Below are 72089 nucleotides of genomic sequence, written 5' to 3'. Positions count from 1 at the left end.
ACCTGTATTACACCCTTCATACCAGCACTCCAGATCCTGCTCCATGCCCTCAATCATGGCCAACTTCTGATTTTTGGCATTTTAAGGAAATTTGGGTCTTTTTACTTCACCTAATCAGTCCATAACACAAAATTTAGTTCCCCAGAGAGCATTATTTGCTCTTTTAATCACTAATCCTCTCAACAAATCCTCCCTCTTTCTCAAGAACAAACCCTAACCCATTCTCAAGGAATTCAAGCTTTACACCTTAAGAATTTCCTAAAAATCTCCATGAATTTGATAGTTGAGGTATGTGTGACATTCATCCATGGGTTCTTTTAACCTATGGAGTCCAATAATCCGTTTTTGGTTTTAAATTAGGATTTTTACATGTTCAAGTTGAATTATCTCCATGAAGCTATTATTGATTTGATATTTTTCAATGGAATGAGCCATTACATATTTTGAATATTGAAATCTTCATATTGAAATTCCTAATTCATGGTTTTAGAATTATAATCATGTTTTTCTTGCATGCTTTACCCATTACCATGCTTAAATTCATGACTCTTATGTGTTTGATGAAATGTATAAATGTTGGGTTTTTGAGAAATAATCCCCTAACATAGATTTTAAGGCTTTATATATCATCATTGTTATTTCCATTGAGTGCTAGTGGGTTATGAATACCCGATACCTAGTTGTTTACATAATTTCAGTATCTTTAGAATGATTTTCAGATTAGCAATGAGCATTGTCATTCAGTTAGTTATTATGATCAGTTGTTTGCTTAGTTAATCTTAGTTCAGTCTAGTAAATAGTGTCATTCAGTTGGGAGTAGGATTTAGCATCGAGCAAATCCATGGATAAGGGCATTCCTGCCAGTTTAGGGTTTAGCCCTTAGTCGCAATCCTTGAGTTATGGAACTACATAGCTAGTGTAGGTTTAGGATATCTTCCTGCCAATTTAGGGTTGAAATATATCACATGAGTTTCCTGCCAGTATAGGGTGACTCCTTATTCCTTCAGGATAATAACTTAATAGATCAACAAAGCCAGTCTTATTACCCATGGTACGATATTGATACCCTTCCCATTGGTGTTACAGGTTGGATCTTAATTAGCTCAGTTTGGAGAATGTCTATTAGATGATACCTCCCTCAGTCTCAATGCAATATTCAGTCCAGAATTTAGTTCAACTTTGATTGACCAAACTATACAGATTACTAGTCATTTAGTTATTAGATTTTCAGTATTTTAGTTTACAGATTATATTAGAAATGATTATACTTTAGTTTACAGCATTCCATAATATTTCAGTTTCCATGCATTTATGTTCAGTTATCTCATGCTATACAATTTTCCTTATTTCGCATATGTAGTACCCTATGCATTTCAGCCTGTCCTCATCGCATATACCAGTACAATCAAAGTACTAACTGGATCTCTTCTTTGCGCTATGATGTCTTATATCATTAGTTTGGATGCTTAGTTTCCCAATCGTACTTAGACATTCTAGCACTTCAATAACAACAATAGTGGTGAGTTCTCATATATCAAGGAACTGTTATGTTTATTCAGTTATTTCTGCATTTCTATTTAGTTAGTCAGTTAGAGTCCGCTGGGGCCTATCCCATCGAATCCTTAGTTAGTTTAGAGTCTTTCAGACAATTGGACAGTCAGTTAGACAGTTAGTCAGTTTATCAGTATTATTAGTTGTGTTACAATATTTTATCAAACGTTCCAGACTTGTGAATTTATCATATTTTCATTATTCTAACCTTATGGCTTTATCAGTTGTTTTTGGCACATGTCCTTTAAGATTATGATATTCAGTGTTCACAGTAGGTACCAACTTATGGGTTAGCTTGTGGTCACTTATAACCATAAGAACCATTATCACGACTAGATGGTAGCCTTGGGTCATGACAGTTTTGGAAACATGATTTTTCATTACTGGGACTTATATGGGATTTTGGGTAATTTTTGGACCCAAAGCACAACAGTTCAATATGGGTATCATTATTTTTGTAAGGATGAATATAATGTTATTTTGACAGCTTTGTATCTTGTGGAGGCTTCTCGAAAGGAAAAATAGTGATTTAGCAGATCTTTTAAGCTTTCTTCGACGTCTAAGTAGGACTTGTTTTACCCCTTATTAGATTGATCTAGTTCATAGTCTTATTATGATATTGTATTAGATTTAAGATGGTTTAGGTGGTTGTACTATGAATTGCAATGCTTGAGTTAGTTGGACCATTTAGGCTATTCAGAAATCATAAATTAGGCATAATTGACCTAGTTGCTTGTGTTTTAGGTGAATTTCCTATCTTAGAGACAATTGAGGCTTTTTAACATATAAAAGTGGATTTAGATAGTTTAAGCCTAGTTTGGATAGAATTTGCCTAAAATGGAACTTTAGTGATTAGAAGTGGGCCTTTGACCCGCCTTATGCTAAGACACATTGTAGCTTTTGTAGACCTTTATACGCTTGTTAGACTATTGGAAATACTTATTCAGGTGACATTGAGAAACTTTGACACTTGATAGTTGTGTTGGTTGATGTGAGGGTTGACGCCTATTTATTATGCTATTACTTATGCTATTGATGATACTATTTATTATATTTACCAATTCAAGTTCAGCTGTTAATTATATCTACTCGTTCAAGTCCGTCTATTGATTATAATTACCGATTCAAGTCTGGCTATTGATTATATTTATTAGTTAATGTTTAGCTATTAATGATATATTTACCGATTTAAGTCCGACTATTGATTATATCTAAGTAATGACCCTTCAGGTTATTTTCTATCTTTATACTTATCTTTATCATATGATCTTCTTCATAGCTTCCACAATGAAGGTTCATTATTGAGTAGTTCATTTGATTTTTAGAGCTAATTCCCTGTTTTTAAGTCATTGCTGGTTCTAAATGGCCATCGGGCAAAACCATTTGTGAAATAATCTCAAATGCAAATTTTAACTATTCCACTAGATTCAAAATATTGAATTTAGTCAAGGTAGACCATTGGTTCGGGTCTCAATGCACCCAAGCTCATTTCGACCTAATGGTCGGAAAGTAAAAAATTGGAAAGAATGGGTGTGGGACCCACACATAGTTGAAATGATCTTAGATTGAAAATCCAACTTTTCCATCACATCCAAAACATCGATTTTAGGCTAGGGATACCCTTGGTTCAGGTCCCATGGCTCCCAAACTCATTTCGGGCTATTAAGCAAATTTTATAAAAAATGATAAAACTATAGGTGTGGGTCCAACATTTTTCCTAAATGATCTCTGCTGACATTTTGATGATTCCAATGGATTTTTAATGTGGTTTACACTCAAAATTCACTACTGGATCATGTTCTTTAGAATTTAGATGAGTTTTGAGGGTCAAAAACTTATATTTGAGTTTGCTGTTATCTGGTGCAACCGAGATCGCGACCAAAAGTGTGCGATTGTGAGTAGCAAGATCTCGGCCCATGGGATTATGATTACAACATTTGAGTACCTGTAGGGCCTATATAAAGGCCCCAAGACATGTTTGGGGAATTTCCCCTTCACCATTTAGACAAAGAAACCCTAAAATGAGTGTAATAACTCATAATTAGTCATGGGGATGTAATACCCCAAGAAATGTTTCGTTGAAATTTTGTGCGTAAACGTGTTGGGTTCTATCTTCTAGAACGAATTATAAATTTTTCATGCCGAATGTCTTAGATTATGACCTACCATTGCGTAGAGTATCAAATAAGATTTCCAATGATATGTGGATCATCCAAAAACGGACACCCGAGCGACGAGTTATGAACATTTCGACCGAACTGTGAATAGTAGTGAACAGTAAAACATGCAGGAAAACGTACTAAGGCCTGGCGTATTTTTTCTCCAACTTTAAATGATCATAACTCCTTGTACATAATGATCTGGGTGATTTACTATATATCAACGGAAAGCTCTGCGAGTCCTCTTTCCAATGAAATTGGTTTCATCAAATTTGTCTATCGGAGCAAAAATTATGGTTGATCTACTTCAGCCTACCAAAAGTGAATTTTTGGGTCAACTTCAAACAATCATAACTCCTCGTACACAATGGTCTGGGTGAGATAATATATATCAACAAAAAGATATGAGAGTCCTTTTTCTAATTAAATTGGTTTTATCCAATTTGTATATCGGAGTAAAACGTTATGGTTGATCTACTTCAGACTATCAAAACAGTCCACCAAAGGACAGATTCGAGAATTATTTGATTTTTAGGGGCGGTTTGGTCATTCCCCCTCACCCAAAATCCGTTCAAACCCTATATTAAATCCTATTAGAAGCATTATATATTATATTTCATCAAATTCCCTCAAAAAGAAAACCCTAAGCTCCTACATCCAACTTCAAGAACCTCCAAAGTTCACCATTAATTCTGCAAATTTATTCAAGATTCCAAGTACCTAGTTCAAGAACTCCAAGAACCATCATTCAAAGGCACGATTAACATCTCAAAAATGAGTATTGATCTAAATTTCATCATTCAAGGTATGTGGGATTTTTCAACAAGAACTCTCTTTAGTTCTTGTGCCCAAAAGTAATTTTCTTTACAAAGGCATGATTTTTATTTGATTTTTATGAATTTGAAGCATAAAACCATATCTTATGATGATTATTATGAAATATTGATGTTTATGAATTTGATAGATGAATTTACATATGTGGAGATATAAAGCATGAATCTTGAACGATATTTATCATGATTTTGATATTTGGGTCATGAATCCCCATTGGAAATTATATTTTTTTTTGAGAAAGTGTGTTATAAGCACGTTGATGTTGAATATTGAGATATTTTGAATGATTTAACCTTTGGGTCTTAATGGAGTTGTTTTGAACTCGAGTGTGAAAGAAATCCACAACGTGGTTGATTTTGATAGATGGGAAGCATGATGGCTCCCGAGGTATATTTATATATTACTAAAATTGTTTTGTTATGGATTGTCTTTGAAATGATCTGAGCTAAGTCTAGGAGAAATCTTTAGCACCTAGTGGGAGGTATAAAGAGACCTTACTTCCCTAGAACTACATGCCCCCGTAGGAGTGAGCCTGAGGCTAATATATATAGTGATTACTGGTTTGTGTGGATTTAATATCGATAGTCCTACTCCGATGGCAAGGATAGGATGGATCTCCCCAATGTGGGTTGTACGTTGGACTCCATGTAGCTTACATGGTTTATGCCGGTTATAGGATCTCCCAGTGTGTGTGTTTTCTTGTGTCTATGGTGAATGGTGAAGTGATTTGAAAGTGGAATTGTGAAAGTTGTTCTTTCAAAAGATTTAAATTATATTTACATTATGAGAATTAATATTCTTGATGAACTGAAAGTGATTGACAAATTATATGATGACTCACATGTGTTATTGTACTTATTTCATCCTCTCATGATTATGTTGATTTTTTTCGTGCTATGTGAGTCTTTCATACATCCTGCATATTTTTTATAAATATTTATGATGATGATGTTTATACAACTGCATACACCCCCATATACTCGGTTCCTTTCCATGGTACTGACCCACATCTTTAGATGTGGGCTGTATTTTCTCAGAATGTTGGTTTAGGTGCTCAGTTCCAGGTTCGACAGTGATTCTTCGGACATGCTGTTCTACATCCTCTGTTGTGGTGAGTCCTCATATTCCGAGGATGTGATGTCTGATGTTGGTTTCGTGGAATTGTTTACATTTGATAACCAAGTATGAGTCAGTTGGGGCATGTCTCAATGGCTCGCTGGTTTTATTTATTTTCTTAGAGGCTTGTCAGACTAGTATAGATGTTGGAAGTTGTCTAATAAGTCATATTTTGTTATCTTTTTAAAATTCTTTTATTTTTGGATGATGATTACTCTGTTGATATTTGAGGGTTATTTCTGAAAACCCCGTTGATTTGTGTTGAACTGAATGAAAATGGCTCAAAGGGTTAGCTTGTGGCTACTCGTAGCCTCAAGCACCGTGTGATGCTCTAGGATCCATTTTTTAAGGCATTACAAACTTGGTATCAAAGCTTAAGGTTTTAAGGTGTCCTAAGGACTCTGACAAGCTGCGTTAAGTAGACTCTTGATCATCGGTGTGTAGCGCGCCACATCTATGAGCAAGAGGCTACAAGACATTTTAGGAAAAAATGTGATTCTTTTTTTAGAAGTCTATCGTGCTTAAAGTTTCTCTCTCTATTATTGATTCGTGCTCTCCTCTTTCAGAAATATGCCTCTACGTCAAGCGAGAAGAAAAAATGATGGTCAACAACCTCAACCTGCTGACCCATTGAATAAAAATGTGTCTCATGCTGAATTTTGGGCAGCCTTTTAGGCGCTGGCCCAAGCTGTTACTACAAATATTCAGGCCAACCCGGCCCCAGCTCCACAGCAGTAGGGAGGTGATTCAGATGCTGCCAAGATCCGTGACTTCATGCGGATGAATCCGCTAAAATTCTATGGGTCCAAGTCTGATGAGGACCCACGGTTGTTTTTAGAGGAGGTGCGGAAGATTACTTAGGTGATGCATGTATCTGAGGAACATAGTGTGGAGTTAGCTGCGTATAGGTTAAAAGACCTTACTTATGATTGGGTTGTTGCTTGGACGAAAGGTAGAGGTGAGGGAGTTGTCCCTACAACCTGGCAAGAGTTCCAGGATGCATTCCTAGATAAGTTTTTCCCTTTGGAGATGAGGAAGGCGAAGGTGGAAGAGTTTATGAATCTACAAGGGCTCTATGACTATTAGGGAGTACTGTCTAAAGTTCAATCAGTTGGCCAAGTATGCCCCTGACTTAGTGGCTAAAAATTGGGCTAGTATGAGTAAGTTTGTGACTGGAGTGTCTAGTTATATGGTTAAGGAGTGTAGTTCTGCTATGACGAATAGTGAGATAAATCTTTCTAGGCTAATGACTCATGCCCAACAAATTGAGGCAGACAAGATTAAGAAGAGAGATAAAATGAGAGAGAATAAAAGAGCTAGGTTCGAGCAGCACAAACAGGGTCAGACTTGATCTTAGGGAGGGAGTCGCCCTCAATATCAAGATCGTTCATCTATGCCAGCACCATCATCTGCTAGTGCTCCTGTGCCTAGAGGTACGTAGGAGAAAGATAGCAGGTCATATGTATCCAGGTCCCAGTATAGTGCTGACAGTAAGCCAAATCATCCCCTGTGTCCTAAGTGTGGTAGGACTCATTCGGGTGAGTGTTGGGGTGAGAAGAGGGGTTGTTTTCGGTGTGGTGACATGGGTCACAGAGTTAGAGATTATCCATAAGATGGACAAGGGCGTTGTGACTATCGCCCTCAGACCCAGACTCAGACTGTTAGCGCTCAAGTTTTAGCGACTCGCCTAGCCCTAGCTCAGGGTGCCTCTTCTAGCAATACTGACGGGAAGCGCCAGAATAGATTCTATGCTTTACCGTCACGCCAGGAACAGGAGGACTCTCCCAATGTTGTTACTAGTATGCTTTGAATATTTCAGTTTGATGTGTATGATTTGTTGGATCCTAGATCCAGTTTCTCATATGTTACACCTTTGATTGCTTTGAATTTTGAAATGAGTCCTGAAATTATTCCTGAGCATATCCTAGTTTCTACCCCAGTGGGTGATTCGATTATTGCTCAGAAAGTGTATAAAAAGTGTCCTATTACCGTTCTTCATAGAGTCTTATTGGCTGATCTGATTGAGTTAGACATGGTAGATTTTGATGTGATTCTGGGTATGGACTGACTATATTCTTCTTATGCCTCTAATGATTGTTGGACCTGAGTGGTCAAGTTTCAGTTTTCGGGTGCATCCGTGTTTGAGTGGTCTGAGAATTCTGTGTCACCTAAGAGTCATTTTATCTCTTACCTCAAAGCTATAAATCTTATTTCCAAGGGGTGTATTTACCATTTGGTTAGAGTCAAAGACACTAAGTCTGAGACTCCAACTCTCCAGTCTTTTAACGTTGTCAATGAGCTTTTTGATGTCTTTTTGGATGATCTCCCAGGGATACCTCCTGATAGAGAGATAGAGTCCAGGATTGATCTTCTTCCTGATACTCAACCCATTTCTATTCCTTCTTATCATATGGCCCCTGCAGAACTTATGGAGTTAAAAGAGCAACTCAAAGATCTACTAGATAAGGGTTTCATAAGGCCCGGTGTTTCTCCTTGGGGTGCTCCTATGTTTTTTGTGAGAAAGAAAGATGACTCTTTGCATATGTGCATTGATTACTGCCAACTGAATAAAGTCACCATAAAAAATAAGTACCCCCTTCCAAGAATAGATGATTTGTTTGACCAATTGCAAGGTGTAAGTTATTTCTCAAAGATAGACCTTCATTCCGGCTATCATCAACACAAAGTTAGGGAGTGTGACATCCCAAAAACCACTTTTCAAACTCGTTATGGCCATTTTGAGTTTCTTGTTATGTCTTTCGGGTTAACTAATGCCCCAACAGCTTTCATGGACCTCATGAATCGAGTGTTCAGACCATATCTGGATATGTTTGTCATTGTATTCGTCGATGATATACTTGTGTACTCCCGTAGTGAGGATGAACATTCTGATCATCTCTGAACTGTCTTGCAAACCCTTAGAGATCATAAGTTGTTTGCCAAGTTTAGTAAGTATGAGTTTTGGCTAAGGTCAGTTGCTTTTCTGGGTCATATCATTTCTTTCGAGGGTATTAGAGTTGATCCCCAAAAGACCGAAGCTATTAGAAATTGGCCTAGACCTATTTCTCTGACTGATATCCGAAGTTTCTTGGGTTTAGCTGGCTATTACCTTTATTTTATTGAGGGTTTCTCCTCTATAGCGTCTCCTATGACTCGGTTGACCCAAGAAAAAGTGAATTTCTTGTGATCCGAATCTTGTGAGAAAAGTTTTCAGGAGTTGAAAACTCGACTCACTTCAGCCCCTGTTTTGACTTTGCTTGATGGTGTTGATGGTTTTGTGGTGTACTGTGATGCTTTGAGAGTTGTTTTGGGTTACGTATTGATGCAGAAGGGTAAGGTGATAGCTTATGCTTCTAGACAGTTGAAACCCCATGAGAAAAATTACCCCACCCATGACCTTGAGTTGGCTGCTGTTGTGTTTTCTTTGAAAATATGGAGACACTATTTGTATGGTGTCCATGTTGATGTTTTCACTGATCATAAGAGTCTTCCGTATGTGTTTACCCAGAGAGAATTGAATCTTAGGCAGAGACGATGGTTAGAATTGTTAAAGGACTATGATGTGAGTGTGCTGTACCATCTGGGCAAGGTTAGTATTGTGGCGGATGTCCTAAGTAGAGTGTCCATGGGTAGTGTTTTGCATGTGGTAGAAGGTAAGAAAGAGTTGGCTTATGATGTACATCATTTGGCTAGATTGGGGGTTAGGTTGTTTGACTCTGCTGAAGGTAGTATAAGGGTTCAGAGTAGTTTCGAATCCTCCTTGGTTTTAGAAGTGAAGGAAAAGCAATACTTAGATGCTAGTTTGGTCAGACTGAAGGAGTCAGTCAAGGACCAAAAAGTAGAGGTTTTCTCCTAATGGGGAGATGGTGTGTTGAGATTACAGGGTAGATTGTGTGTCTCGAATGTTGATGATCTAAGACAGAGGATTATGGCTGAAGCGCACGATGCACGATATTCTATTCATCCTGGTGCCACCAAGATGTACCGAGACTTGCGGGAAATCTATTGGTGGAGTGTCATGAAGAAAGATATAGTAGTGTTTGTAGCTAAGTGTGCGACATGTAAAAAGGTTAAGGTTGAACACCAAAGACCTGGTGGTATGATGTAAGAGTTTAGTATTCCCACCTGAAAGTGGGAAAAGATAAATATGTACTTCATGATTGGTTTACCTCTTTCCTGATGCCATCATGATTCCATTTGAGTTGTGGTTGATAGGTTGACTAAGTCTGCTCATTTCTTTCCCGTTCATGCTTCATATACTGCTGAGGATTATGCTAGATTGTATATCCGAGAGCTATTCAGACTGCATAGAGTTCCCTTGTCTATCATTTCGGATAGGGGTACTCAGTTCAGTTTGCAATTTTGGAAAGCTTTACAGAAGGGTCTTGGTACCCAAGTGCTTTTGAGTTCTGCTTTTCATCCGTAGACCGTTGGTCAGGCTGAGCAGACTATCCAGGCCTTAGATGATATGTTGAGAGGTTGTGTACTTAACTTTAAGGGAAGTTGGGATGATCACTTATCGTTGATAGAGTTTGCTTACAATAACAGTTTCCACTTTAGTATTAGAATGGCTCCGTTTAAAGCCTTATATGGGAGAAAGTGTAGATCACCCATAGGTTGGTTCGAGGTGGGTGAAGCGGCTGTGAGTGGTCTTGATTCGGTATTTGAGGCTATGGAAAAAGTTAAGTTGATTAGGGAAAGGTTGAAAACTGCGTAGAGTCATCAGAAATCATATGCAGATGTTAGAAGGAGAGACCTTGAGTTTAAAGTTGGTGACCTAGTGTATCTAAAAATTTCACCCATTAGAGGGGTGAAGAGATTCAGAAAGAAGGGGAAGCTTAGTCCCCGTTATGTTTGTCCTTACAAAATTCTTAGCCGTGTTGGTTAGGTAGCTTATGCGGTTGAGTTTCCTTCCGAGTTGTCCTCTGTTCATCCAATATTCCATGTCTCCATGCTTAGAAAGCATATTAGTGATGCTGTGGTAGTGGATTCCTCTGTGAGTGCTGATATTCAAGAAAATCTTTCTTTTAATGAGATTCCTATTGAGATTCTTGATTTTAGGGTCCGAAGACTAAAGAACAAAAAAGTTCCCTTGGTCAAGGTGTTGTGGCGAAACCAATCTGTTGAGGGTGCAACTTGGGAAACTGAGGCGGATATGCGATCCAAGTACCGGCACCTATTTTCCGCGAACTCCGATCAAGCCAAAGGTACCGTTCTTTCCTAAATCATGCACGTTTGATAAAAGTTGCAGCAGTTCAGCTGTCATTTATTATGTGTTCAGCTGTAGTTTCTTGAATTTATGCATTCTATGATGTATTCAGAGCGAGAAACGATGTGGTAAAGAGTCTAACGAATGGATTCAGCTGTATTCCCTATGACCTATCTAATCTTGAAATGTCTAGCGTCATTCGAGGATGAATGTTTCCAGGGGGGGAATGATGTAATACCCCAGGAAATTTTTCGTTGAAATTTTGTGTGTAAACGTGTTGGGTTCTATCTTCTAGAATGAATTATAAATTTTTCATGCGGAATGTCTTAGATTATGACCCACTATTACGTAAAGTATCGAATAAGACTTCCAACGATATGTGGATCATCCAAAACGGACACTCGAGCGATGAGTTATGAACATTCCGATCGAACTGTGAATAGTAGTGAACAGTAAAATGTGCAGGAAAAAGTACTGAGGCCTGGCGTATTTTGCTCCAACTTTAAACAATCATAACTCCTTGTACATAATGATCTGGGTGATCTACTATAAATCAACAGAAATCTTTGCGAGTCCTCTTTCCAATGAAATTGGTTTCATCCAATTTGTCTATCAGAGCAAAAAGTTATGGTCAATCTACTTCAGCCTATCAAAAGTGAATTTTTGGGTCAACTTCAAACAATCATAACTCCTCGTACACAATGATCTGGGTGAGATACTATATATCAATGGAACGATATGAGAATCCTCTTTCTAATGAAATTGGTTTCATCCAATTTGGATATCGTAGTAAAACGTTATGGTTGATCTACTTCAGACTATCAAAACAGTCCAACAAAGGACAGATTCGAGAGTTATTTGATTTTTAGGGGCGTTTTTGTCATTATCCCTCACCCAAAATCTGTCCAAACCCTATATTAAAGCCTAGTATAAGCATTATATGTTATATTTCATCAAATTCCCTCAAATAGAAAACCCTAAGCTCCTACATCTAACTTCAAGAACCTCCAAAGTTCACCATTAATTCTGCAAATTTATTCAAGATTCCAAGTTCCTAGTTCAAGAACTCCAAGAACCATCATTCAAAGGCACGATTAACATCTCAAAAATGAGTATTGATCTAAAGTTCATCATTCAAGGAATGTGGCGTTTTTCAACAAGAACTCTCTTTCGTTCCTGTGCCCAAAAGTAATTTTCTTTACAAAGGCATGAAATTTGATTTTTACGAATTTGAAGCATGAACCCATATATTATGATTATTATTATGAAATCTTGATGTTTATGATTTTGAAAGATGAATTTACATGTGTGGAGATATAAAGCATGAATCTTGAATGATATTTATCATGATTTTGATATTTGAGTCCTGAATCCCCATTGGAAATTGTGTTTTTTTTTTTAGAAAGTGTGTGTTATAAGCATGTTGATGTTGAATATTTGAGATATTTTGAATGATTTGACCTTTTGATCTTAATGGAGTTGTTTTGAACTCAAGTGTGAAATAAATCCACAACGTGGTTGACTTTGATAGATGGGAAGCATGATGGCTCCTGAGGTATATTTATATATTACTAAAATTGTTTTGTTGTGGATTGTCTTTGAAATGATCTGAGCTAAATCTGGGAGAAATCTTTAGCATCGAGTGGGAGGTATAAAACGACCTTACTTCTCTAGAACTACGTGCCCCATAGGAGTGAGCCTGAGGCTGATTTATATAATGATCACTAGTTTGTGTGGATTTGATATCGATAGTCCTATTCCGATGGCAAGGATAGGACGGCTCTCCCCAACTTGGATTGTATGTTGGACTCCATGTAGCTCACATAGTTTAGGTCAGTTATAGAATCTCCCAGTATGTGTGTGTTTCCTTGTGTCTATGGTGAATGGTGAAGTCACTTGAAAGTGGAATTATGAAAGTTATTATTTCAAAAGATTTAATGATATTTACATTATGAGAATTGATATTCTTGATGAACTGAAAGTGATTGAAAAATTATATGATGACTCACATGTATTATTGTACTTATTTCATCCTCTCATGATTATGATGATTTTCTTCGGGCTATGTGAGTCTTTCATACATCCTGCATATTTCTTATAAATATTTATGATGATGATATTTATACAACTGTATACACCCCTATATACTCGGTTCCTTTCCATGGTACTGACCCACATCTTTGGATATGGGCTGCATTTTCTCAGAATGTAGGTTCAGGTGCTCAGTTTCAGGTTTGACAATGATTCTTTGAACACACTGTTCAACATCCTCTATTGTGGTGAGTCCTCATATTCCGAGGATGTGATGTCTGATGTTGGTTTCATGAAATTGTTTACATTTGATAACTGAGTATGAGTCAGTTGGGGCATGTCTCAATGGATCGCTGATTTTATTGATTTTCTTAGAGGATTGTCAGACTAGTATAGATGTTGGGAGTTGACTAATAAGTCATATTTTGTTATCTTTCTAAAATTTTTTTATTCTTGGATGATGATTACTCTGTTGATATTTGAGGGTTATTTATGAAAACCCTGTTGATTTGTGTTGAACTGAATGAAAATGGCTCAAAGGATTAGCTTGGGGCTACTCGTAGCCTCAAGCACCATGTGATGCTCCGGGACCTATTTTTCGGGGCATTACAGGGGTGACTTGGGAGCTTAATTATCATCTTGTATCACGATTATCTTCAAGATTGAGAAAAGTTTCTTGAACTCATGCTTGAATTTCCTAGTTTGGACCCAAAACCCTAATTTATCTTAGGGCTTGATTTTAGCCCAAAGTATGCTTAGTTTTTTCACTCATTCTTTGAGGTTTATGATTTCTTATTCATGTGTAAACATTGGGTTGATCTCGAAATTTTATTTTCTGTGTATGGGGCCCATTTGAGGTTTTGGTGTCGTTTTTAGACCCGAATCACAATAGCACAATATGGGTATCATTAAACTCGTATTGAAAAGTAGATTATGCTTTTTATAGTGTGATGGCATTTTGAGGATTGTAAAGTGAAGACGAGCATATGGAGCAAAAATTGAGGTTTTGTGGTTTAGCCTTGAGGTAGGCTTCTGCCTACTTTTCTTGTGATCTATTTTGCGTGTAAATATGGATGTTAGGCTTGATTATGAGTTGGATAACTCACCCTTGATATATTAATGTTTGGGGATTAGATGAGGGTTTTGGACTTGTAAGATGGTATGTTTATAACCCTTTGTCATCCTATTGCCTTCCCTCTTTAGTTTAGATTAGTTATAGCATGGATATGATATAATACTATTTTTGGAATATGATTTTATCTTTTGAAGTATGATTTGTATATTTAGCCTTATTGGGCTAGTGTGGTGTCGTGAAACCATAAGTTGGGTAGAGTTGACTTGAGTACCCCTTTTTCTAGTCGAAGTTGCTATCTTAGGCTTGAATATGACTTACTTGACATCTATAAGATGAACTAGATACCATAGCCTAGTTTGGTGCATAGTATGACTAATTATGAAAATTGTGGATTGAAAGTGGGATCGTTCGGCCCACTTAGCCTACGATTGTGTTAAGTCTTGTGGACTAGTGCAGATGTTAGACATAGATGAGGATAGTAAACCATAGAATAAGGTTACTTCATAGCTTGGTAACTTGTATTGATGTTCCCGGATTATGTCTTTAGAGTTATAGTTATGATACTCCTTGTGGAAGTGATATTGGGAATTTAGAGATGATATTCCTCCTGGATACGTTATGTGGCCTATTGAGATGTTATTTTCTCTTAGACATGATGATTGGCGTATAGAGATGCTATTTCCTCTTAGACTTGATGATTGGCCTATAAAGTTGCTATTTTCTTTAGACATGATTGTTGGACCTATAGAGATAATGTTTCTCTTGGATATGTAAGTTGGCCTAGAGAAGTGATATTCCTTATAGTCATGATGTATAACCTCTTGATATAAGATACCCTATAGATGATTACATGTCTATATATATTATGCCTCCTAGCTGTGAGATGCCTTTTGTGTGAGAGATAATTACATGTCTATCTACATTATGCCTCCTAGATATAAGAAGCCTCTTGTGTGAGAGATGATAACAAGCTTATTGATACTATGCCTACTATATGTAAGATGCCTCCTATATGTGAGATGATTAGAGATATGCTATGGCTTATAAATATAATTATTATTATGAGTCCTGGATATGTTTATATGCCTAATGTTATGATTATGATGTTGTGATTATTTTAGATAAATTAATAGGCCAAGTGTAGTTTTATGATATTGATTGAATAGCTGAGAAGTGTTTATCATTATAAATGATGTGATTATAGTTTATGAATATGAAAATATATATGTTTGTATTCACATCTCTTCGGTATGGGATGGAGGAATGCGGTATGATGCTTATTATTCCAATGATTGAATTCAATTGATGTCATGCATTGATTTTGTATATCCATGATTTTTTTAACCATTATAAATAGAGTTATTATAACTTAAATGTGGTTTTATGACCGCTCTTCTTGTTAAATGATTAAGCTTTGTGGTAACTAGCTGTCTATTAGGGGACTATAATACTTGATTGCTAGGAATCTAATATATTAGTTAATGAATCTTACTTAGTTGAAACATGGTAGCTAATGATGGTTAGTTAATGAATGGTGTCAGTTAATAAAAGATGGTTAGGTGACAAGTAGTAAGGTGTTGTCTAGTAATTATTAACAGATATAAGATAATTAGTTAATAATAATGAATGGTGGATAAATGGTGGTTTTGCTCTAGTGATGAACCTTAACTAGATGATAGATGTTGGCTAATTAATAAATAGTGGTTAGTTGCTATTTCATGAGTAAGATTATGTGAAGGACAATGTTTAGGCTAATAGCTAGAGGTTATGTGATGATTAGTGATCAAGTAATTCTATTATAATAAGTGTTGGTTAACTAATAATGAGTAGTTGGAAAGTATTGACTAGATAGATATTCCCTAATGATATGTAGGTTTATAAGTAATTTAGTGTATCTTATTTGGTATTAGTAATTGTAATAATATTGATACTCGACAAGGTCGGTGGATACTTGTGATGATATTGATACCCAACAAGATCGGAGGACACTATTGCAATGATATTGATACCCAGCAAGATCGGAGTACACTATTATGATGATATTGATACCCAATAAGGCCGGAGGATACTATTGTGATTATACTCGACAAGGCCGGAGGATACTATTATGATGATATTGATACCTGGTAAGACCGAAGGACACTGTTATGATGATAATGATACCTTACAAGATAGTAGGATACTATCATGATTATGTTGATACCTTGTAAGGCCGAAGGATATATTGATGATTGGTTGATACCCGATAATGCTGGAGGTTGATTACGATGATGATGGTCCTAATAAGACAATTATGATGATTTATGACATTGATTATGTACTTCTCATTCATTCCTGCATCCACATAACCTATCACCAGTATGCACCTATGTCTATTAGCTAGTATGGCACAGTTGCATAGATATGGGTAAAGAATATGCCATGTGTTATTGTGCATTGATTAAACCTTCTGAGCCTAGGATGGTGGGGGTACGCATAAGCTCGGCTAGGTATTTGGTTGTCGGAGTAGCCGATTATTAATATTGCTATTGATATTATTGTTATTGTTGTTATGATTATTATTATGGTTATCTTGTGACAGATTGGTCTTAGATCCGATATTAGGATTTGAGGTATGTCTTCAACCTCTCCTATGATTGCCTTATTATGCATGATTATTTTATGCATTTCCATGTGGATTAGAAACTCGAGTATGATAGTATTTAAATCTCAATCCTATTATAATGAGGTCTCAAAATGAGAATATAATGATATGGGTTATGCTTTGAGATAAGCTTATGTTTATATATATATATACCTATATATATCTAGCTGTATGAAGCTATGATACTACTGCATATCTCTTCCTTTGTTGTTCATGTTGTATAGTCATTTCTTTGCCTCGAATATTACTGTATATATATTTTCTTTCACTAATTATTAGTATATTGACCAGGTATATATGGTATAATACTGACGTATATTGAATATAGCTAGAATAAGATCCTTTACCCTGATACTTCCTTAGTTTTATTATGTTAGACTTTTGGACATGAACAAGATAGTTGTCCCTTATAATCTCATAGACTTTTCATATGATTTCTTGACTGTTTGGTGAGGTTTCCATTTTGCTTATATGTTGAATATATTTGCTTTAACTTTGGAGCACAGTTGAAAGTAGCCTACTGAGTACTATTTATTTGGTACTTATACTACACTTCTGCAGCCTGTAGATCATAGTACGGCATATCGTCATTGATATGTGCATCATGCGAACCATCCTTTGTTTAGAGACTTAGAGTGAGCTCCTGACATTTGGAGCATTACTTATCTTTCTTATATGTATTAGACTGGTCTCTAAGTTATTTTTATAGATAAGTTATATCATTGTATTTATCTTGATATTTCACTTTTGTACTCTTTTAATTAGAAGCTCTGGTACTAATACCACCAAATTTTGTGATTGTTCTATATATTTATCTTTATTTCTTATATTATGCATTCTTTTCCTTATATTATTGACTAGTTTGTTACTAGCCATTTTGGTCTATGGGTTGGCTTACGTACTGGTGGGTTACGGTAGGCGCCATCATGACCTAAGAAGTTAGATCATGATTGGTATCAGAGCCAAGGTTTCATTGGTATATTAGTATATGAGCTAAGTGTTAGCAGAGTGCTGTGGATTGGTGTGGAGACATCGGTTACCTATCTTCGGGAGGTTACAATGACATTTTAGAAAATTAGCTTCATGACTCCTTATTGTGTGTCAAGATTCCTATTAACCTTGAACATATTCTTTCACTCTATTCTATCCCTGAAGGATAAGGCAATACTATCGATAGATACGGACGTGACTCCAATATGTGTTTCTAGAATTCTAGCGTAGCATTAGATTAGAGGGTCAGAGATAGATATAGAAGATCCTTAATGGTAGCCAAAAAGAATTTGGAAAGAGTCCTTAACAGACTTGTGGAGTGTGGTATGGTTCTTTGGGCCATCGTGACCATTCTGGATTATGAAGGGCGGTATCTCAAAGTATTCTAGGATCTTGGTTTGGTTATGTTGTGATGAGACACTGGTTTAGAGAATGCCCCTAGTATGAGATAGATGATCAGCTAGAGTTAGCCTGTATTCCCCGCCAGCCTAGAGTTTCTAAGGTTGGCTGTGATTTTGGACATAATTTTTCAAACTTCTCACAGTTTCAGTGGACCGGCCATTTAGGATCAGTTTGTGTTCTCTCCATATTGATGCTTCATGAATTGCTACGACTGTAGAGAGACCAACTAATAGTCTTGGTATCTCTAATATGTGATTCCAGTCATTCAACTTCTTTAGACCTGCTCATGATGTTGTGGAATCTCAAGTTGAGATGGTGCACTTGGCACCTAAGTTGATGATTCAGTCGGTCAGTCCAAGTTGGACCCATTCAGATTTATTTTTCTATGCCCTTCAGGCACATAAGTGCAAATATCAGCACGATTGGTGTGCTTTTATTTTCTGCATTTACATCTTATTATGTGTATAGGGGTTTTCATACCCATTAATGATTATATGCCTTGATGAATTTATATCGATCATTATGTGTCTTATTGTTGAGTTCATGATTATGATACTACTCTGTAGTTTATTTTTTTTAGTATTGGATGGAGTAGATCTATATTGTTATTTTCCCCTATGGGTGTGGTTTTGGGTTTGAGTCCTATATATCTTGGCACATTAGCCCTTTTTTTGCCATTAAGTGATATATGATATTTATATTTATTTTGGTATTGATATTGATATTGCTGTTTCTATTTCTACCATTATGTGAGATTATTGGTATTACTTGATGTTATTACTAGATGTTGTTGTATGATGAATTTGATTTTTATTGGGTAACTGTATAGACTAGTGTTATCTAGTTAGACTTCTATTGTCTTGTGATACTATTTTGTGGCTTGAGTAGACATAGCCCGATTTGATGATTTTTCCCCTAGCGTAGTGAGGTTGACTGTGTTCCCTCTTGGTTAGCTATATTATATTGATTTTGGGGATGTGTTTTGGTGTCGAAGGTAAGTGACCTTCCATGGTTTTTGTGGATTTTGAGTCAACAATTTAGTTATGTTGCCTATTTTTGAGTTTGAGATCCTTAAACTTGCTTCCTGGATTGTGAAGGATTTTGTTTTGGCTGTCTCTTTTGGTAAAACCCATTTGTGAGATTGAACAGTTTGAGGTTCATTCTTTATTTATGTCTATTACATCGTCCGATAATGATTTTGATATTGATGTTGAGATATCATGGATTCATCTCATAGGTATGTTGGGTCTATACCTTTGGGGTAGTTTGCCTTGTTGTTATTGTAGAGATTAGATACTCCAATGTTGTTGTGATATGGTTTAGCCTTAGGTGATGTTAGAGAGTTAGAGGCAGGTGGCCTTTTTTGTGATCATTTCTTAAATTAGCAAATTAGAAACTCTTTATCTCAAGTTGTTGGTACTCTGGTAGTGGTCTCGACTCTGACCTTGGTTTTAAGATTAGTATTTCTTCTTCAATGATGTTGTTCTTGGGTGGATTTATGTAATCCCAATTTCTGCCTTTGTTTGGCATAGTGAGGCTTGGTGGAGCGACTCTCCTCGATGATATGATTCTGTGGCTATTTCCTTGCCTAGATGGAGTATTGCATTGGTTAGTTCCCAGCTTAAGTTGCATTTCTCCGCGTTGCTAAAGATTTTGCCTTTACTGTTGTGGTTTTCAGCCATGAGAAGTTCTGAGTATGTTCTGATAGGTCATGCCCTCCATATGATATTGAGTGGGTTATATACATTTTCAGCCGGTGATTTTTCCTTTGGAATGACTCCTATTTTGCGGCTCTATTTCGTTTCCTCCAGATGATATAAAGTTGGTTGCTTGTGTTATCAGTTAGTGGTTATCCCTGTGGTGATTTTGCTCTCTAGATATGTTTCGACTATGGCTTGGTATGATTTATCTCGGACATGTTAAATCTTTATACTATAGTCGATTTGAGATAATTGACATTGATATAGCCTTATTGGCCCAAGTTTGGATTTTGACTCCTTGGAATGGTGATTTGGAAGTATGATAGATTTGGAGCACTAATGCCTACCCATTTTTAGTTTTGATTTAGATATTTGAGATTGAGTGGTTCAGCCTTGGTATTGAGAATTCAGCTTGGTGTTGTAGAGCTATCATGTAGCCTTTGTTTTAGACCTGTTTCAATTTGGATTTCATTTATAGGCTGGTTGATATTGCTCGGTGGTTGCCTATTAGGTCTTCTAGACTTCGACTAGATTATAGTTGATTAGTGTTCAGGTGATAGCCCATGGGCCTCATATTGGTTATTTCAGTTTTGACCTCAAGTTACAGCTTTGTTTGGGAATTTAGGATGATTTACTCAATGGGGGTAATATTCTCGAGTTGGATTCATGTAATACCCTGATCGTTCCTTAAGCCTGAATCCATCTTTTAAAGTGAATATAGACGACTTCCAAGGTGAATAATGTTTAAATTGTGTTGTATTTCTCTAATTTCTACTTTCTATCATGTGGAGATTTGAATAAGCTTTAGTCGATACCAAATTAGCCCAAATTCGACCCTCGGGTGAAGAGTTAGAGCCATTTTATTGACATAGTGTACCACCTGGCACTTTAGCACATCGCGGAGCCAGCCAAAATGGCAATTGTCATTTTCCAGTAAGCCTCCACAATATTAGCGCGTCGTGCCAAGGTTCAATATTAGGATTATCAAATTCCAGTGCACCAATGCGATTCCACCGCATCGCGGTGCCCTTCCAGGTTACGACCAAGGTGACAATGCGATTTCACTGCGTCGGACCACTGAGCAGTTTCCCAATTATCAAAATCCAGTGAAGGTCTGCGATCATGGCGTGTCGCGCCAAGGATAAAACTTGGGCTCCAGTTCTAGAATTTACTCAAGGGTATTTTGGTCATTTTCGCCCATTTTGGCCTCTATATATATATCCAAGTAGAGAAGAGCAATTCATTTTCTCTCCAATCTCTTCCAAGAAATATCTAGAACTAGGCTTTCTCTCCTCCAATTCCAAATCCAAATCTTCTCTAAGAAAATTCAAGAATCTTTCATATATTTCACCAAGTTGTTCAAGAATCAAGTTCTCTAAGTCAAAGGTACCAAGAAAATTATCTCAAAAGTGTGAAGAAGAGTTTCCAATCAAGTCTTTTCATCTTAAAATTATAATCCAAGGTATGTGGGGCTTGAACAGGAATATCCCTTCATTCTTGTGCCCAAAGAATTGATTTTTACTATTGGAATTTCATGATCCTTGCAAGTGGGTTTACACCCAAATTTTTTTATTTATGATTTATGAGATTTGAGTTGATTAAGTTTGATATTTATGATTATTTTACCATCATATTTCTTAAATTGAGAATTTATGCCATAAATTGTATTTTGTTATTATGTATTGATGATTTCTAAGTGATTTTAGATAAGTGTCACGAGTTATGCTTTTCCATGAGAAAATTGAGTATTGAATATATATCGATATTGAGCTTGAGGGTCAAGAATGAGTCCTATGATGTTTTGTTGAAGCTTTTGATACTTGATTTGATTTGATAAGCAAGAGTACTTGATGTTGAGAAAAACTTTTTGAGTTTAAGTCAAGTTAGGAATTCACAAGTTGTATATGACTTATAGATGAGATATATTTATGATTTGGTCTTCATGATAGACCCTTGAGTTGATTAAGGTAGATTTCCTAACGCGTCTGAGATGAGTCTGGGAGGAGTATTTAGCACTGAGTGGGAAGTGTGGGTTTAGCGCATCCTACTTCCCCAAAACTATGTGCCACCGTAGGATTGAGATTTGAGGGCCAAAGAGCCGAGTTTGTGATCACAGAGATGAGTTTGAGGTTATACTCCCTGGAAAGAGTATAATGCTCCCACCAATGTGGGGTTCCTTCCTTAGGAGGGAAAAACGTTGGACTCCATGCAGCTCACATGGTTTATGTCGGTTATAAGAAACTCACAAGTCCATAATAGTCTAAGTTTCTTAAGTTACCGAGTCACTCTAAGTCATGAGTTAAAGAGTTTGAGTTGAGTCCAATGATTTATGAGATTTGTGAAGCATGTGTTATTATAGATGATTTATGGAAATTGTGTTTCAAGAAATTCAAGTGAAGAGAGTCATTATTGTCAGCATGTATGACTTTAATTTACATTTATGATATTGTTTAAAAGTGTTGCATACACCCCCACATACTCAGTATAATCCCAAGCACTGATTCCCGTACTCTTTTATGTTCTATATTTTCTCATGATGTAGGTTCAGGTGCTCAGTCTCAGCAGCGACAGTGATCTTTGAGTATCTCCATCTACATTCTTACAGTCGGTGAGTCTTCATGGTTCGAGGACCTATGTCCCTGATTTTTGGCTTGATAGTAGATGGTTGTTTCTTTTCAGTTTAGGTGAGTCAGTTGGAGATCTATCCCAATAGCTCCTCAGTCTTTTGTAGTAGATGCTTTGTCAGACTAGAGTACCAATAAGTATAGAACTTTCAGTATTTTGTTTGTACAGGACAATATTTCTTCGTATCACAGTATGCTCATGACATGATTATTCTTCCCTATTTAAAATGATTAGTGTTATAGTGAGTTCTGAATGTGATGACAAGCTTAAAGGGTTATCTTAAGGCCATGTGTTGCCTTAGGCACCGTGTGACGTCTTGAGATAGGTCCTTGAGGCATTACAATTCAGTATGTCTTCATTCTAGATGGATGAGACATTCTGGAGTGGAATATTCAATGATGAGTAGTTATACCTTGGATTTCATGATTTTAGTTTTATATTCTTTCGAACTAGTTAAAGCATTGGCATGGATTGCATTTTGTGATTATCTCTATTTGTATGCCCAGATAGAGCCTTATGAGCTTATTCTCATGTTTTCCTTATGCACTTTCAGCGGATCAACTTCAGTTCTTTAAGTTCCCCGTAATGAGACTGTGCGGACGAGGCTCAAGTGATTTTCCTCCTGGCTTGGAGTAGATAGCAGGTGAAAAAACATAAAGGAAGGTTATTTTTGGAATTAGAGTCAGTTTTATGACTCATGTCTTGGTTTGCTTTAGGTTTGGATGAGCCTTTGTTGATTTTTGTGGATATAGAGATGGTATCAGTGTGATGTGGTTTAGATGTGCGTACCTCAGCCATTTTAGTTCAGTTAGAGGCTAGTTAGCTGTTAAGTTGAGTTGGCTATTTTGGAAGTAGAATGAGAGTGCTGGTTGAAAAAGGGGTAACTATGGTAAAATCCCTTGCAAGTGTTTTCTCTCTGTTGAGGTTATTTGGAAAGTCATAGTTGGAGTATGCAGACCTAGTACCTCATCCTTTTGAGCTTTTGAGATTTTTTCTGTCCATTGAATTTCTGGGATGAAAGTCATTTTAGTAGTGGATATTATAATGACCCTTCGGTCATTTTCCATATTTTTGCTTATCTTCATTATTTAAGCTTCTCCATAGCTGCCTCAAGTTATTTATGACTTGTTGGGACCTACGGTTCTGTTACCGAGCAGTTCATTTGGTTTTTAGAGCCAATTCACTGACTGGAAGTGATCACTGGTTCCAAATGGCCACATGGTGAAAATTTCAATAAAATAATCTCAGATGTAAATTCCGACTGTGCCAGCAGATCTACAGTATCAATTTTAGTTTATGTAGACCTTTGGTTCGTGTCCCAATGCACCCGAGCTTATTTTGACCTATTTGGAAAGTTGAAAATTGGAAAGAATGGGTATGGCATCCATATTTAGTCTAAACGATTTGGATTGAAAATATGACTTTGCCATCATGTACGGAACATCAATTTTAGGCTAGGGATACCCTTGGTTCAGGTCCAAAGGCTCTCGGACTTATTTTAGGCTATTGAGCAGATTTTATGAAAAGTGATGAAACAATATATATGGTCCCAGCTTTTGCCTAAACTATCTCTGATGAATGGGTTTGAAATGTGGTTTACACTCAAAATTTACTATTTGATCATGTTCTTTGGATTTCGGATGAGTTTCTAGGTTTAAAAACTTATTTTTAAGTTTGCTGTCATCTGGTGCAACCGCGATCGCAGCCAAATGGGTGTGATCACGAGTAGAGCTATCGCATCCCATAGGACCGCAACTCCGATAGCTAAGTACCTATACGGGCTATATAAAGGTCCCAAGATGAGTTTGTGGAATTTTCTCTTCATCATTTAGACCTAGAAACCCTAAAATAAGTGTAATAACTCAACATTTATCATGAGGGTGACTTGGGAGATTAATTATCATGTTGTATCACGATTATCTTTAAGATTAATGTAAGAATTTCTTAAATTCATGCTTGAATTTCCTAGTTTGGACCCCAAAACCCCAATTTATCTTAGGTCTTGATTTTAGCCCAAAGTATGCTCAATTTTCACCCATCCGTTGAGGGTTATCATTCCTTATTCATGTGTGAACATTGGGTTGGTTTCGGAAATTCATTTTCTATATGTAGGACCCACTTAGGCTTTTGGTGTCATTTTTGGACCCAAAGCACACTAGTGCAATATGGCTATCATTAGACTCATATTGACTAGTAGATTATGGTTTTGATAGTGTGATAAAATTTTGAGGATTGTAAAGTGAAGACGAGCATGTTGTGCATGAAGTGAGGTTTTGTGATTTGGCCTTAAGGTAGGCTTCTGTCTAGTTTTCTTTGAATATGATGTGTGATATATGTTACATGCGAATATGGACGTTAGGATTGATTATGAATAGGATAACTCAGCCTTGATATATTGATGTTTGGGGATTAGATGAGGGTTTTAGACTCGTAAGATAGCTTTTTTATAACCCTTTTGTATCCTATTGCCTTCCCTTTTTAGTTTAGATTAGTTATACCATGGATATGATATAATTCTATGTTTGGAATATGGTTTTGGTTTTTGAAGCATGATTTGTATATTTAGCCTTATTGGGCTAGTATAGCAGTCTAGAAACCGTAAGTTGGGTAGAGTTGACTTAAGTACCCTTGTTTCTAGTCGAAGTTGCTATCTTAGTCTTGAATATGGATTACTTGACATCTATAAGATGATCTAGATACCTTTGCCTAGTTTGGGGCATAGTATGCCTAATTATTGAAATTGTGGATTAGAAGGGGGATCGTTCGGCCCACTTAGGCCTAAGCTTGTTTAAGTCTTGTGGAATTAGTGCAGATGTTAGACATATATGAGGCTAATAAACCTTAGGATAAGGTTACTTTGTCACTTGGTAACTTGTATTGATGTTCCCAGATTAAGGCTTTTGAGTTACGGTTATGATACTCCTTATGAAAGTGATATTTGGCATTTAGAGATGATATTCCTCCTAGATACGTTATGTGGCCTATAGTGATGCTATTTTCTCTTAGACTTGATGATTGGACTATAGAGATATATTTCCTCTTTGACTTGATGATTGGCCTATGGAGTTGCTATTTCCTTTAGTCATGACTGTTGGACCTATAGAGACGACGTTCCTCTTGGATATGTAAATTGGTCTAGATAAATGATATTCCATGTAGTCATGATGTATGACATATTGATATAAGATATCCTATTGATGATTACATGTCTAGATATCTTATGTATCCTAGATGTGAGATGCCTCTTGTGTGAGAGATGATTACATGTCAATCAATATTATGCCTTCCAGATATGAGATGCCTTTTGTGTGAGAGATGTTTACTTGCTTGTTGACATTATGCCTCCTATATGTAAGATGCCTCCTATATGTGAGATGATAAGAGATATGCTATGGCTTATAAATATCATTATTGATATAAGTCCCAGATATGTGTATGGGCCTAAGGTCGTGATTATAATGTTGGGATTATTTCAGATAAATTAATGGACCTAGGGCAGTGTTATGTTATTGATTGAATAGTCGAGAAGTGTTTATCCTTAAAAATGATGTGATTATAGTTTATGAATATGAATGCGTATATGTTTGTATACATATCTCCCTGGAATGGGACAAAAAAAGATGCGGTATGATGCTTATTATTCCACTGATTGAATACTGGTGATGACATGCATAGATTTTGTATGTTCATGATTATTTACTATTATAAATAATGTTATTATATCTTAAATGTGGTCTTATGACTGCTCTTCTTGTTAGACGGCTAAGCTATGTGGTAACTAGTTGTTTATTAGGGGACTATAGCACATGATGGCTCGGAAACTAATGTATTAGTTAATGAATCTTTATTTGTTGAAACATGGTAGCTAACAATGGTTAGTTAATGAACGGTGCTAGTTAATAAAATATGGTTTGGTGACAAGTGGTAAGGTGTTGTCTAGTAATTATTATCGGATATAGAATGATTAGTTTATAATAATGAATAATGGATAAATAACGGTTTTTCTCTAGTGATAAACCTTAAAAAGATGATAGATGTTGGTTAATTAATAAATAGTGGTTAGTTGTTATTCTGTGAGTAAGGTATATGTGAAGGATAATGTTTAGGATAATAACTAGAGGTTATGTGATGACTAGTGATCTAGTGATAGATTCTATTATAATAAATGTTGGTTAACTAATAACGAGCAGTTGGGAAGTATTGACTAGATAGATATTCCCTGATGATATGTGTAGGTTTATGAGTATTTTAGTGTATCTTATTCGGTAATAGTAATTGTGATGATATTGACACCCGACAAGGATGAAGGATACTATTTTGCTGATATTAATACCCGGCAAGACCGGAGGACACTATTTCAATGATATTGCTACCTGTCACGACTGGAGGATACTATTGTTATTATATTGATACCCGCCAAGGACGGAGGATACTATTGTGATAATATTGATATCCGATAAGATCGAAGGATATAATTACAATGATACTGATACCCGGTAAGACTGAAGGACACTATTATAATGATATTGATACTCGTCAAGACTGGAGGATACCATCGTGATGATATTGATACCCAGCAAGACTGGATGATATATTGATGATTTGTGAGATTAATTCTATACTTTGCATTCATTCCTACATGTGCATTGCCTATCACCAATATGCACCTATGTCTATCAGCTAGTATGGAACGGTTACATAGATATGGGTGAAGAATATAACTTGTGTATTTGTATGTTGATTGAATCTTCTAAGCCTGGGGCGGTGGGGGTACGCATAGGCTCGGCTAGGTATTTGGTTTTATGGAGTAGCCGATTATTCACGTGGTTATTGATATTGTTGTTATCATTATTATGGATATCTTATGATAGATTGGTCTTAGATCTGATATCGAGATTTGAGGTATGTCTTTGATGTCTCCCATCTTATGATTGCATCATTATGCACGGTTATTTCATGTCTAGCCATGTGGATTAAAAACCCTGAGTATGATAGTATTTAAATCTCGATTCTATTATAATGAGGTCTCAAAATGAGAATATGATGATAAAAGTTACGCTTTGAGACGACCTCATTTTTATATATATATACCTATATTTATATATATATGAAGCTATGATACTACCATATATTCCTTCCTTTGTTGTTCATGTTGTATAGTCATTTATTCACCTTGTATATTACTATATATATTTTCTTTTCATTATTCGTATATTGACCTTAGATATACGGTATAGCATTGACATATATTGAATGTAGCTAGAATAGGATATTTCACCTTGGTACTTCCTTAGTTTTACTATGTTAGACTCTTGGATATAAACAAGATAGTTGTTCTTTATTATCTCATTGACTTTTCATATGATTTCTGGACTCTTGGGTGAAGTTTCCATTCTATTTATATGTTGTATATATATGCTTTATCTTTGGAGCTCAGTTGGTGGTAGCCTACTTAGTACCATTCATTTGGTACTTATACTACACTTTTGCAGCCTGTAGATCATAGTACGGGTTATCACCGTTGATGTGTGCATCATGCAGAGTAGCCCTAGTTCAGAGAATTAGAGTGAGCTCCTGATATTTGGAGTATTACTTATCTCTCTCTTATGGATTAGACTAGTCTTTAAGTTGTATTGAGAGATAAGTTGTATCATTTTATTTTTCTTGATATTTCCCTTTTGTACTCTTTTTATATTATAAGCTCTGGTACTCATACCACTATGTTTAGGGATTCTTTTATACATTGATCTTTATTTCATATATTCCATATTTTTTTCCTTATATTATTGAGTTATCTATTACTAGCCTTTTCGATCCACGGGTTGGCTTGCCTACTGGTGGGTTATGATAGGAGCCATCATGACCTAAGAAGTTGGGTCATGACAATCTACCAGTTTAAGTTCGAATATGCATATTATGCTATAATGATATACTTATTATGATATGATGATATCACGGTGTGAGATTGGAAATAGAACTTTGGCTATGTCAAAAAATAAGGAAATAGTTGTAATGTTGCATGATGTGAGTGGATTCTAGTGAAATATTGAAAATTAGTAAATAATGGTGGTGCGTTATACTATATTGTGTGTACCTTCTAGGCTTATAGGGGCTTGCAATACTTTTCTGCACTAACTGGCGTATGAGAGCCAATTTTGTAGTTATGTTTGTGTGTGTTGATACTTTATGTTATTTCAAGTTATTATTTCAGTTTATTTATCTATATATGCATAGTGAGGTTGGAGTTGGTTCAGGTTTGTCTCGACCTTAAGTTAGTTATGTTATCTTACATTTTATCTTACTTATATCATGATTTAGCTCAGTCGGCCGATGATGCCTACTATGTACTATGGTTTTAGTACTCATACTATATTTCTGTACCTTCTGGTGTAGATTCTAGTACTAGTTGTTGTTGTTGATCAACCTTCGTGTTGTGTTGATATCTAGAGATAGGGTGAGCTCTTGGAGTCAGAGTCACCTATTTACTTTTATCTTTCTATGTTCTGTCTTTTATTTTGAGATGACGTTATTGACTATTCTAGATACTTGGTTGTATTATTATTATTATTAGATGCTCTTGTACTATCTCTACTAGGTCATGGGATGGTATTTATGTTGACTATCTTTATCCATTCTAATACTATGCTTATTTATCAGTTGTACTTGTTAATTTTCACTTATGTTGGGCATTTTCCACAAAGTTAAACCATTGTGTTAAGCTCTGGGTTATGGTTTGGCTTACCTACTGGCAGGATAGATTAGGTTCCCTCATGACTCATAAATTTTGTTGTGATAGTTCCATATTTCCTCGTTTTAGTTTTCTTTATTTGTATTTCCAGAGACAGGCTATGTACTATTAAGGATTTTGAGTTCTATTAGATGTTCTTAAACTTATAAAACTATTTCTTTTGGTTTTTTGGTATTTCCTTTCAGACTTCTTCTATAATGTGAATTGTGTTAACTTGACTTCACTCTTGAAGTCTCATTTAATCCTTCTTTAATTATTATGCTGTTCTTTTGTCTTTCTTGGGTAATTGGCTTACCTATCGAGGCTGGGTCTCGGTAGTTGCCATTGTGACCTCAGTCTATAGGTCGTGACAAATTGGTATTATAACCTAGGTTCACCGATCTCATAAGTATAAAAATAGGTTGACTAGTAGAGTTTTATAGATCAGTACATAGACGTTCATATCTATCTTTGAGAGGCTACAATACATCATTAGGAAAAACTTCTCTAATTTGATTCCTTATCGTGTAGGTTGTTAATTTTGGAGCCTCGATTCAAGGATAAGGCTAGGGTCATGGCCGACTTAAAGGTAGAGAACTAGTAAGAGGAGCTTCCCTAGTTAGAGGATGTGATAGAGAGGACTCTCTCAATCCTGAGGTTGATTTTGTATAGATGACTATTAGATAGGGGTGCGGGCTAGTATATGTCCTATAGAGTTCAGTTGACATCCCAATACTTTGGGATCTGTTGTTTTGCCTCTTGAGCAGTTTGGAAGCGTTTTCCTTTAGTGTACCGGGTATTCCTGAAACTCCAAGTGGTGTTTCAATCAGTACCAACATCTTCTTATGGTATTCTAACTTCAAGGGTACAACCATCTTCTGTTGTATCCCCATGTATTGATTTATTTCTTACTAGGTTTACTATTTCCTCAATTATTTTGGGTATAGTGATGTCTTCTAATGATCAGAAGTGGTTTGAGATATTTATTCATTTTTCTACTCCTAAGTTTAATGTTTGATAGGACATGATGCTTATGAGTTTTTGATTGACTTCCAGGAGAAGTTACATAATATTGGATCCCTTGAGTCTCATAGAGTTAATTATAAGACTTATTAGTTCATGATATAGCTAGACATTAGTAGTGGTCTCTTTCTAGTTTTAGACCATTGGGTTTGCCTTCTATTATATGGGAGTCAACTTTTAAAGGATTTTGAAGAGAGGTTTTTGCCATACAATTTGACAGATCACATAAGAGATGATTTTGATCACCTGAGGCAGAGTTTCATGTCTATTTCCGATATAAGGCGCATTTCCATACTATATTAAGATATTAATCCTACCATATATTCACTGAGTCAGAGAGGATTTGGCAGTTTGTTAAAGGTTTAGAGCATCCACATCAGTTAGTTATGGCCCAGATAATAGTCTCAGGAGCTTTTTTTAGAGTATTGTAGGGCATGCTAAGTTGGTGGAGTCAATTATTCAGGCTACTCAGGGAGGCACTAATAAGGTGCTCCGACAAGGTGAGTTTAGTTGTCATGCCGCCCAAGGTAGACATTTCTCAGGAAGAGGTTTTTATGGTTACGACAACTTTACAAGGATTCGGTGGTAGGCTATCAGTTTCTATGGCTCTAGTTAGCCAGGTATCAGGACAGCTGAGTAGAGGTTCTAGTTTCACTTCTTTAGGCTTGGGTGGCGATTCTAGTTCATATTTTCCCCTTTGATTGAGTCAGGCCATAGAGGATGCTATGTTTGTGAGTAGGTTGATCATTTGGCCAAAGATTGTCCTCGGTGTGTGTTTGGCCCTACCCAGAAGGTTCTCAGATTCAAATTTTCCCTACTCCTATATCTATAGTCAGAGGTGGTTGATCTTGGCTATATTTATACGTCAAAGTGCTATCTATTGACTAAATTTTGTATATTTTGTGAGCTACATTGTATATATATTCACTTGAGTGAGCTTAATTTGTGTGCATGCACTAATGGATATGATTAGTGTTGCAGGTCTAGATTGTTGCAAGAAGTGGGCTTCATTTAATGTCAATACCGTTATTGTGGATGAATGAAGGACTTAGGAGAAATTCAATAAGTAAAAAACATTTAAAAAGAATTGGAAAGACATCTACAATACATAGGACATGAAGCAAAGTGAAGAGACTAAACCATAGAGGGCAGTTGGAATTTATGACTCAAGAGCATGTAATGCTCACTTAGGTACACGATAAGAGCGTGACACACCCTTGGACAAAATCTAGATGATACAAAATAATGGGGGTGCATGATAAAAGTGTGGCACGCTGATACGGAAACACACAACGAAATTGAAACTAAGCTAAAATATGAAGAAAACAAAGATAAAAGACAGATAGATAAAGCAATAAGATCGACACAAGATGGGAATGGATAGTAAACAAAGGATATATCAAACCCTTAATGATCTATTCAATATCCAATCAAGCACCAAAAACCTACATAAACCCAAGGGAATTTGATTCCCAAGCAAACCACATTTCTAAATGAAAGATCAAAACAAGCGATTTTATGCTTACCACAAGCTAATACAAGCTTTCCACTTACTCACAAAGGAGTAATCATTCATAATTCATTAAAATCTAAGAAAATAAAATATCTAAGGCACCTTTTTATAGTATTTGTCTTTGCACAAACAACCTATTACAAAAATAGCCCAAAAGTGGCTATTTTGGAAATAACCCACAAAGACTCTCATTATTCCTTGTGCCATGACTTTCCTCAGCGCCAAGCTATATTCCAAATACAAGTGTTGGCTTGGACCTCCTTGTTTTGGCCTTGAGTTGTGTGATCAAAAGTGTTGACGCCTATTTGACTTGTATTATACTCCTCTTTTTGAAAAGGATTCGAACTCAAATTCAAAACTTACAAGACCAAAGAAAAGACAAAAAAACATAGTATCCTCATGGTATGATGGTTAGAGTTAGCACAATCAATCATAACATCATGCCAAGATTGCATAAACTTAAGATATAACCAAGCATCAAAATGATCAATCAAGGTGTCTAACCTTATAATATAGAAGCTCTTTGCTCATTCAAGAAATTTTGAAACTGGGAAGTCTAGAGAAACCATGGTAATCAATCAACCGCTCATGAAGACTCACACGGGTTCCATGTCTCCACAAGCACATAACCCCTATATACCACTCATCTTTGTTGGAGATGCCTCCCATGCAAAATCTGGGTCTATCAAATGGATTGTAAATCCCTAAGAAATACTTTCCATGACAGGGAAAGGTCCCACCATCCTTATTTAAACTGTGATTGTCATCTAGACCAAGAATTAAGTTGGGTATATGAAAATCACCACATCCTATTAGGTCACAGGTGTCAAAAGGAAGAATTAGCTAAGAAGATGGATCACAACAATATTCGCTTTCCCCAAAGGTGCCATTTTTACCATTATGTTTACACTCTATATGACCATTTACAATTTCATAATCTAAGAGGGTATTGAAAGGTATCACACAAATTAACTTTAACTAAGGTGTTCTCATGCATATACTCATTATCGGATTCAAAATCACCACTATGATTATCCTCATCAATAGAGACACACAAAGAATAAGGAACAATTTTTAAACAAGTAACACCTTTTCTTTCATGGGGTAAATCCTCAAGTACGCACAAAACACCTTTAACATTAAAGGAGTCATTACTCAAGTCATAACTATAATCAAGCAATTAATCCTCATAATTATCAAACAAGGGTGGGGTGTCATATAAAGTCTCACAAACATAATCATTTTTATAGGAACAATCATTAATTGGGTTTCTCAAACATTCAACCAAATCAAAGTCATCATTAAGCAATTGATCATTCCTTTTAAAAACTACACATTTTTTCCCTTAACAGTACTCTTATCTTCAAAGAAGAGATTTCTATCCTTGGAGGAAGTTGTCCCACCATAGTGGGTTGTCATATGGGATACAACCCTCAAGATGAGTTACATCATCGATTTTATCCATACCACTAGGTAATCCATTAAGAGTAATTTAATCATCTTCAAATAAGATATTGTTCTTAAAGAGAGAAGGATCTATCTATAAAGAGTATTTAGAACGTGTAAGTTCACTCTCTAAAAGACTACTATCAAGTGTCAAAGATCTTTCAAATGTATGGTTATCCCTATGAGCCAAACAAGCAATAGAAGCCTCACTAAAAGTCATGCTCAATGGGTCACTCCTATTTACTTAACCAATATTTTCAATATCATCACTCACTTGATGTTCATTAATCACATCACAAACATCATCAAGTAGTGTGCTAGTTTCGCACATAAGTTGATCAATACTAATTTCACAAGACAATGTACCATCATTCATCATATTGGCTTCAACAATAGGTGGACACAAATTTGTAAATTATTAGGATAAACTAGTGTATCTATACTATAAATTTGTAAATTATCATAATGAAGCAAAGATACATTACGCTTTACTATAGACAAGTTATCATTCACGCTTAGCTGGCTAATAGCCTTACAATGATATTTCACATTAACTAGAGTGCAAGACTTAGCTTTGTTACCTTGAAGATTGTTTGGAGCATGTCCACACAAGGAACCTTGAAGGTTAGAGTTATGATATTTTAGATGACCTACCATGTTATCCATCCTCCCACACATGTTATCTATATTACGATTGAGAGCTTCAAAGGCTGTTAAGATAGCATTTGAGGTGTCATCCATAGTACCTAATTAAAGAAATAATAAACAAAAATGAAAAAAACAAATAAGTTAAGGTTAGGTGTAATGCCCCGAGTCTGTACCCCAAACACTACAGGTACTTATACCCTCGAAGGACAACAAGCTAACCCATGACTGGTACCTGCTGTGAACACTGTATAATAATACTGAAATAATGTAGAAATTAGGCTGAAATACCATAAGGTTCATATTCTGAATACTGATGAAAATAAAAAACTGAATAATAACATCTGTAAAACTAAATATTGTCTGAAATAGTCTAGTCTGAAAAGTCTCTAACTGAATTATCTAAAAGTGGAGTTGATGGGACAAAGCCCCAACTAACTCCGAGTATTGAAATATTGAAGCTAGTGAAAATACTGAGATAAAAGCATATCCTCTATTGAAGAGGACTCACTACTAAATCTACTGTTGGTATCTGAATCTGTCTATGCACGGTAAGGAACCTAAGCATTCGAACCTATGATATGAGACATCATAGCGCAAATAGAAAATATGTATCAGTATGTGGAGTACTAGTATGCTAGATGAGATAAGGATGAATGCAAGGGTTTATATGTATGAACAGTAACTGACTGAATGATATAGAGTAACTGAATAAGAGTACGTGAATAACTGAAACTATTGAAAAATACTGAGTAGGGAATATTGTGCATATACATGTATACTGTATCTGAGCTTTTACTAAAGTTGAGTATTGTTTTCTGATACTGAGTAACTGATATCTGAGATTACTGATAACTAAATTTCTAATACTGAGTAACTATGTCGACAGTCCTGATTCTATAGAACTTAACTGAGTTCTACACTGAGAGTGACAATGAAATCGTGGGAGGTAATCATCTATCCTATATGCCCCTCTCTAAATAGATTGGGGTCCAACCTGTAACCCCAACTGGAAGGGTGTCAGTATCGTGCCATGGGTAAAGACAAGCTGAAGAGTCACCCTCATCTGGAAGGTGCCCTGAATTAGAATGGTAGTACTCTCAACTAGCAGGTAAATTGATTTATAAGCCCTCAACTGACAGGTTGATATCTCAACCTATGCTGGCTATGTAGTTCTGGAATGCAAGGACTACTTCTAAGGATTACACCCTCTACTAGCAGGTGAGCCCCCATCCTTGGGTTCACTAGGTGCTGAATCCTACTCCCAACTAAAGACACTAAATATTATACTGAGTTGAAATGGACTAATACCGAGTTTCACTGAGATCTGTAACTAACATAGTACTACTGTTCGTGACATTATTTAGACTATTCTATAACTATTGTAGCTCTAGGTACACAACTAGATTTTTGGGTATTGAATACCCTCAGGACTCGATAGCATTTAAAATAAAGCATGACATGATCTTGAAAGCATAACAATACTTTCTTGTTAACAATGCATTCACTTAGACATTTTGTCAAACACTTGATATACATAAACTTGTACATGAATGGGAGCACATAATAACATGTCATGATTTCCCTATTCAATTCACATAGGCATTTTGTCAAACACTTGGGGAGCATGATTATTTCACATAAAATTAGTCAACACTAAATCATCATGGATACAACACTGACTTGTAAATTCAAGGGTTTATTAAGATAGTCACATATTCATCACACATGCTATGCAATATTATGAAACTTGTAATTAAATCATGGATAGAAACCCAATTAATATCATGAACATGAATACAACCAATTTAATGTATGGAAATCATAAATATATAAACTTGTATGTTTAAATAGGGTTCTTGGACTCCATGGGATAAAGGAAACTCAAGATGAATACCTAACATACCTAAGAAGATTAATTCTTGAAGGCTCTTGGAGAGATTCTTGAGAATTATTCTTGATTCTTGAAGGCTAGGGTTTTACCCTTTTGAGAGAGAATGATTTAATCTTGAGAAAAATTGAGTGAATAATGACTATTTAGGTTATGTAGGGGTTAATTTCATGTTTAATACTAATTAGGGTATTGGAAAAATACCAAATTACCCCTGGAAAGAAATTAAAATTCATCACTGCACGTACCAATTTTGGCCTCCACCGCGACGTGGTGGAATCATGATGAGCCACTGGATCTTGGATAGAAACTATTTAAAAAGGGATAATTGCAAAATGGACTTGTGGAGCGACGCGGTAGTATCACAGAGTCACACTGGAAAATGATAATTGGGAAAAAAGCCCTTGGCGCGATGTGGTGGGATCGCTTTGCCTCACTGGGAATTGACAAATGAGAACTGGAACATTAGCGCGACGTGCTAAAATTTTGATAGCACACTCAAAATTGAAAATTATCATTTGGCCTGGCTCCGCGACACGGTGATATACCATTTGGTACACTGTTTACAAAAATTCCTATAACTTTTCATCCCAGTATCGAATTTGGGCAAAATGTGTATCTTTGGAAAGTTGACTGAATTTCCTGTGCAATGGTAGTAGGTCTTAAACATAAAAATTCTGAGTATTTTGAAAAATTTATATAGATATACTCATGTACTAAGAGTTAAACTGAGCTAGAGAAATATGGGGTATTACAATCGCTCTCCATTGGGAACATTCATCCTCGAATAAGACAAATTAAGCTGAGAAATACTGATAGACTGAGCTTACATATTGAACATGCAAATCTAATGCATGAGTACATGGCTGAACTGATTCATGAATGCATGAATGTCATGAAAATGATATGTAATGGTAATGAATACCAAGTTTGTAGCTGTAGCTGAACATGGAATTGAGTAAATCTAAGGAAGACTATTACCTTACACTGAGTCAGAGTCTGTAGAGAAAAGGTAAGGATACTTGGTCTACCTATCTGCTTCTGCTTCCCAAGTAGCTCCCTCAACGGACCGGTTCTGCCAAATAACTTTGACCAAGGGAATTTCTTTGTTCCTCAGTCTACGAATCCGACGATCAAGGATTTGGACTGGGACCTCTTCGAAAGAGAGATCATTCTAAATATCTATGCCCTCTAAGGGAACTATGACTGTTGGGTCTCCGATGCATTTCTTTAGCAAGGATATGTGGAATACTGGGTGCACTGAAGCGAGATCTGAAGGCAACTCAAGCTCATAAGATACCTTTCTGAAATGACTATGAATTCTATAAGGACCGACATATCGGGGGCTAAGTTTCCCCTTCTGGCCGAACCTCTTTATCCCCCTTCATGGGAGAGATTTTCAATTATACAAAATTATCAATCTCAAACTTGAGATTTTTTTCTCCTCTCATCTGCATACAATTTTTTTCAACTCTGGGATGCCCTAAGCCTTTCTCTGATCAGCTGAACTTTCTCTAAGGCATCAAACACTAAATCAAGCCCTACTACTGTGACCTCATCGAACTCGACCTAACCGATTGAGGATCTACATCTCCTACCATAGAGAGCCTCAAATAAAGCCATCTGAATACTGGAATAATAACTGTTATTATATGCGAATTTGATCAAAGGTAAGTGGTTATCCCAACTACCTTTAAAATAAACAACGCAGGCTATTAACATATATTCTAGAATCTAAATGGTACTTTCTACTTGACCATATATCTAAGGGTGAAAAGATGTACAGATGAGAACTTGGGTACCAAGACCTTTTTGGAATGCTTTCCAAAAGTGAGAGGTAAACTGGGTACCTCTATCTAAGATTATGGATACTGGGACTCTGTGTAACTTGACCAACTCTCTAATATAGAGTTTGGCGTAGTCCTCGGTTGAATAGGAAGTATGGACTGACAAAAAATAAGTGAATTTGGTCATTTTGTCTACGATAACCCAAATCAAATCATAAAATCATACTGATGATGATTACGAGGCAAACCCATCACAAAGTCCATGTTCACTTTTTCCTATTTCCATGTGGGAATACTGAACTCCTGCATGGACCCATTAGGCTTCTGGTTCTCAATCTTAACAAATGATACGTGGAGCACTTCGCTACAAACTCTGTGATATCTCTCTTCATCCCACTCTACCAATAGATCTGCCACAAATCACGGTATATCTTAGTGGCCCCTGGATGAATCGAGTAACGTGCACCATGCGCTTATGCAAGAATTTGTTGCCTCAAGTCATATACAACTGGCATGCATAGCTGACCCTGGAAATGCAACACACCATATTCCCCTTAGGAGAAAACCTCTATTTTCTGATCTCTAAGTGGTTCCTTCAACTTAACAAGGCTGGGATCTCTTTCATTCTTTTCCTTTACTTCGGAAACTAGAGATGATTCTGAACTATTTGGCACCCATACACTACCCTCTGCTGAATCGACTAAGTGAACAACTAGTCGGGCAAGTTGATGAAATTCTTGAACTAACTTTTTCTTACCATTTTCAACATAAGCAACACTACCCGTAGAAAACCCACTAAGAGTATCTACCATTACATTGACCTTGCCCAGATGATACAAAACACACATATCAAAATCTTTTAGCAACTCTAACCACTTTCTTTGATGAAAATTCAAATATTTTAAAGAGAATACATACTGCAAGATTTTGTGATCTATGAACACATCTATAAGCACCCTATACAAATTATGCCTCCAAATCTTAAGGCAAACACAACAACTACTAACTCAAGATCATGGGTAGGGTAATTCATTTCATGGGTCATAAGCTATCCAGAGGCATAGGCTATTACCTTATCTCTCTGTATGAGGAAATAACCCAAACCTATCCTGGATGTATCACAATACACAACAAACATGAGGAAATAACCCAAACCTACCCTGGATGTATCACAATACATAACAAACCCATCTGAACCATTTGATAGAGTTAAAACTGAGGCTGAGGTGAGTTGAGTCTTAAAATCCTAAAAACTCTTCTTACAAGAATCTGACCATTGGAACTTAACTTTCTTCTGAGTCAATATGGACATGAGGGATAAAATAGATGAAAAACCTTCAATAAAGTGATAGTAATAGCCAGCTAAACCTAAGAAATTCTTGATATTTGCAGGAGAAATGGGTCTATCCTAGTTTCTCACTGCTTTGGTCTTCTGAGGATCAATACTAATGCCATCACCGAAAATAATATGACCAAAGAATGCTACTGACCTTATCCAAAATTTACAATTTATGAATTTAGTGAACAACTGATGGGCTTTGAGAGTCTGAAGTATGATTCTGATGTGATCTGCATGATCATTCTCGCTACAGGAGTAGATAAGAATGTCATTGATGAAGACTATAATGAAATTATCCAAGTACTAATTGAAAACATGATTCAGTAAGTCCATGAAGGCTGATGTGGCATTTTTGAGACCAAAAGACATGACTAGAAACTCGAAGTTACCATACCACATTTGGAAAGCTATTTTTAGAATGACACATTCTCTGACTCTAAGTTGATGATAGCCTGATCTGAGGTCTATCTTAGAAAAGTAATTAGCTCCCTAAAGTTGGTGAAACAAGTTATCAATTATTGGTAGATGATATTTATCCTTGACTGTGACTTTATTCAACTGACGATAGTCTATACATATTCTAAGAGAACCATCTTTCCTACGCACGAATAAGACTGGTGCACCCATGGGGAAATGCTGGGTCTGATGAACCCCTTGACAAAAAGGTCCTTTAACTATTCTTTTAACTCTTTAAGTTTAGCTAGTGCCATTCTGTATGGTGGAATAGATATGGGCTGAGTGTCTGAAAGAAGGTCTATTTCAAAGTCGATTTCCCTTATAAGAGGAACTCTAGGAAGATCTTCGGGAAACACCTCTGAGAATTTATTTACTATTGGAACTGAATTAAGACTAGGAGTCTCTAAACTAGAGTCTTTGACTCGCACAAGATAATAGACACATCCCTTGGATATCATTTTTCTCTCTCTAAGGTAGGAAATCAATTGATTCTTAAGTACTGTGGTACTTCCTCTCTATTCAGTGACTAGTTCATTTGAACAATGAAATTGAATAATTCTATTTCTATAATCAACTGAGGCATAGCATAAATGGAGCCAATCCATGCCAAGAATGATATTAAAATCCATTATCTCTAACTCTACTAAGTCTGCTGAAGTGACTTTTTGAGTTATCATAATTGGACAGTTCCTGTATAACGACTGGGCTACGATAGACTGACCCACTGGGGTAGAGATAGAGAAAAGTTCTATTAAGATTTCTGGTTTAACCTTAAAGTTGATTGCTATATAAGGAGTTACAAAAGATAGAGAAGCTCCTGGATCTAATAAGGCATAAACATGTAAATAAAAGATCTGTAACATACCAGTGACCATATCAGGAGAATTTTCTTGATCTTTTCAGGACCAAAGTGCTTAAATCTTGTTTGGGTGTTGCCCACTAATGGCACAGTAAGTGGCACCCTTTTGATTCGGGCAACCGGATTGAGCTGGGGGACGATTGTACTGACCCTGTGAACTTGACTGAGGACAATCCCTAATTCTATGTCCTAGCTTGCCACACCCAAAACAAATATCACTACCATCCCTGCAGACACCTTGATGGTTTCTGCCATATCTCTGACAAAGATGATTTATTCGAGCACTTCTAACACTATCTTAAGATATAAAGACTGGCACCCTATCTTTGTTACCATTTATGAACTTAGGGATTGAAGCAATGGACGAGGAAGGAGCTAGAACTGAAGACTTTGGACAAAATTGGGAACGGTTATCGCCTGCTAACTTAGGCTGAGTAAAATTAAAGCTACCTATTCTAGCCCTTTTGTTTTCTCTCTATCTCTCTCTTTCTTTATTCTTAGCCTCTTCTAGCTGCTGAGCATGGACCATAAACCTGGATATGTCTATTTCCTTAATCAACATCATAATTCTTCACTCCTTAACCGCACTCTCTGACACCTCAGACATGAACTTGCTTATTCTGGACCTATTATCTACTACTACATGGGGAGCATACCTGACTAACTGAGTAAACTTGAGAGAATACTCTTTCATACTCATGTTTCTTTTCTTGAGATTGATGAAATCTAACACCTTGGCTTCTCTCAGCTTTACGAGAAAGAATCTATCTAGAAATATAGTAGCAAACTCTACCCACTCTACCTGCTCTACATCTGTGCCCTTGTCTACCTTCCACTGCTTAAACCATATATAAGATACATTTTGTAGCTGATAGGCAGCTAACTTAGCACTCTCACTAGATGTCACTCCTATAATATCTATGTATTTCTGAACCTAATTGAGGAACTCCTGTGGATCCTCTTCATACTCAGATCCTGAGAATAGGGAAGGATTTATTCAGGTGAAGTCCCAAATATAGAATGCAGCAATATTGGCCACTGAATTGGCCTAAACAGCAGCTATTCGTTCATTCTGAGCTACTACAGTATTACCTAAAGTGGTTAACAGAGCTCTAAATTTTGCATGAGAGATATGCTCGTCTAGGGAATCTGCCTGATTGGTTTAAGGTGCTGACTGTTTTCCTATTCTTCTTTCATTGTTCTTTTTGGGAGGCATATTCTGTATACAAAAGGAAGAAAAGAATTAGACTAATATTTTAACTTAAGCTTATGCTCACTTGCATAACATGAATACTAAAATAAAGGAAAATTTCCTAAAATGCCTCATATCCTTTGTTCCATAAGTGTGGTTTGCTACACACCCATGCACAAGACTCTACTTAATGTGGCTTTAAGATTTCCTAGGACTCTGTTAAACCTTAGGCTTTGATATTAAGTTTGTAACATCTCAAGTCTGTACCCCAGAATCTACATAGTTCTTACGACCCTGAAGGACCACAAGCTAACCCATGACTGGTACCTGCTATGAGCACTGTATAATAATACTAAAATAATGCAAAAATTAGGCTGAAATGCCATAAGGTTTATATTCTGAATATTCATTAATATAAAAACTGAATAATAACATCTACAAAACTGAATACTGCCTGAACTAGTCTAGTTTGAAAAGCCTCTAACTAAACTATCTAAAAGTAGATTTGATGGGATAAGCCCCCAACTAACTCCAAATACTGAATTACCGATGTTAATGAAAATACTAAAATACAATCATATCCTTGTAGAAAAGGACTCATTACTGAATCTGCTACTGCTATCTGCATCTATCTATGAACTGTCAGGAACCTGAGGGTCCGAACCTATGATATGAGACATCATAGCACAAAGAGAAAGTATGAATCAATATGTGTAATATACTGGTATGCTAGATGTGGTAAGGATGAATGCAAGGGTTTATATGCATGAGCAGTAACTGACTGAATGATATAAAGTAACTAAATAACAGTCCATGGATAACTAAAACTACTATAAAATACTGAGAATGCAATAATATGCATATATATATATACTGTATCTGAGCTTTTACTAAAGCTGAATACTAAATTCTAATACTGAGTAACTGGTATCTGAGATTACTGATAACTGAATTACTGATACTGAGGGACTGTGTCTGATAGTCCTAATTCTGTAGAACTTAAAAGAGTTCTATACTGAGATTGAAATTGAAACTGTGAGAGGTAATCATCTATCCGACATTCCTCTCTCTAAATGGATTGGGGTCCAACCTATAACCCTAGCTTGAAGGGTGTCAGTACCGTGCCATGGGTAAAGAAAAGCTTAAAAGTCACCCTCATCTGGTAGATGCCTTTAATGAGAATGGCGCTACCTTCAATTGGCAGGTAAAATACTTTATAAACCCTCAACTGGTAGTTTGATATCTCAACCTACACTGGCTATGTAGTTCTAGAATACAAGGACTGCTTCTAAGAATCACATCCTCTACTAGCAGGTGGACCCCCATCCTTGGGTTCACTTGGTGCTGAATCTTACTTCCAACTAAATACACTGATTATTATATTGAGCTGAACTGGACTAATACTGGGTTTTACTGAGTTCTATAACTGATTGAGTACTATGTTTCATGACATTACTGAGACTATTCTGTAACTACTGTAGCTCTAGGTAAACAACTAGATTTTTGGGTATTAAATACCCCAGGACTCGATAGCATTTAAAATAACACATGACATGATCTTGAAAGCATAACAATACTTGCTTGTTAATAATGCATTCACTTAGACATTTTGTCAAACACTTGACATACATAAACTTGTACATGAATGGGAACAGATAATAATATGTCATGATATCCCTATTCAATTCACATAGGCATTTTATCAAACACTTGGGGAGCATGATTATTTCACATAAAATTAGTCAACACTGAATCATCATGGATACAATACTAACTTGTAAATTCAAGGGTTTATTAAGATAGTCACATATTCATCACACATGCTGTTCAGTATCATGAAACTTGCAATTAAATCATGGATTGAAACCCAATTAATATCATGAACATGAATACAATTAATTTTAAGCCTGAAAATCATAAATATATAAACTTGTATGTTTAAATAGGGTTCATGGACTCTATGGGTAAAAGTAAAGCCAGGATGGACACCTAAAATACCCGAGAAGATAAATTCTTGAATGTTCTTGGAGGGATTCTTGAGAATTGTTCTTGATTCTTTAAGGCTAGGGTTTTGCCTTTTTTTAGAGAGAATGATTTAATCTTGAGAGAAATTAAGTAAATAATGACTAATTAGGTTATTTAGGGGTTAATTTTGTGTTTAAGAATGATTAGGGTCATGGAAAAAAATACCAAATTACCCCCAAAAAGAAATTAAAATTCATCACTAGAAGTCCTAATTTTGGCCTCCACCACGATGCAGTGGCATTGTTGTGAGCCACTGGATCTTGATTGGAAAGTATTTAAAAAGGGACAATTGTGAAATGGACTTGTGTCCTGACATGGTGGTATCGCAAAGTCACACTGGAAAATTATAATTGGGAAAAAGGCCCTTGGCGCGACATGGTGGGATCACATTGCCTCATTGGAAATTGACAAACAAGAACTGGAACATTTGTGCAACATGCCAAAATTGTTATGGCATACCGAAAATTGATAATTTCTATTTGGCCTAGCTCCGTGACGCGGTGATATACCATTTGGCACACTGTTTACAAAAATTGCTATAATTTTTACTCGGGTATCGAATTTGAGCAAAATTTATATCGTCGAAAAACTGACTAAATTTCCTATACAATGTCAGGTCTTAAACTTAAAAATTCTGTGTATTTTGAAAAATTTATATAGAGATACTTGTGTACTTAGAGTTAAATTGAGCTAGAGAAATATGGGGTATTACATTAGGAAATAAACCTTACAAGCTCTCAAAATTTACACCTTTGGTTTATCTCTTACTTGGTGTCGCAAGTGTTGATAGATCATTTATACTCCAATAAGTTTTCTTGGTACCAATTATGGTTTGAAGTGGGAATGGATTCTTGTTTGAAAGACTAAAAAAATAACATTACTTAAGAACTTGAATCAAGAAATCACAATGAATTTTAAAATATAAAATCTTGAAAGAAAATGGATAATGAGAGGAAAGCCTCTATATTCTGATATTAGTAGAGTACTACACTAAGGGAAAGTATATGATTCATCTTATGTGACATGTGAACTTTGTGAGAGTGAATGAAATTTATCTTACACACATTCTTGTGAGAAATCTCATATTAGTGAGTGAATATGGGTGACTCTCTTATGGTGGAGTCGCTTGTTTGATGATGGTTAGGTGATGAAACACCTTGAGTTTTGATCTTTTGAAATTTCATGAGTTTTAAAATCTTTAGGGACTATATAACTCAAGAATGCTAGTCGTATGTTATGCTAAAGACCTAGGAGACCAAGTTATATGTTTGACACTGTGTTCTAGGTCATCTTCTATCCAAGTTATGAGAAGACATCATACTAGTCGTATGTGCATGATACGATAAGTATAGTGTCAAACTGTATGTTGTCCGGTGTCTAACCTTGATGTTCTTCCTAGCGTATGATTTGAAGGTACTAGTCATATGATAGGATATGATTTTAGCAAAGAAGTCATATGTTGGGCATAATATGGTGTCCAATATTCCAATAATGGTACGAGTGAAAGGTACCACTCATATGATGTGGGTACAAGTGAGGGGTCAAAAACCATACCAACCTATGAAAATTTTTACAATTTAAGTTGGGGGCATTCAAGACATTTCCCCTCTTAATTTATTTTAACCCTATGACTTAAAATACTTTTGGGACTTCATTTAACCTATTATTTTCAATTAAATACACTCTAAGCACTCTCAAATCTCTCTCAAGATTTTGGTTCAAGAAAGGGCTAGGGTTTTCTCAAGGGGATTCAATTAGGGGCTTTCAAGATTAAATCTCTCTATCTTCCTTGGTGTCTAAGGCATGTCACTCCTCCCTCATTGTTATTTCAAACTAAAATCATATTTTCATGAATGGTTTTATGGTATTATTGTTGTATTATTTTAGGGGGGGGGGGGGGTGAAATATATGTTGGGTTTTTTTTGGGTATTTTTGGTTAGATAATGTTTTTCTTTGTTTTTCTTTGTTTTTCTTAAGGTTTTCAAGGTATAATTATGGTTTGAAAATGTGGTTGCATGGGAATGGTCAATTGGTACTTGGTTTTGACTTGAGAAACTATATGCCCTCAACATGTTTGTTAAAATTCCTATGATAATATTTTTGTCACATAATTTGACTATTATTGAAAACTTTGCATTGCATAAGATGGTAATGGAATCTAAATTGGTTTAAATGGTGTTAAATGATTTGGAAAGGTCTTGGTGGCCATAGTTTTAATTGATTGGAAATCCTATGTGGTACATGAAAATCCCCCAAGTGTTTGTTAATGATATTTCTTATAAGCTATAGTTGGTATGACTCTACCACTACATAAAGCCTTAGTAATTAACTTCTAGAATTGGTGGTTTGGTTATTTGATAAAGGTTTTAATTATGAAATAATTCCTGGTTGTGATAGTTAATCGTGAAGGTGTGAGTCCAATGAATGAGCATTAGAAACTCATGTTTGCCAACATGAGGGTGGGTTATAGTGATAATTTACTTATGGGGTACACCGGAATCCCTTAAGTTTATACTTGTATATATGTATCATAGAGGGCGAAGGGTACATGAGAGTCTTCTATCCCTATTATAGCTCTGATTGATGCAGCTATATATACTAGGCTCGTTCAGGGGGTAACACTGGGCCCATATAGCCCGTGGGTAGTTTTATGATGGTTAAGCTACACAACTCAGGTTAAGGTTTTAAATGAATACTAAACCTAGTTCTCTTTCTTGGCATGGTTTATATATATGTGTATGTGTATATGTATGTACGTAATTGCATATGCTTATTTACTATGGTTTTGAATACTAGCATTATTTTATCCTTACTCCTAAGTATATGCTAGCATTTACTCGCTAACTCATCTTTGGGTGTTGTATCCCCACGCGATGGAGGAATTGGCCATACTACTCCTCCTACTCAGTGACTTGGATTTGGAGACAACTTAGAGTCAGACTAAAGTGGAGAGCTTCCATACTTCGAAGGAATCCATTTTATTCTATGGAATTTTTTACTTTACTTTCATTTATTAGATAATTTTTTTGGTTCTTATTTTTGGTTAAAGGCTTTATGTGACTACTATAGGCATGGGCGATATCGGTATTGGTGTCACCCTTGGCATTGGCATTGGCATTGGTATTGGGGATGACACTAGTTAGATATTTGATTGGATTTTTGGCTAGTTATGGTTATGGATTCTATTATTATCTTTGAGTATTAATTGCTCTATTTTGTTAAATGTTTAGAACTCATCCAGCATAGGGTACAGGGCAGTTATGGTTGGGTATAGGGGTAGTTTCTAATCCTAGGTTGGTTTGAGGCACACGACATGACTAGACCCCAGTTTGGGTTTTGTCAGATTGGTATCAGAGCCATAGGATTATGGTCACTTGGGAGTCCTCAAATACATGTAGAATAGAGTCTCTTTTAATACTGTGTAGTACGGGAGAGGCTACAAGACATTTAGGAATATTTTACTTTCTTGTGTTCTATTTTCGAGTTGTAGAGTTTAAGTCTTGAATTCTTCTCTAATCCTTGTTTGTTTTCTTTTCGAATCATGCCACATTGATGACCTAAAGCTCACGAAAACTCCTCTATCCTTCCTGAGGAAAATATTGACGGGACCTTTTCCACTTATGGGGTCCAGACCCAATTTAGGGGTCCAGTTCCTAATTAGCCTCCTAGATTTCTACCTGTTCCCTCCAGCCCTTCTCTAGATTAGGCTAATATGACAAATTTTGAGTTTCATTAGTTTATCCATATGTTTGCTTAGTTGGTACCTTCTTTTACTGAGCTGGGTGCATCTACTACTCCATTTTCTGAGGCCATAAGGGTTAGCTAGTTTATGAGGTTAAACCCTCTAACATTTACTGGTGTTAAGATAGAGGAGGATCCTTAAGGTTTTTAGGATGAGATGGAAAATATCTTTCATGTTATGCATACCACGAATGTGGAGGGTTTGGAATTTTCTACCTATCAACTGAAGGATATAGCATGCCAATGGTATGAGGAATAGGAATAGACTAAGGTGATGGTGCTGAGTCATCTCCATGGGAGGATTTCTCTAATGATTTTGTAGACCTCTTCTTGCCTTAAGAGTTGATGAAAGCAAAGGCAAATAAGTTTGTTAATCTACAGCAAGGTAAGATATTAGTCAAGGAGTATGGCTTAAAGTTTCACTAGTTATCTCGGTATGCTCCAAAGATGGTTTCTAGTATAAGGGCTAGAATAAGGAAGTTTACTTCTGACTTGTCTAGAGATTTGATATTAGAGAGTGAGGCTGCCGTATTAATCAAGTACATGGATATCTTAAGGTTAGTGGTATACATGCAGCAGGTAGAGAAAGAGAAGAAAAAGTGGGTTGAATTAGGAAAAAGGCAAGGAAAGAGGTTCATATTTTCTGATCAGGGTGGTGGCCAACAATTGAGTGGCAGGGATGGTGGTAAGTGGCCCAAGAAAAGTAGGGCAATTTTGGGTCTTATTCGACAGCTAGTGCTCCCTACCCAAAGCTATCGGGTGAAAGACGTTTCCATGGTGGTGAAAAATTTAGAGAGTGCCCAATATTAGGCAAGTTGGGCCCAATTAGCTCCATTCTATCCTCTCTGTTAATTATGTGGGTTTTCATTAGGGTTTCTGTGTTGAAGAAAAGGACAAATACTTCAACTGTAGTCAGGTAGGGTACATGCTTAGAAATTATCTTATTGGTAAGGTTGCCTCTGGGGCAAACAATGTTTTGGTTGCTTCTTCTTTAGATCCATCACCAAAGGGTGTGCCATCTGGCTTTGACACTGATCAGAATAGTCTTTATGCTCTTACTACTCGTAAGGGGTCTGAGGCATCACCTGATGTCGTGAATGGTATGTTGAAAATTTTTTCCCGTGATGTATACTTTTACTTGATTTAAGGAATACTCTCTCTTATATGACCTTATTTATGTCTATGTATTTTAGTTTTGGACTGGATTATGTTTCAGACCTTTTTTTTATTTCTACCTGGTAGGTGACTTTGTGATTGCTAGGTGAGTCTACAAGGGGTAGTGTGGTGTATGTTAGCAGTAAAGAAACTTTGGTAGATCTATTTGAATTAGATATGATGAATTTTGATGCTATACTAGGGATGGATTGGTTGCACTAATTCTATGCATCATTAAATTCCCTAATAAGATGGTTATTAAGTAGAAGGGTGGTTTCCTAGCTCATAAGTTAAAGTGCATATCGTATCTAAGAGCTTGCAGATTAATCTCCAAAGGGTGTCTCTATCATATGGTCCTGGTTAAAGATTCTAACTCATAGGGTTCTTTCTAACATTCCATCCTAGTTGTGAATGAGTTTCTTGAGGTCTTCCCCAATGAACTTCTAGGTGTTCCTCTTGATAAGGAGATTGAGTTTAGGACTGATCTTCTTTCGGGCACTCATCTGATCTCTATTTATCCAAATAGAATGGCTCCAACTGAGTTGAAGGAGCTTAAAGAGCTACTAAAGGATCTTTTAGACAAGGGTTTTATCCATCCTAGTGTGTCCCAGTCGGGTGCACCATTGTTAGTCATGTGTAAGAATGATGGTTCTATTTGAATCTGTATTGATTACAATAGCTAAATAAGGTAATGGTAAATAACAAGTATACTCTTCCAAGGATAGATAATTTATTAGATCAGTTGAAAGGTGCTAAGTTTTCTCTAAGATTGATCTTCGGTCTACATATCATTAGCTGAAGATTAGGGAGGTGGATATATCTAAGACTGCCTTTCGTACCCGCTATGGTCACTTTGAGATTTTGGTTTTGTCTTTTGGGTTGACCAATGCCCTGAAACATTTATGGATTATTTGAATAGGGTCATCCATCAGTTTCTAGATTTGTTCATCATTGTATTCATAGATGATATTCTGGTGTACCCAAATAGTGAGGTGGATCATGCTAATCACCTTTGAGTAGTATTGTGGACATTGAAGGAACATCAATTGTATGCTAAATTTTTGAAATATGAGTTCTGGTTGAATGTTGTTATTTTTCTGGGTCATATCATTTCTAGTGAAGGGATCATGGTAGATTCACAAAAAGTTATAGTGTTTAAGATGTGGCCTAGACCCATGAATCCAATCTATATTTGGAGTTTCTTGGGTTTAGCAGATAGCTATAGGAGATTTATGGAGAGTTTTTCTTCTATAGCTCCTCCATTGACTAAGTTAACTAAAAAGAAGATAAAGTACTTGTGGTCTGATGCTTGTGAGGGGAGTTTTTAGAAGTTGAAGGATAATCTAACTTCAACTCTAGTTTTGACCTTTCCTAAAGGAATGGATGGGTTTATGGTCTACTGTTATGCATCCCGTGTGGGTCTTGGGTGTGTTTAGATGTAGCATGGAAAGGTGAGAGCTTATGCCTCTAGGGAATTGAAGGTGTATGAGAGGAATTATCCAACTCATAAATCGGAATTGTTAGCTGTGGTGTTTGCATTGAAAATCTGGCATCACTATCCTTATGGTGTGCATGTGGATATATTTCTTGATCATAAGAGCATACAATATGTGTTTACTCAGAAAGAGCTTAACCTCAGGAAAAGAAGATGGCTTGAGCTTCTCAAGGATTATGGCATGAGTCTTCACTACTATTTAGGTAAAGCTAATGTGGTTTTTGATACTCTTAGCAGGTTATTCATAGGGATTCTAGCTTATGTGGATAAGGAGAAGTGGGAGTTAGTTAAGGATATTCATCGCTTGGCTAACCTTAGGGTTTGCCTCTTAGACTTCGAGAAGGGTAGTGTGTTGGTGTAAAAAGTGGTGTGGTTGTCTCTTGGTGAAGAAATCAAGGAGAAAAAGATGTTAGATCCTATCGTGATGAGGATCAAGGGAGATGTAGGTGGGTAAAAGGTGATGTACTTTGAGATTGGTGGTGATGGTACTTTATGGTACCAAGAAAGATTATATATTCTCGATGTCGATGATTTGTGAGAGTGGATCTTGGCTGAGACGCATGAGTCGCTCAATGTTGTTTATCCTGGTTCGATAAAAATGTATCAGGACCTTAAAGAGATGTATTGGTGGAATAGTATGAAAAGAAATATGGTGAATTTTGTGGCAAAATGCATGGTGTGTCAGGAAGTGAATCTTGAGAAGATAAGGCTCGAGGGATTGTATCAAGAAATTAAATTGCCTGAGTGGAAGTGGAAAGTTATAAACATAGATTTTGTTACTATTCTTCCTTAGTATCAAAAATAATTTTATTCGATTTGAGTCATCGTGGGTAGGATGACAAAGATGGCTCACTTTTTTCCAATAAGGACTAACTTCTCGGCTGAGGATTATGTAAGGTTGTATCTTCAAAAGATTTTAAAGTTGCATGGGGTGTTGGTTACTATCATCTCATATCATGGTACATAATTTTCATCTCACTTTTGGCGAATGTTTTAGAAAGGTATGGGGACTAAGGTGAGTCTTAGTACATCTTTTTGCCCATAGTCAGATGGGCAAGAAGAAAGGATTATTTAGACATTAGAGGATATGCACTGTTCTTTCATGATCGCCTATGGTGGTAGTTGGCTTGAGAATTTTCTTGTTGTAGAGTTTGCATAAAATAATAGCTACCACTCTAGCATTGGGATGGCTCTATTTAAGGCCTTGTATGATAGAGGTGTAGGCCTCCTATTAGATTGTTCGAGGTTGGTGAGGCAGAGATGTTTACCTCAAATTTGGTTCACCAAGCCATACAGAAGGTAAAGGTGATTCGGGATAGACTTAAGGTTGTACAAAGTCACCAAAAGTCCTATGCAAATGTGAGGCAAAGAGAATTGGAGTTTGAGGTTGGGGATAGGGTGTTTCTAAAGGTGTCTGCCAAGAAGGTAGTAATGCAGTTTGGTAAGAAGGGGAAGATCATCCCCCGATATATTGGTCTATACTTAGTTTTGAGAAGGGTTGGTAATGTTGTGTATGAGTTGGAGTTGCCTTCTAGTTTGAGCTCCATTTACTCGGTAGTCTAAGTTTCTATGTTGAGAAAGTGTATGGGTGATTCATCTCAAATCGTGCTTATCAAGGATATTGGTATTTCTAATTATTTATCTAATAAGAAGGTCATGGTTGAGATCTTGGATCGGCAGGTTCATTAGTTGCGGACCAAGGACGTAGCTTCAGTAAAGGTTCTATGGAGAAACCACTAGGTTGAAGAGGCTACTTAGGAAAATGAAGGGGACATGAAGTCCAAGTATCCATTCCAATTTTATTCTTCAAAAATTCATGCATAAGGTGTGTGTTAGTTCTTGACATCCCTATTTTCTATCTTTGTTAATGGTAAATTGTGAAGCATGTTATTTTCTATCTTAAAGGTATGATTAGAGACGTTTCAGGGTTTGATCATGCTTGTATTTCCTTATTCCATTATTCGAGGATGAATGATATAAGTAGAGGAGAATTGAAATACCCTGAGTTTTGAGCCTTTGAAATTTCCTGAGTTTTAAACTCTTTAGGGACCATATGACTCAAGCATACTAGTCGTATGTTGTGCTAACAACCTAGGATCCCAAGTCATATGTTTGACTATGAGTTCTAGTTCATCTTTTATCAAAGGTATGACAAGACATCATGCTAGTCGTATGTGCATGATACGAGAAGTATAGTGTCAAACCGTATGCTATCTAGTGTCTAATCATGATGTTCTACCTAGGGTATAGTTTCAGGGTACTTTTCGTATGGTAGGATATGATTTTAGCTAAGGAGTTTTATGGTGTCCAATATTCTGATCAAGGTACGAGTGAAAGTTACTTCTTGTATGATGTGGGTAAAAGTGAAGGGTCCAAAACCATACCCACATGTGGGACTTTTAAAAGTTCAAGTTGGGGGTATTTTGGGAATTTACCCTCTTAACCTCATTTAACCGCATAACTTAAAACAATTGTGGGACTTTATTTACCCATTATTCTCAATCAAACACATACTAAACACTCTTAAATCTCTCTCAAGCTTTTGGTTCAAGAAAAGGCTAGGGTTTCCTCAAGGTGAAGAGTAAATCTTTCCATCTTCCTTGGTGTCTAAGGCATGTTATCCTTCCTTATTGTTAGTTCAAACTAAAAGAATGTTTTCATGGATGGTTTTTCATGGTATTATTGTTGTATTGTTTTGGGTTTTGAAATATATGTTGGGGGTTTTGGTTATTTTTGGTTGGATAATGTTTTCCCTTATTTTTTTTATTGTTTTCATGTTATAATTGTGGTTTTAACATGTGGTTGCATGGAATGGTCAATTGGTACTTGGTTTTTACTTTGAGAACTATATGCCTTCAATATGTTTGTTAAAATGCTTGTGTGAACGATTTTATCACATTATTTGACTATTATTGAAAACTTTGCATTGTATAAGATGGTAAAGGAACCTAAATTAGTTTAAATGGTTTTAAATGATTTAGAAAGGTCATGGTGGCCATAGTTTAGATTGATTGGAAATCCTATAGGGTACATGGGAATCCACTATGTCTTGGCTAATGACATTGCTTTCCAGCTATAGTCGGTATGATGATACCACTTCATAATGCCTTGGTAATTAACTTCTAGAATTGGTGGTTCGGTTATATGCTAAAATTTTTAGTTGTGCAATAATAGCAGGTTGTGATAGCTAATCGTGAAGGTGTGAGTTCGATGGACGAACACTAGAAACTCATGTTTGCCGATATAAGAGTTGGTCATCATGACCATATTTTTGTGAGATACATAAGAATCCCCTAAGTTTACACATATATATATGTATCATGGAGACCGAAGGGTACACTAGAATCCCCAGCTCCTATGATGCCTCCGATTCATGCAGTTATACACTTTAGAGCCTATTTCGGGGGTAACACTGGACCTATATAGCCCGTGGGTGGTTTTAGGATGGTTAAGATACACAACCTAGGTTTAGGTTTTAAATGCATGCTAAACTCAGATACCTTTCCCGACATGTTTTATATATATATGTGTGTGTGTGTGTATGTGTATTTGATTATACATGGTTATTTACTCTGATTTTTAATACTGAAATTATTTTATCCTTACTCCAAGGTACATGCTAGCGTTCACCCGTTAGCAAGAACTGATCATACTATTTCTCCTGCTTAGTGACTTGGATTTGGGGATAGCTTAGAGTCAGACTGAAGTGGTAAGCTTCCATAGTCTAGAAGACTTCATTTCATGCTATGGACTTCTTTACTTTACTTTTGTTTATTGGAAATTGGTTTTAGTTATGGTCCGGAGCATATCCCGACCGGATGTTCGTTGATTTCAGTTAGAGGCTTTATGTGACTACTATGGGCATGGGCAATATTGGTATTGGTGTCATCCTTGGCATTGGTATTGGTATTGGGATTGACATTGGTTAGATATTTGATTGGATTATTTGTTAGTTATGGTTATGGATTCTATTATTATCTTTGAGTACTAATTTCTCTATTTCATTATATGTTTGGAACTCATCCGGCATAGGGTATAGGGCATTTATGGTTGGGTATAGAGGGTGGTCTCTATTCCTGGTTAGGCTTGAGGCACCCAACATGACTAGGTCCTGTTTTGGGTCATGTTAGGTGATTGGTATGATCTATTTATTAAATAAGATGCATGAGTTTTCCAGCATGGTAGAGTCAATTCTTGATGCTAGGATGTTTTGAAGTAGTGTTCATGGTTTTTAAATTGTAATACAAAATGCTTAATTTTGAACTTGCTATTCATATAGTCATTGTAGTTCTAGTTTGAGTGCCTTAGTTCTAGTAGTAATGATAGAGTCTTCCTTGATTATGCATAGTGTAAAGTATTGTACGAGGATGAACAAGGATTTAAGAGTGGAGTGGTAATCTTGGGTATCCTTACACATCCAAGTGCTAGTTATTGCCCATACTTGTGTCTATTTGTGAGCAACATTGTGTATATATATATATATTCACTTGAGTGAGCTTAATTTATGTGCACAAACTAATGGATATGACTAGTGTTACAGATCTAGTTTGTTAAAAGGAATGAGCTTGATTTGGTGTCAATGGCATTCTGATGTATGACTGGCGGTGTTAAAATCTATTTCGAGAATATAAACAAGCTTAAAATAAGTTGGAAAGGAATCTACAATGCATGAGACATGAAGCAAAGTGAAGAGACTACACCATAATGAAAAGTTGGAATTTAGGACACATGAGCATGTCACACCCAATGATCCATGCGATAAGAATGTGGCACGCCCACTAAGGTATGGGATAAGAGCATGCCACGTCCTTGTGTAATTTTGGACAAAATATGTACTACACTATAAATAGGAGACATAGCTTCTTATCTAAACACTTGGGAGAGAGAAAACAAATGACAAAGGCTCTAAAGAGAGTTTTTCTTATTTACTTTATTTCTCTTATAGCTTTTACTTATGAATTCCATTATTCTGATTCTTTGTAAGACTATGAGTGGTTAAACACCCTCTTTCCAAGGTTAAGGCTATAATATGATTGCTTATGTATGGGGTAAACACCCTTAACAATGTTTTTAGTCGGTGTTGACTAAGGGCTTTATTAAAACTAGACTATCTTCTTGGGGTGCTTTCGTCCTATTTATGAAGAAAAGAAATGGTTCTATCCATAAGTGTATTTTTTATCAACAATTGAACAAAGTGATAGTTAAGAACAAGTATCCTCATCCCCACATCAATGATCTTTTTGGCCAGCTTTAGGGTGCTTTGGTATTTTCAAAGATTTATTTGATATTCGGGTATTACCAGTTGAAGGTTAGAGCTTCAAAAGTTCTAAATATGGCTTTTTAGACTCAATTCAATCATTATGAGTTCTTTTTTTATGTCTTTTAGGTCGACCAATGCTTTAGCAACATTCATAGAGTTGATGAAGCAAGTATTTTTATCGTATACCGACTCCTTTGTGATTGTATTTATAGATAACATCTTGATTCATTATAACAATGATGTCGAGCATGTGAGATACTTGAGGACTATACTTTAGAGATTACATAATGAGAAGTTGTATACCAAGTTATAAAAGTGTGAGTTTTGGTTGGATTCTATCTCTTTCTTGGATCATATAATGACCAAGGATGGTATTATGGCTGAATTGGCCAAGATTCTGATGATTTATGATAGGGATAGACCTACTTCTACTACTGAGATTTAGAGTTTCATTAGTTTGACAGGTTATTATCATTGTTTTGTAGAGGGTCTATTATCTTCTTTGATCAAGCAACTTAGAAGAAGGTTGTATTTCAGTGGTCTAATGCTTATGAGAAGAGCTTGCAAAATATTAAGTTGTTATTAACTTTAGATCCTAACTTTATTTGCCCAAGAAGGTCATCAGTTTACCATGTTTTGTGATGATACTAGCATTGGTTTGAGTGCGGTGCTGATGAATGATGGTAAGATAATTGCTTATGCCCCTTGTTAGATAAATCCTCATAAGAAATTACCCCACCCATTATTTAGAGCATTCAACCGTGGTATTTATGTTAAAGGTTTGGCGATATTACTTGTACAGACTCCCTTGTGAGATTCTCTTAAATTATCAAAGCCTTCAGTACTTTGCCAATCAACAGGATCTTAACATGGGACAGTGACGTTTATGATCTCACTAATCTTTATCACTAAGGAAAGGCAAATGTAATTGTGGATGCCTTAATTCAGAAGTCAACTAGTATGGGGAATCTATCTTATCTCTTGAATCATGAGCAACCTTTGGCCTTAGAGGTTTAGTATTTAGCCAATAGGTTGGTTAGGCTTGATATTTTGACACCCAAGTATATAATATCCTTTATTGATGCTAGATCTTCTTTGACGGTATAGATTCGAGCTTACTAGTTTGATGATGATAGATTGAGGGTGATTAGAGATAAGGTATTGAGTGGAGAGACTAAGGTGGCCTCTATTGATTCAAATTTTGTTGAGGATTGGTGTCTGAGTGTGTGTGTCAAGAGTTAGTGGATGGGTGAGATTAATTTTGAAGGAGACGTATTGTTCTATATATTTTATTCAGCTAAGAGTGACCAAGATGTATTATGATATAAAGTAGAATTACTAGTTGGGTGGTATAAAGAAGGGTGTTTCAGACTTTATATCTCGTTGCTTGTGTTGTCAGTAGGTAAAGGTCGATCATTTGATATCGGGTGGTTTGCTTAAGAGATTGCCATCACTATAGACTTTATGAGTATGTTGCCTCTTACTTCTTGTGGTTCTTACAACATTTAGTTCATTGTAGATTGATTAACCATTTTACCACATTTCATCTTTATTTAGATCTCCTTCAGTGCCAAAAGGTTGTCTCGTATCTATGTTTAAGAGATAGTTCATCTTTATGGGGTACCCTTGCCTATTATTTTAGACAGAGGCTTAATATTTTCTTCTAGAGGATATTTTAGGAGGAGTTGGGTACTCAGGTAGACCTTAGCATAGCTTTGCAGCACTAGACATATGGTCGGTCGGAGTGGACTATTCATGTTTTAAAGGATATTCTTCGCATGTGTTTATTAATTTTGGGGGTCAGTGGGAACAATATATAGCTTTAGTAGAGTTTGCTTATAATAATAGCTACCAAAGAGTATTGATATGGCACCTTTTGAGGCATTATATGATAGGCATTGTTGATCTCTGATTGGTTTGATAGAGAATTTTGAGTCTAGACCACGTGGTACCGACTTGCTCCACAAATCTTTGGATAGAGTTGGGGTGTACCAGGATAGGCTTAGAGTAGCCCAGAGTAGAAAAAAAAGTTATATAGAACGCAATTTTTATACTTTGAATTTTGAGATTGATGATTGATTTTTTCTATGAGTATCACCAATGATGGGCGTGATGTGCTTTTGGAAGTGGAGCGAGCTCATCTCCAGATATATCAAGTTATTTGAGATTTTTCAGAAAGTTAGGGAGGTAACTTATGAGTTAGCCTTGCCTAGATTTTTTAGCTATTTATCCTGTCTTTCATATATCTATTCTTCAATGCTATATTTTAGATGAGTCTCACATGCTTCACTGAGACTCAATTTAGTCGAATGAGAGGTTGACGTTTATGGATGAGCCGATTTCTATATTAGCCAGGGACATTAGGCGGTTGCGTGTAGAAAAATTCTAGTAGTTAAGGTTCAGTGGAGATGCCATCCCATTGAGGAGGCTACCGGAGAGGTCGAGTCTGTCATGCATAGTAGTTACCCTTATCTCTTTACAAATTTAGGTACTTTCTTTGCCTTTCAGTTTAAGGACGAACTAGTGTTTTAGTGGTGGATATTATAATGACCTAATATGTGAAATCTTTCATTTTTATGTGCTTGATGATATTTCCTTTCCTTATAGATGCAATATTTTGATTTTAGGATGTGGGGATTATTACCATGGTCCTAATGCATTCAGAAATGATTTGTGAAAGTTTGAAACTCTTGGAGGCTTTAAAAGCACTAGTTTGACTTCCAAGTGCCGAATTTTAATTTGGACTGTTCCATTAGATTCAGAATGTCAAATTTAGGTTAGTACCAAGGTTGGTTCGGTTGTTGAATCTTTAGTTTATATTTAGACCCTCCATTTGGAAACTAGTTTTAATAAGCTTTTAGGGCTCCTTGGGTCAATTTGGTTAAAATGATCCTTTTTCAAAAATCTGATGCTGCCGTTTAGTCTGGAACATTGAAAATAGCCTTGTATCATATATGGTTTATTTTCATGGGGTTTTGAATGAATTTTGAGGGGTCGATCGGCTATTTTTCAACATAGCGAAGTTGTTGATACAACTGGATCTGGTGAGTTGCTTAAGCATCCAAGGTACTGCTTAAGCAGTAGCTATTATAGCGTACAACCATTGCTTATGTGGCATCCTCTTTAGTAGCTCTAGACCACTAAAGAAAAGTTTGGCCATATGTGGCTTAACAACTTTAGCAACCCCTGCCGCTTAAATGGTGGTTTGTTAAGCGATCATTTAGCCGCTTAAGCGACCATCGTTGTATATATGCCCTTTTTTTATATATTTTTCACCATTTTTGGACCTTTGAGCTGTGAATTTGGATGGTTTTGGAGTTTTCATCACTATTTGAGTTAGGGTAAGATCCAAAGCCTTTTCATTACTTTACATTGATTATATCATCAAAACACTCTTTAATCTAGAATTCAAAATGGGATTTTAAGAAATCTTATCGTAAAGCTTTAAAATGCTTTTCTTCAATTTGGACCTTATTTTTAAATCCTTTTCACCTGGGTTTTCAATTATAGTCACCTATAACCTTGGACAATATGTTTCTAAAGTAAATTCTGATTTTACCCCGTCTGTTTTCAAATCTATTTTGGAGCCCATTTTGGACCTGACTTATATATGGCCAACATGGGTATTATTAGTTTCTTTTAGCACATAGTTATTATATTTGTATATTTAGAGGATTTTAGTACTATTCAGAATGGAAAGGCTATGTCTTAAATGAATTTAAGGCTTATATTTGATGCTTCGAGAAAAGTTATTCATTAATAAATAAGTAATAATGCAATGGGTTGGGGAAAACTAACTGTGGGAATAGTATTTTTAGATTATTATTGTTGTTGTATGCCTGCATAGGGGCATATATGCTTATTGTAGATAACTTGAGATATCATGTTTGAGTGTTGCTTGTGCGGGGGCTTTATTTGATATTATTGACCTTATTTATGAAATAAATACCATTTTTGTTAATGTGATGCCCATGTGGGGGCTTTATTTGATATTATAGAAATTATTTGAGCATTGTTTTGCCATTATCATGATAGAAATACCCAAATTAGGGGTTTGATATGACATTTATTATGTCTTACATGACTAATATTCCAGTGCTGCCGAATGATATATTGATATCATAATTTATCGATATATATATATTGAGTTGATCCTAAGCTTGCATACACATGTATTGAATAGATTATAATATTTATATAGATTTGGTTGTAAGCATTATATGCTTATTTCAATCATAAACATTCATGATATATTGGTACAATTAAGAAACACTGATCTAAAAGAGAAAAAAGAAAATTTTATGAAAACCCTTGATCCGTGAACTATAGTCGGAGAGATGATTGATACACTTTACAAAACCTTGATATGTAAACACTAGTTGAAGAGGAAAGCTGAGATTTATGGTAATATATGGGTTGCGAACCCCCCATGGTTCATATCATGGGAGTGCTGAGGCTCGGTAGGTCTTTACAGAAAGTCAAGTGATTACTTTTAATCATTCATCATGATCCTATCTTTACTGCATTGCATTGTGTATGAATCTCTGTGTTTTTATGTACTTGGCATGTATTTAGTTTTTCGTATTTGCTTAGAATGTAGAATTTAGTTTTCCGTATTTGTTAGAATGTATAGGTTTCTATTTGTTCCTTTTATCTGAATACATTACAACTGTTAGTGGAGATAATGTGAGCTACCGTTTGGAAACTTTTCTGCTTGCATGTGATGTGCGTATTGTATTTTTTACATATATTATTTTCTACTTTGCTCAATCGATTTATGATACCTAGTGAGTACAAGTGGACCATACTCATCCATATTGTGCCCTTCGGTGTAGATCCTAACTCGAGTACTAGTCACGTTAGTTGAGTTCACGCGGTGATTTTTATATTCTTGAGGTGCTGGTTTGCTCTATGGTTGGGGAAATTCGTGATCTCCTCCTTTTAGTTGTCTTTACTTGTATTTTGGGAGACAGTTTATGTACTATTCAGGATTTTAAGTTGTATTAGATGTTGTTACACTAGTGATACTGCTTCTTGGGTTTTTATGGTATTTTTCTTTTAGACTTTTGTAATAATGTGTTGACCTAAATTCACTCTTGAAGTCTCTTTTTATCCTTCTTTATTTATTATTTTGGTCTTTCTTCCTTCTTGGGTAATTGGCTTACTGCCGAGACTGGGTCTTGATAGTTTCTATCATGACCTCACTATTTGAGTCATGACAAAAACACACTTTCAACTATTAATTATTTGAGATTCATAATAGAATTATTAGGTAGGAAAAGTGAACATTTAATACATTATGTATGTTTTGAAATAGTTGCTGATAGTTCATGTAGAAAACCCAAACATTTGATAGTTTAAGTATGAAACTCAAAATATTGAAATATTTTAGATGCATTTTTTAATCGAATTTCGGATTGAACTTCTGAGTTTGAAAAAGGAAAATCTTATGTGTGTCATCCTATGGATGTTATATGTAGGTTGTATATATGTTACTAGTATATTATAGGTGGAATACATATGCGGTCCCTTATACTTGCTTGATTTTTTCATTTAGAATCCTGGACTATGGACTGTACTAATTCAATACAAAAGTTTTAACATCGAAGTGTACCTGGCATAGTATATGAGATATACTCCTCTCATAGAGAGTGGAATGGATCATATCAATTTTATCTATATTCCTAGATGTTTGAAAAAAATAGCTCATAACTTAGATAGATTTTCTATTTCTTTATTGAAGGAGATCTCTTGAGAGGAATTTTTCCTAAGTTGGATTGTGGATGATGCTAAATGTACCTGAACTATGTAGTTCGTTCATGTAGTAATATTAAATGCTTATGTTTTATAGAAAAAAGAAAGTTATAATTCTTTTTTCTCAAAAAGAAGTTTTCTGCTTATCTCTTTCACTCTGGCCTAATATTGGTAGCTTCCCCGCCTTTCATACCGATGTAACAACAACCTCCCCAACTACATATCTCGAATTAGAATAACAAAATAACCCAGCAAAAAATTAAATAGAAATTTGATTCTAAATTTTTTTGTGAAATATGACCTAAATTAATTGAAACATTATAGGAAAGCTGCAATTACGATCCAAATGAATATGGAACCACCACTTTGTAATTCACACAACAATTATTCTCAAAGAACCAAGTCTAAAAAATGTAAAGAAATTTAGATCGATTTTGTCCAATTTATGCAAAGAACTTCACTTTGAGTTATTATCTTGATACCCAACACAAATCTTCTAAACCTTCCTAAAAAATTGAGTTTGAGCCATCATCTCCATCACCACATTTCGAAACACCGTCAGATTCAACCGATAAATTTTACATCTCTCTGTACTGGAAATCATCGGTGGTTGTTGGGCTGAATAAAAAAGATACAACTGGGGATGTGAGGAAGACAAGAAAGTGAGAGAAAAATATTCCATTTTTGGTCTTGATATGTTAGTTTTTGTTTTGTTGCATTGCCACATCAGAGGAGTTTGAACCTCACTCATCAAATATTTAGCTTGATATTCAAAATATGTTCAATTGACATAATTTATCTAGAGTTCAAGGATTCAATAGGTACAATCCTTAGTCCAGGTGTCTAAATGAAAAAATCAATCAAGTACGGGATCATATAATTATTCCACCTGTCACATATATACTTATGCATATGATATGTACAAGATATGCAAATAACAAACACAATATATCTTTATAAAATGAAGACACCATCCTTTTACTATAAAAATTACTATTTTCTCTAACTTACACATTCTCCATCACACCACCAATAGAAACTACCATAACCACTAATAATTCCACCTTGAAAATCAAGCTAAATTGATTTACATTATACAATTATGCTAATTGCATAGTAAAATAAGAATATATAATTAACAATATTTCAAAATTAAATATAAAATCATAGCATGAAACTTCATATATATACATATATATATATACATATATATATATATATATATTACTTATATGTGAATCCAAATACCAAATTACAACGTGATATGAAGATTGAGATCCATCTACTCTCATTAGAAGTTCTGATTGAATTTGATCTTGGAGGATCAAGAATATCTTGATATGGATCTTTATTGCCTTTTATTTCAACTAATATGATGCAAATTTAAATTAATAAAATTAGTGAAATTTGAAATATATTTTAGATATCTAAGAAAACCTACATCGACTACCATAGAGGTGACTAAAATTTCATATACCTTTATTTCTAATAAGTATGCACGTAATATGTAACACCCCACATTTTTGGGTTAGAATTTGAACTATATTCCCTATTCATATAGACCTAAACACAATGATTTATATTTAGATATAAGTTAAAATATCAATTCTTTATCAATTATTTATGGTGGTAACATATTTGGAGATGAATTGAGGTCATAGAATCTCCTAGCTCAAAGTTGAGTTGAAAATATTCCTACTAATTTAGTTTTAGTAGGCGTTCTTACTTGGGCAACTTTCAATGATCATTACTCCTAAAATATAACAATTTAGGTGGCTAACTACCTACCAAATTAAATCTCTTCAAGTCTTCTTTCTAAGAAATTGACCGTTTATCAGTACAAGTTCAGAGTAAAAAGTTATAAGCATTTTAGTGAGATGTTATCCAGGTGCGCGATTGGAGATGAGACCCCCACTTTCCAGACATAATATTTTTTTATTCTCATCTTAGATTAGGGACAAACTATTCTATTCACTCTATGTAACTCCCCCAATCCATTTTTAATCCCAAAATCACCCTAAACTATGAGAATCATTCTCAAATTCTTAATTTCTCTTCTCACCCCAAAACCCCAAACTTCAATCCTAAGGTTTCAAAAAGGATTAACAATTAAGCTTTCTCCTCAATATTTTCTCATCAATTTTTCATCAAGGTTATGTGAAACGAATCAAGTAAATCTTCATATCGATTTCAAGCTAGGGTTTAAGTCACAAGGTTAAGGATTCAAGCTTTTCTCAAATTCCTTCTATCAAAAAGGCATATTGAACACTTCTTACTTTAAGTATTACCATATTTTATTATTTTACTTGGTAATTATGTATTCTTTAATGGTCTTTTGAAAATAGGTCTGGCTAAATTTTACTATATTTTGTCAATTTACTTGGTAATTATGTATTCTTTAATGGTTATTTGAAACTAGGTTTGAGGGGTTTGGTTGTGAAAGATTTATATTGAATTTTCTTTTAATCTAATGGTTTTAGCGATACTATTAATATGATTTGTAATGTAAATTTATTATATTAAAATGGTGGAATTGGTAATATAGATTCACAATTTCTTGTATGGATTTTGCATGATGAAAATATGGCCTGCAGCTCCTTTCAAAACTTGATGTTTCATGGGGATTATGAATTTTACTTTTCCTTTTGAACAATACATGGTAAATATGGTAAAAGATTTAAATGACTCTTTCAAATCCCTTGGGAGCTATGTTTATGACTTTTGAAAACCCTTGGAGGCTATGATTATGAATTTTAAGACAACATATTGAGTCAAAAATATTTTAATAGAAATGGTATAGCATAATATGAATGACATGCAAGTCTTGGTATGAAGATACCAAAATAGGAATACCTTAATGAAAAACTTTATGGATTAATATAACGCTGTGGGTTTTAGTCCTTGAAGGTTTTCTCAAATTTTATCTTCACTACCTTGACTACAACTCACCCTATGAGGCATAGGGTGTCTTAACGAGTCATGAAACCCTAGTAGTAAGGTGTCCAGTGAATGGTGCTTAAGTTACTATCCTGAGTATGACTTGAGGGTATGAGTCATAGGGAGTTGTGATGGGTTTTGTGGACCAAATCATAATAAAATTAGAAAATTAGTGGTTAAGTTCTGCTCTGAGTATGAGTGGTTGACTGTGATCCATAAGGACTTGTTATGAGTCATTGGGAACAAATCATATGATGTCCAGTGTTTACCTAATTGGGTTCTATGTTGACTACAACTGAACCTTATGAGTCGTAGAATCTCATTACAAAAGGCATCAGTTGAGTCGTATGGTCAATAATGTATGGGTGTCCTAGAAATTATCATGGCTATGACTCAAGGTGGCGAGTCGTAATGAGACTATACGAGTCATATTTTAGTCTTAACATTAAGGGCACTTTGGATATTTTTCCTTTACCCCAATTCTAACACATGACTTAAAACCCTATTGAGAACCCCATTAGTATTGTTAAACTCACTAAAACACTTTCAAAAGAATCTTTGAAATTCTTTCAAGCTGTCATACTTAGGATTTCCAAGAAGGGGGTCATTAGGCTTAAGGGTGGAATTTTCTCTATAAACTTGGATATTTCAGGCATGATACTCTTCCCTCATTATTAATTTATTAAAAGCATGTGTTTTAAAGTATTATTCATGAGGTATTTATGTTGATTTTAAATCAAAGGTTGAGGGTTTTTAATGCTTGTTGTTAAACAATATTTTTCCATGATTTACATATGATTTTTCATGTTTTAATTATGGTTTAGAACTTGTTGATACATGAGTATGGTGAACGAATTAGGGAATTGTGATTTTCCCAAACTTGTGACTTTTGAAATAGTTATGACCCCAACCTTATATTATGAAATTGACTTTTAGTTATGAGAAATGTGGGAATTTTTAAAACTGAACCAAGGGGATTGTGAATTCCCCATATAATTATTTTGACATGTTTTTGTTACCTTGCAAGTGTAGTTGGTATAATTATACCAAAAATATATGCCTTAATGTGTAAAGTTGATCAATGAATGAGAATGTGTGATACTTGTTTTAAATTGGGATTAAAAGAGGGTTGTGTAGCTGAGTCATAAAAGTGGAGGTATTGAAGGACCAATACTAAAAACTGCGATTGTCGAGGCGGTGGTCTATATGACCGGGTAGTTCGAGTTTCCCTTATTATTATTATTATTATTATTATTATTATTATTATTATTATTATTATCATATGATTGGGAGGTTCAACTCCCCCACATTTTGTTTTATGATTTGGTGCTTGTATCACTCTAATATGCAGGGAGGTTTGAGTCCGCCAAAGTGTATATATATATATGCTGATTCGTGAGGCTACTCGCACCGGGGACCAACCAGCTGGGGGAGAGCTGGGTCCATATAGCCTGTGGGTGCCTTTGTATGTTATGATAGTTGAGCCATAAAATCTAGACTAAAGTTTTAAAGTGCATGTTATGCCTTATTCCTTACCCCAACTTGTGATATATATATATATATATGTATATATTATACATGTATATATATATATATATATTTATATATATATGTATATATATGTATATATATGTATATATATGTATATATATATATATGTTTATATATATGTATATGCATTTGATTATATACGTTGATTTTGAATGACTTTGAAACTGTTGACCCTATCATTATATTATCCTTATCCCTGAGTTTTATGCTAGCACCAATATCTAACCATTTTTGGACATTGTATCCCCATACAATACAAGAACTAGTCATACTTCTACTTCTTCTTCTCAGTGATTAGGATTTGGGATCAGCTAGTAAGTTGACATTGAAGTGGCGATCTTCCATACTTTAAAAGTCTACATTTTATATTATGGTGTCTTATGTCTTAGATTTTTTAGACTTGCTTTTGGCTGTAGTTGGGGGCATGTCCCGACACTTTATTGATATTCAATTTTAGTTCTTGGTTTAGAAATCTTTGTTTGGGTAACTGTGGATATTGGGTGGTGTCGTTTGATTATTTGTTTGGTGATCGGTCGTTGGTTATAGACATATTTTGAATTGTATTAATCTTGTTACATTTTATCTTATTATATATTTGGGATTCACCAAGACTTGGAGGATATTATGTTTGGTTTGGTTAGGTGCAGGGGTGATCTCCAGTCCATGTGGGGCTTGAGATACCCATCATGGCCAGGCCTTGGTTTGGGTCGTGATAAAGATGGTGTTAGAGCCAAGGTTTGGTGTCATTGGGTGGATAACAAAGCCATGTGAAGTATAATCTTATTTATGTGTGTGTATCATGCCATACATATAAAGGAGAGGCTACAAGGCATTTATGAATGTTTCCTTTTCTTGTTATTATATTTCAAGTTGTAAAGTCAAAGGTCTTGAATCTCCTTTAATTCTCGTCTGTTAACTTTTTAGATCATTCCTTCCAAAAGATTTGATGCGCAATGAAATCCTTCAGTCCTATCTAAGGATAATATGGATGGAGCTCATCCTACTCCAGGAGTTCAGACTCAAGCTAGGGTCGCTACTTCTGATTTCCCTAAAGGATATCCACCAGTTCCCCTTACTGCAGGAGTTCAGACCTGGTCTAATGCTGAATTTCTCCCTTCGATTCATTTACTTACCCAGTTGGTGGCCTCCTAGACTGAGCATGTTGCTTCTGTTTCTCTATCATCTGAGGTCACTAGAGTTGGCGTAGTCCTCCTATTTTCACTGGTTCTAAGATTGAGGAAGATCCTCAAAATTTCATGGATGAGATGGAAAAGATTTTCCATGTGATGCATGCTTCTAATGTGAAGGGTGTAGAGTTTTTTGCCTATCAATTAATGGATATGACGTACTAATGGTGTGAAGAGTGGAAATAGTCAAGGGGTGATGGTGTTGAGTCCGCTTTATGGGATGACTTCTCTTGTGATATTCTTTGACAACTTATTTCATCAAAACTTAAAGGATTCAGAGGTCGAGGAGTTCGTGAATTTGAAGTAATGAAGGATGTTAGTGAAAGTTTATGCCTTGGAGTTTCATCAGTTGTCGCGTTATGCTCCAGAATTGTTGTTTAGCATGAGGGATAGAATAAGGAAGTTTGCCTCTAGGTTGTCCCGTAAGTTGATCTTGGAGAGCAAGGCTTCCTTATTGAACAAGGATGTAGACAACTCTATACTTGTGGTGTATATGGAATAAGTGGGAGATGAAAAGAAGATGCACGCAGAGATGAGTAGAAGGTAGAATAAAAAGTTTTGCTATTCAAATCAGAGTGGTAGCGATGGTGGAAAGTGGTCAAAGAAGATGTAGGAAATTTTTGTTCCTACTCTATAGATAGTGCTCCTTAACCAAAGTCATCGAGTAATCATCATTCTCAGCATGATAGTGGGTTTAGAGCACCAGGAGCCCAGTCTCAGGCTAGTAAGGCTCAATCAGCTCCATCGTATCCTCCTTGTAGATTCTTTGGTCAAGTGTACCATGGTGTTTGTCAAGAGAAGAGGATCAAGTGATTTAAATATGGTCAAATTGGTCATATACAGGGGGATTGTCCTTCTAAGGTTGCTTTTAGGTAGAATTAGAATCATTTTACTACTTTATCTACTCCTGCACCAATGGGTGCAACTTCTATTTTTGGGTCCGACATTGGTCAAAACCCTCTATATGCTCTTGCCACTAGCCAAAATTATAAGGCGTCCCCTGATGTTGTTAATGGTACATTTAAACTCTTATCTCATGATGTGTACTATCTAGTTGATCCTATGTCTACTCTCTCTTATATGACTCCTTATGTGGCAATCTATTTTGGTTTTGATCTGGAGTATATTTCAAACTCTTTTTTGTGTCCATCTAGTTGGGTGACTCTATTATGGCTAGGAGAGTCTATAGAGGTTTTCTAATGTTGGTCCATGGAAGGGAGACCTTGATGGATCTAATAGAGCTGGACATGTTAGACTTTGATGTGATTTTAAGGATTGATTAGTTACACTCGTGCTATATGTCTCTTGATTGTCGGACCTGAAGGGTCATTTTTCATTTCCCTAATAAGCCGGTAATTGAATGGGAAGGTAGTTCCCTTGTACCTAATGTAAGGTTTATTTCATATCTTAGAGCCCAAAAATTAGTTTTCAAAAGGTTCCTCTATTACTTAGTTTGCAGACTGTCCCTATGGACTATAAGTTTTTTGTGGTATTTTTTGCTAATCTTCCTAGTGTTTCTCCCTATAGGGAGATTTATTATGGGATTTATCTTTTTACGGACACTTATCCTATCTATATTCATCCTTATAGAATGACTCCAATCGAGTTGAAAGACTCAAGAAGCAATTGAAAGATCTTCTTGACAAGGGTTTATCTATCCTTGTGTGTCTCTGTGGGGTGCTTTTACTCTTTTTTTGCATAAGAAGGAAGGTTCCTTTCGAATGTGTATTGATTACCTCCAATTGAATAAGGTGACTATGAATAATAAGTATTCCCTTCCTAGGATTGATGATTTATTCGATCCATTTCAGGGTGCTAAGTTCTTTTCCTAGATTAATCTTCAGCCTAGGTACCATCAGTTATGTATTAGGGAGATGGATATTCCTAAGACTGCCTTTTGAACCCAGTATGGTTATTTTGCATTTTTAGTGATGTCCTTTGGTTTGACCGATGTCCCAGCTACATTCATGAACCTTATGAATTGGGTTTCATTCAGTTCTTAGAATCATTTGTCATTGTCTTTATTAATGATATTTTAGTATTTTCCAAGAGCGAGGTAGATCATTTCAATCACCTCCACCTTATGTTGGAAACCTTGATGGTTCAGTGGCTGTATGAGAAATTTTCTAAGTATGAGTTATGGCTAAATATTGTGACCTATTTGGGTTATGTTATTTCTAATAAAAGGATCATGGTGGATCCGCAGAAGGTTGCAGTGATGAAGAAATGTCCTAGACCCACAACTCTATCAATATTTGGAGCTTCTTAGGTTTAGCTGGTTATTATAGAATGTTTGTGAAGAGTTTCTTTTCTATTGCTGCCCTATTGACTAAGTTGACTCAAAAGAAAGAGAAATTCTTTTAGTCTAATACTTGTGAGGGTAGTTTTAAGAAGCTAAAGGATAAGTTGACTTCAGCTCCAGTCATGAATCTACTTGAAGCCACTGATGGTTTTGCTGTCTATTATGATACGTCTCGGGTGGGATTAGGTTATATGTTGATGCAGTATGGCAAGGTGGTTGATTTGGAATTATTAGCCATGGTGTTTACGCTAACGATCTAGCGACATTATTTGTAAGGGGTCCATGTTGATATTTATTCTGATTATAAGAGCATGCAATACGTGTTTACTTAGAAAGAGCTAAATCTTAGGCAAAGGAGGTGACTTGAGTTGCCAAAGGATTATGACATGAGTCTTCACTATCATCTAGGTAAAGCTAATATAGGTGTCGATATTCTTAGAAGGTTATCCATGAGAATCTTATCTTATGTGGATGAGGAGGAGTAGTATTTGGTGAAAGATATTCACCGTTTGGCTAATCTTAGATTCGTCTTTTGGAAACTAAAGGTGGTGGTGTGATTGTTTAAGAGGTGGCAAAGCCATCTCTTGGTGTTGAAGTAAAAGAGAAGCAGATGTTGGATCCTATCTTAATTCAAATCAAGAATGATGTAGGTTGGCAAAAAATAATGGTTTTTGAGATTAGTGGTAATGGTATCTTAAGGTACCAAGATATATTATGTGTTCCCAATATTAATGGGTTGCGAGGAAGGATTTTGGTAAAAGCTCATGAGTCATGTTATACTATTCATCCCAGTTCGACAAAAATGTATCATGATCTTAAAGAGATTTATTGGTGGAATAAGATAAAGTAGGATGTGGCCAATTTTGTGGTTAAGTTCATGGTATGTCAACAATTGTTATAGAGCACTTAAAGCTTGGTGGGTTGACTCAAGAGATTGAGTTGTCGGGATGGAAAGGGGAGATAATTAATATGGATTTTGTTATTGTTATTCCACAGACTCCATAGTAATTTGATTCAATTTGGGTCATCATAGATAGGATGACTAAGTTTGCTCACTTCTTACCAGTGAGGACAATTTCTCTTCTAAGGATTATGCTAAGCTATTCGTCAAGGAGATAATAAAGGTGCATGGTACTCCAGTCTGCAACATATTTGATCGGGGTTGTCAGATATTACCCCTCTTTTGGAGGTCTTCCCATCAAGTTTTAGGGACTAAGGTGACCCTTATTAACATTTTCCACCCACAGATGAATGGGCAATCAAAAAGGACAATTCAGGTCCTGGAAGATATGCTTTGGGCTTGTGTATTTGATTTAAATGGTAGTTTGGTAGACCACTTGCCTCTCATAGAATTTTCCTACAACAATAGTTATCACTTTAGTATTGGTATACTCCGTTTGAGGCCTTATATGGTAAGAGGAGTAGGTCTCCTATTGGGTGTTTTGAGGTTAGTGAGAATAAGTTGTTTAGTCCTGCTTTGGTTCATCAATCCATGGAGAAGGTAAAGGTGATTTGGGATATACTTAAGTCAGCCCAAAGTCACCAAAATTCCTACACAGATATGATGTGAAGAAAGTTGGAGTTCAGTATTGGTGATTGGGTGTTCCTGAAGATGTCTTTCATTAAGGGAGTGATGTGGTTTGTCAAAAAAAGAGAAGCTCAGTCCCCGTTATGTCGGTCCGTACTTGGTTTTGAAGAAGGTTGGCAATGTTGCATATGAGTTAGAGTTTTATCTTTACTACTATTTTTACAATTAATCCTATAAGTCGTAGGGTGTCTTGATAGGTTAGGCAACCCTAGTCGTAAAGTGTCCAGTGAATGGTGCTTGAGTTATTGTCCTGAGTACGATTTGGGGGTACGAGTCATAGAGAGTTTTGACGGGTCCTATGGACCAAATCATAACCAAATTAAAAATTTATTGGTTAAGTTCTGCTCTGAGTTTGAGTGGTTCACTATGAGCGATAAGGACTTATTACGAGTTATTGGGACCAAATCGTAGGATGTCTAGTATTTACCTAATTGGGTTCTATGTTGACTACAAATATACGCTATGAGTAGTCGGATTCTATTACAAATAGTACCAGTTGAGTCATAGGGTCAACAATGTGTGGCTGTCCTTGAAACTGTCTTTGATATGGCTCAGGTTGGCGAGTTATAATGAGACTATACGAGTCATATAGTGACGCATAATCATTTTTGATAAAGTTCAGTCATTTTATTAAGGGCACTTTAGATATTTTTCCCTCTACCCCAATTGTAACCCATGACTTAAAGCCCTATTGAGGACCCCATTAGCATTGTTAACTCACTAAAATGCATTTAAAAGACTCTCTCAAATTGTCTCAAGCAGCCATACTGAGGGTTTCCAAGAAGTGGATCATCCAGGGGCTTAAGGGTGCAATTTTCTCCATAAACTTAGAGTTTCCAAGCATGATACTCTTTCGTCATTGGTAATTTGTTAAAAGCATATGTTTTAAAGTATTGCTCATGAGGTTTTAATTTTGGTATGAAATCAAGGATTGAGGGTTTTAAATGTTTATTTGTTGTTGAACAATGTTTTCCCATGGTTTACATATATTTTTCATGCTTTAATTATTGTTTTGAACTTGTGGGTGCATGGGTATGGTGAAAGAACTGGGGAATTGTGATTATCCCAAACTTGTGACTTTTGAAGTGGTTATGACCCTAACCCCATATTGTGAAATTGGTTTTTTATAATGAGAAATATGGGAATTTGTAATATTGAACCAAGGGGATTGTGAATTTCCCAAAGTGATATAATTGTTTTGGCATGTTGTTATTACCTTGCAAGTGTAGTTGGTATGACAATACCTATAATGTATATCTTAATGTGTAAAGTGGTTAGTTAAATAGGAATGTGTGATACTTGTTTTAAATTGGGCTTAAAAGAGGGTTGTGTAGCTGAGTTATGAAAGTGGAGGTCTTGAAGGACCAATACTAGAAATCAGAGTTACCGACACGAGGGTCTATATGACTGGGTGGTTTGAGTCTCCCTTATTATTATTATCATGTGATTGGGAGGTTCGAGTCCCCCACATTTTATTACATAATTTGGTGCTTGTGTCACCTTGGTATGCAGGGAGGTTCGAGTCTCCCAAAGTTCATATGTATATACTCTCTAGTATGTGCAGCGACACATACTGGGGCCCAACCTGCTGGGGGAGAACTGGGCTCATATAGCCCATGGGTTCCTTCATATATTTTAACGATTGAGCTACACAATCTACACTAATATTTTAAAGTGCATGTTAATTCGTGTCTCTGTCCCAACATGTTATATATACATATGTCTATGCATTTGATTATGCCCATTGGTTTTGAATGATTTATACACTATTGATCCGGTCAATATGTTATCCTTATCCTTGAGTTTCATGCTAGCGCTTAATGGTTAACCATCTTTGAACGTTGTATCCCCACATGCTATAGGAACTGATCATACTTCTA

The 72089-nt window shown here is 35.8% G+C and overlaps 1 protein-coding gene across 1 annotated transcript; it reads left to right on the top strand.

Annotated features, from left to right (window-relative positions):
• The first annotated feature begins 47427 nt into the window (after nucleotides 1-47427).
• Nucleotides 47428-48245, top strand: LOC107849259. Its single transcript, XM_047401573.1, has 3 exons — nucleotides 47428-47739; nucleotides 47852-48080; nucleotides 48223-48245. Exons 1-3 carry the CDS (start codon nucleotides 47428-47430, stop codon nucleotides 48243-48245), a joined length of 564 nt encoding a protein of 187 aa, XP_047257529.1.
• The last annotated feature ends 23844 nt before the right edge of the window (nucleotides 48246-72089 follow it).

Source organism: Capsicum annuum, chromosome 12, assembly GCF_002878395.1.
Source record: "Capsicum annuum cultivar UCD-10X-F1 chromosome 12, UCD10Xv1.1, whole genome shotgun sequence".
Classification (NCBI taxonomy): Eukaryota; Viridiplantae; Streptophyta; class Magnoliopsida; order Solanales; family Solanaceae; genus Capsicum; species Capsicum annuum.
Note: the sequence above shows the minus strand (reverse complement) of the source record. Positions and strands in the feature narration are given on the sequence as shown.

What these genes read in the sequence shown, in the direction of transcription:
- LOC107849259 (XM_047401573.1), top strand. Translation starts at nt 47,428, where the DNA reads ATGGTTTCTAGTATAAGGGCTAGAATAAGGAAGTTTACTTCTGACTTG. An exon ending in TCCCTACCCAAAGCTATCGG is followed by an intron (nt 47,740 to 47,851) that starts GTGAAAGACGTT and finishes GGTTTTCATTAG; the next exon opens with GGTTTCTGTGTTGAAGAAAA. An exon ending in ATCACCTGATGTCGTGAATG is followed by an intron (nt 48,081 to 48,222) that starts GTATGTTGAAAA and finishes TCTACCTGGTAG; the next exon opens with GTGACTTTGTGATTGCTAGG.